General features: G+C 44.5%; 1 protein-coding gene across 3 annotated transcripts; it reads left to right on the forward strand.

The window, feature by feature from the left end:
* The first annotated feature begins 3,836 nt into the window (after positions 1–3,836).
* Positions 3,837–57,504, forward strand: adamts18 (ADAM metallopeptidase with thrombospondin type 1 motif, 18). 3 transcript variants are annotated; one of them, XM_046349658.1, is made up of 23 exons: positions 3,837–4,169; positions 4,282–4,360; positions 5,108–5,427; positions 21,457–21,724; positions 22,238–22,437; positions 22,624–22,707; positions 22,816–22,966; positions 23,805–23,910; positions 24,855–24,992; positions 25,132–25,285; positions 26,252–26,347; positions 27,027–27,175; positions 36,144–36,316; positions 38,195–38,325; positions 38,552–38,675; positions 39,467–39,711; positions 46,761–46,881; positions 47,463–47,589; positions 52,220–52,424; positions 53,246–53,440; positions 53,836–54,069; positions 54,616–54,790; positions 54,895–57,504. In XM_046349658.1, the coding sequence occupies exons 1-23, from the start codon at positions 4,068–4,070 to the stop codon at positions 55,038–55,040; spliced, it is 3,723 nt and encodes a 1,240-aa protein (XP_046205614.1). In that variant the 5' UTR covers positions 3,837–4,067; the 3' UTR covers positions 55,041–57,504. The 3 variants fall into 3 exon arrangements, with proteins under 3 accessions (XP_046205614.1, XP_046205615.1, XP_046205617.1); XM_046349659.1 differs by lacking the exons at positions 3,837–4,169; positions 4,282–4,360; positions 5,108–5,427 and adding an exon at positions 20,149–20,275; XM_046349661.1 differs by lacking the exons at positions 3,837–4,169; positions 4,282–4,360; positions 5,108–5,427 and having other exon boundaries at positions 21,463–21,728.
* Positions 57,505–72,089: the final 14,585 nt, after the last annotated feature.

Below are 72,089 nucleotides of genomic sequence, written 5' to 3' on the forward strand. Positions count from 1 at the left end.
TCTTTAGCCTGTAACTAATGGTTGTTTCGTTGTGGATCATAGCAATAGTTATTTGTACTTGTCATTTGGTTGAGACTATCTTTATATTGGAAAATAATTGTTTACTTTGTGTATATTTCTTGTGTTGGCTAGTTTGCAAGCTGAGATTTATTTGCTCAACTTGGCTAACCTATCTATAATTTACGACACTACGCGGAGTGCCTGGATACAGCCCTTAGCCGTGGTGTATTGGCCATCTTTTATTTTATTTTATTTAAACTTCATTTAACTAGGCAAGTCAGTTAAGAACAAATTCTTATTTACAATGACGGCCTACCAAAAGGCAAAAGGACTCCTGCAGGGACGGGGGCCTGGGATTAAAATAAATAAATACAATATGAATATAGGACAAAAACACACATCACAACAAGAGAAACAACACAACACTACATAAAGAGAGACCTAAGACAACAACATAGCAAGACAGCAACACATGATAACACAGAATGGTAGAAACACAACATTACAACAACATGGTAGCAACACAACTTGGGAGGAGCACAAAACATGCTACAAACATTATTGGACACAGTCAACAGCACAAAGGTCAAGAAGGTAGCGACAACAATACATCACAGAAAGCAGCCGCAACTGTCAGTAAGAGTGTCCGTGATTGAGTCTTTGAATGAAGTGATTGAGTCTTTGAATGAAGAGATTGAGATAAAACTGTCCAGTTTGAGTGTTTGTTGCAGCTCATTCCAGTCAATAGCTGCAGGGAACTGAAAAGAGGAGCTGCAGTAGATAGGGCTACAGTAGATATCTCAGAGAGGGGGTAGTGAGGGCTAAGAGGGTTTTATAAATAAGCATCAACCAGTGGGTCTTGTGACGGGTATACAGAGATGACCAGTTTACAGAGGAGTATAGAGTGCAGTGATGTGTCCTATACGGAGCATTGGTGGCAAACGTGATGGCAGAATGGAAAAGAACATCTAGCTGCTCGAGAGCACCCTTACCTGCTGATCTATAAATTATAATAATCTAGCATGGGTAGGATGGTCATCTGAATCAGGGTTAGTTTGGCTGCTGGGGTGAAAGAGGGGCGATTACAATAGAGGAAACAAAGTCTAGATTTAACATTAGCCTGCAGCTTTGATATGTGCTGAGAGAAGGACAGTGCACTGTCTAGCCATACTCCCAAGTACTTGTATGAGGTGACTACATAAAGCTCTAAACCCTCAGAGATTGTAATAACACCTGTGGGAAGAGGGGCATTCTTCTTACCAAACCACATGATCTTTGTTTTGGAGGTGTTCAGAACAAGGTTAAGGGTAGAGAAAATTTGTTGGGCACTAAGAAAGCTTTGTTTTAGAGCATTTAACACAAACTCTGGGGAGGGACCAGCTGAGTAAAAGACTGTATCATCTGTATATAAATGGATGAGAGAGCTTCCTACTGCCTGAGCTATGTTGTTGATGTAAATTGAGAAGAGTGTGGGACCTAGGATTGAGCCTTGGGGTACTCCCTTGGTGACAGGAAGTGGCTGAGAAAGCTGATTTTCTGACTTTATACACTGCACTCTTTGAGAGAGGTAGACCAAAGACCCAGGCCAAACCAGGCCAAAGACCCCTAAGAGACACCAATACTCCTTAGCCGGCCCACAAGAGTGGAATGGTCTACCGTATCAAAAGCTTTGGCCAAGTCAATAAAAATAGCAGCATAATATTGCTTAGAATCAAGGGCAATGGTGACATCATTGAGGACCTTTAAGGTTGCAGTGACACATCCATAACCTGAGCGGAAACCAGATTGCATACCCGAGAGACTACTATAGACATCAATAAAGCCAGTCAGTTGATTATAGACAAGTCTTTCCAACACTTTTGATAAATGGGGCAAAATACCATATACCACAAATCCCCAAGGTACCGTATTGCTATTAAAAACTGGTTACCAACAGTAAACAAGTAATATTGACTCATACCCATGGTATACGGTCTGATATACCATGCCTTGCTTACTTGCTATCTGTCTCATGTTGTACCGATCATCAACAAGAACAAGAGTGAATTCTGTTGAATTGTCTGGTCTAAATTCTTGTTTGGAAGATGTTGCTGTTCACAGGAATCTCCAAATGCTATGTTGAACGAGCACCACAGATGAAGGAGGGGGAGGAAAACGAACAACTCCTTTCCACCACACCTTCACCAAGTCATACAACGTTTACTTCATGAACAACTGTTACATTAGAAATAAATTCAGAATTATTTTAGTTTATTCTGTTTCTAATATTTTTTATGCCTGATGTGAGAAATTTTGTATTGTTTTGTTTTGAAACATTTATTAAATATATATTCAGTCAAAACTGACTTATGATTTTATGTTTGCTAAAATAATGTATGTTTTGTACTGTTACTTTTTGCATACTGAAAAAGTCTCGTTATTTTTGACCTAGACTATGGTCGGGGAAATGTCTACTGTAAAGGTCTACTACCATTTTTTAAATGTTGTAGATTAATTAAATTAGCACATTTAAAAAATAGTTTGTTGCAACTGTCTGGCGAGGAAGTGGGCAAAATGGAATACATTGGAGAAGGAATGGAGAATTTGCGAGAAACCAGAACTTGCACCCTGGTCCTTTCCTCCGTTGCCTTCTTAACAGTTTATAAATTCCTTTTTAGAATTTTTTAAAATCCAGCCTTTGTGGTTTGGAAGGTACAGTGACTATTATTGCTTTAATTTAGTTATCAAACAAATGGGGTTTTGGAGAAGTAGGTACTTTTCTCAAAACAATCCCATCTGGTGGATGGAAAGTGTCATCTTTTTCTTTTTACATGGACTTAGAGTTTGATACTTCAGACAAGGAAAAATGATGGATAGCTAATTAAAATTAAGAAAAATAAATCTGTGCTTTTTTCAATACATAAATGCTTAAATTCTAACAAATAAGTTGTTTTCGGCAATTATCCAAAAACAACTACAAACACGCCATTACTTACCCAATAGGCTGAACAGGTATAATAAACGTGTGTAAAAATAACAAGTGTTCTAGTCCCCTGTAAATGCACCCTGGACAGGTGTAAAGAACATGTGAATAAAAATGCCATTTGACACTTAGAAAAAACAAGTGCAAAATGATCAGAACAAGTGTTCAAATCATGTGTAAGCACACACTGGACAAGTGAAAAAAATCACGTTTGCAAAAATGACATTTGATAATTACATTTCATACAAAGGTCTGTCAGGTGGGCAATTTCTTATAAGACTTTTAAGGTGGAATGAAAATCTGACATCGAATACTAGGCTACACAATTCGTATTTAATCAAATACTTTCTGTATCTTCCTTGGTGTGGAAAGTTGCTTGGACCTGAAATATTCATTTAACATCTCTATATCATTTCCACTGGTCATAGATGTCAGTTCAACGTCTTGTTTTGATTTACATTTGGTTAGTTGTCAACTAAGGTCAATTCAACGTGAAATCAACAACAAAAAATCATAATGCCATTGGATTTAGCTCTCAAAACTGTGTGAAAGAAAATTAAATGCACTTATGTTGATGACTTTTTGCAAATCCAATTTGTTTTCCACGTTGATTCAACATTATCACATATATTTGTTTGGGTTCAAATTACGTGGAAACAACGTTGATTTAACCCGTTTTTGCCCTGTGGGTTGTGTGGGGAGCACGAATATTTTCAGCTCAACACTGAGCCAAAGAGAGTTAAGAGCTTTCCTACACAACAGTAGACTACTTATCACAGAGAAGATGATGCTCTTTGCTGATTGGCCCCGCTTCGTTTCCACCCGCGGGTGCTACTGCTGCTTTACAGTCTGCAGGAGCTGACTGTCACTGTTCACTATAGAGAGCACAGTCAGCACTCCGGCGATTTGCTACCTGTTTCAGAAAGACGCACGAGTGCGCTTTACCTCTCCAGGCACAGCCAAATGGACCCGGCGGACTTGACGTGATTATATGTAAAAGGCACCTAAAGAAATTAGCAATGTCTTACAGTTGCATTATGCGCTGCCGCGGGTTATTACTTCTGTGTTTGTTGAGGAGGTAACAGAGGAGGTATTGCATGCCAACATGGATTGCCTTTTTCTTTTGCTATGGACTTTGCCTATCCCACTTGTCAGCTGCACATCAGTGAAGATTTTATCCACTCTGTGGTTCTGGAACACATTGAAGGCAGGTGACAACTGTACAATCAGATATACGTTTAAATTGCAGTAGGCTGCCTGTTACAGTAAACTGTTGCGCATGTTGTGCCATTAACTTGTTCCTACCTGTCGTTTTGCAGACGCTGCATATCTACTGCTCACATTCCATTTACTCTGTTTCGTCCACTTTTGCCAGTGACACCAGTGGACTGAATCACGGTTCGTATTTTTGCACGGGCCTGTTGTTTACTTCTCTCCATAACAGATAAGAAAATGTTTACTAACAGCATTGTAGTCTGCAACAGTCTGTTATTTTTTTTACAATCCTTTAGAATGAAACAATAACATAGCTAACTGTTCAGAAATAATAAAACGCATTACTTGTATTTGGTGTGTCAGGTTTATCGATGAGTCGCCAGTTAAAGCGCTCATGGTGTCTTGCGCGCATACTGCCTCTCATCTTCTTGGCTGGTAAACTTTAGCCACGCGCGTTATGCCGGTGAAGGAATTCCCTGCAGAAGCGGCAGTTTCCTCATTGAGCAGCCGGATATGGGGCGGGTCAAGTTTAGTTGATTTACATTCTTTGATTTACCAGTGAGAGTGGATGTGACTGTAAAAAACTATCTGGATTTGTTTCTGGGCGTTCCTATTAGGCCTACGTGGCGTCTGATACTGTTTCTAAATAATGGGTGTCTCCGTGTTCTTATTGAATAAATGTTTATTATATTGATATAGGCTATGATAGTGGAAAAAGGTTTATGACTTTTGGATCTGAAAAATGATTTGATGATGTCTAATACTCCCCTCATAAATCAGTTAAATATTATGACACTGTTTGACCAACTATACCATGATCAGTATAATTAGACTAGAGGGAATTGAGATTTGTGCAAATGCCTTGTGCAAATAAGATGAACCCATTGGATGTGGGTTTGGTAAGTGACCTTCTCTGTGGTTCTCCTTCAGATTACGTGTTTGTGACGCCAATTGAGGTGGATGCTCAGGGTGGGTATGTGACCCACGATATGCTGCGGCGAGGCCGGAATAAGAGGTCCCTGCCATCCATGAGGGGCCCTGTACACTACAGACTGTCTGCCTTCGGGTGGGACATGCACCTGGACTTACAGCCTGCCATGGTAGTGGCAGAGGGCTTCTCAGTACAGATACTGGGGACAGAGGGCATCACCACATTGGCACAGGAGCCAGCCCATCAGGACTGCTTGTATCAGGGATTTATACACAACTTCACAGCTTCCTCTGCAGCCATATCTACATGTTCTGGCTTGGTAAGTGTCCCCTTGAGTCCTTACACTTTATCCTGTGTCAGGAAACATTCACCTGTTTTTTTCTTGTGATTTAGACTTTTCATGGATTGCATCTTGTGTCAGTCAAACCACCTTTATAATAGGCAATGTAAGAGACAGTTCTGTTTTTTTAAATTGCTGGCCTTAGTGCCTCTTTCACTAGTTCCTCCCTCAGGTTGGACACGCAGATCACATGTCCCACCCCGGACACTAGGCCTCCATAAAACATACCTTTATTTTTGCCAATAGCATCTACCTCTTCTGCTGGCTGCTTTTTGTCCCTTGTTTGCCCTGCTTCCCCATCTCCCTTGTTCAGTGCAATTAAACCCAGGGTGAAGTTTCAGCCGCTTGGCTGGCAGTGCTACTCTTTGTATTGTCCCTTTCATTAGCTTCTCCACAATAAAACAGCAGTGACCCATTCTTTTAAAACTGTGCACGGACACAATGTAATTTGGGAGCAGTTGCATTTGAATAGACTGGAAGGACTCTTTGACCTGTTTTCTCCTCCCCATTTTCATTTTTCTCTCCCAAGGATGACCCGAGGGCCATCAGATATTCACTTAGTCCACCGTTACTTAAAATGTGCTTCTACTTTTAGATTTCAGACGGAAAGGAGGGAGAGACACATTAAAATACCTACTTTTACAGTAGTACATTAAAACTGGAAAAAGGGTGAAGATCGAAAAAAAAACATGCACCGGAAAGAAGGTCTGTCTGTTACACTGAAAGAGTGCATAGCCTGGAGGACTTTAACCCCACATGTCATCTCCCCTTCACGAGGAGCTTTGGATTAGGTACAAATGAGGACCCATTCATCCCCGTTGATCCTCAGCAGCTTCTTTTGCCCGGAAATGGAGGATAACTGGCAGCCTGTTTGGGTGAGAGCTTGATTTTGTTTTTGTGCAAGAAGAAGAATGTTCATTCCGAGTTTGGAGTGGCGCTCCTAGGGAGGATGGTTGCTCTCTCTATGGGCCTATGGAGGCCGTCTCTGTGGTAGTGTACAGTAGGTCCCCACTGCTGGCACACAGACAGACAGGCTCAGGGTCAGTCAGTCTGCCCACGCTGGTTCTCTTAACTACTGTTTGACAGCATCATGCCCCTAGCAGATGGAGGGGGATTCTGTTTTTAAATCAAGAACAGGCAGACTCTGTATTAAGACCGGGGATAGGGGATTTGCTTAGTAAATCCTGAATAATTTAACATGGTGTTTTTAATTACATTCCTCATGAGAAGGACATGTACTTCCTTTGTGTGTCAATAGTATTTTCTCTTTTTCTCTTTTCTGCTGACCTCAAATGACTTCAAGACACCAGATAAAAAAATAAAAAAACTAGTACAGCTATCGCTGGTTGCACACAGGAGTCTTCTGCCTACATTCTCTGGTACCAGAGGTCACGGTGGTTGACCTTAGTCACTCTCTCTTTCAGGGTCGTGCTGGTCTCAGTTCCTCTGTAGTGCAAGTTCAAAGCTGCTCTCCCATTCCTCTGTGAATGCAGGGAGGGATAAATTAGAGCTCTGCTGTCCTCCTCAGGCCACCACTCCGTACACTGGCTGACAGAGCCAGCCCTTCCTCACAAGGACCAGTCCCCAAGAACTGAACTGAACTCAACAAGAACTGGTCCAGCCCACGACCAGTAGGCTTGGATGCACTCTCTGAGACCTTCCTTAATATGTCATTTATTACCTTATTGGAAGGCGGGAGCGTTGGTGTGTGGGCCAGCTATATTGTTTGGCTGTTGAGCCGTTAGATTGCCCCTTCAGCGGATTCCGGCTCTCTGGCTAAGCGTGTCCGACCATGACAAACTCGACCATGACCTTTCCCAAGCCCCCTCTTCCTCGTTAGGATGCGTGTCTCTCTAGTCTATACAGTTGCAGCCACACCTTTTAAAGTTGAAGTGTTGGCTGAGAAAAACGATGAAACACATTTCTGATAAGACTTCAAGTTCGTCTTGGGCGCATATGTTATGTGGTTGAAATAGTCTGCTTGCATAACAGCGTCAAAGATAACACATGACACGCGCTGTCACTTTTTCTCAAGAGATACTGAAAGAAAGAAATCCGATTTCTCCACTCCTGTTGCCGAGACAAAATGAACATTTGTTGTATAATTTTACAGCAAGAAATGCATAATTCTGCAAGAGTTAATATTATATTACTCTACGTGTGAGAGGTTATAGGCACACAGTCGGTGTCCATATTTCAGTTAATATTCCATTTAACCCAAATTAGGAATATTCTGTTTATTTACAGATGCAGGGATACTCGTGAGCGAGCGGGTGCAGCTTATCCAGAGTAAGATTAAAACCGGGCTATGAGCTACCATCCGGAATACTGTGTGCATGTAAATGTGGTCACTGCGAGGCATCTCTCCTTTCAGTGTTTCCTATTGAAGCAGGTCACTTTCTCTTAGGTAACCACATATATTCCGAGAACACGTTTTTGCTGTTGTTCTTTGCTTTAGAAATGAGCCTGAGAGGTCTAGGTGTATTATTTTCCCACAACCCCTGTGGAGTTGTAGACCTGTTCTAATTAGGGGGTAATTGAGTCTGTTTGGATGTGTACTAGGGGTCTTTTTAATGACCCCCAGGTACTAGGGGATGAGTGTGAAAACTCCCCCCTTTCTCTTTCTTTCTCTCATTCCCCAGCGTTTTGCTCTCAGACACCTCAAAGCAAGTTGTTTATTTTGCTGAGTGCCTTATTGTTGTCGTTGACACCCTAGAGTGTGGAATACCACTCAGGGACAGTTGTGATATCCATTAACAATGAACTGAGGAAAGGAAACGCATCAACAGACATGCACATTTGTCGGTCTCGACGAGGTGTAAGTCGCAGGACGTTCCGCTGTGTGAAAACAAAAAGACGGTCATTCCCTTCCCGTGGGGTGGTATTGGTCATATAACCGGTTTATTGGGATTATTATTGGGAATATTATAGTCCTACATATATTACAAAACATGATTTATAGGTGATGTGGTGGCCATAAATGATTGTCCTGGAGTGAACTTTTCTTTGGAGAGTATCATATTTAAATGCTGTGCACAGGCCTGAAATAAACAAGATGGCTGCAGATCAGTTCTTTCTCAGCACCACATATGACCTACTGTAAGCCACAACTCTCTCTGCTCAGTGTCCCATGGGCTCCATCTCCCCACAATGGGCTCCATATGGATGCAGGGCATACAGGGAGTAGGGCTGAGCCTGATACATGATGAGGGATTCTCAGGTAGGGCTTTGGGCATTTGTACTTGTCCATTTTCATAAGAGGACTGGACAAATTGGAACGTCTGTTGGGCCTCTGTAGTTACAATGGCTCCCTCGTCCCTCTCATAACTCATAGGCTGTTATGCCACATACGACGTGAGCCGGTCGTGTTGTGAGCACTGCAGAGGGCGATTCCCTGGTGGTCTCTGTGGTGACAGTGATGTAGTGCCCACCGCTAGATGCCAGTAGGAGAGGGAGCCAGGCCCTCGCCATTCTGCTCTTGTCACAGGCATTGTGCTCTGGTTTTCTCACGCAAGACGAATGAGGAGCGCTGAAGTGGTCGTCAGTTCACAAAGCAGAATCCATACATATTCCTTGACGCGTCTGTGTCAGCACAGTAGATGCAGTACAGCTTTTGTTAGACAATATGTTATTTTCCAACAGCGGTTCTGGCTTGTTGTGAGATGAGGATAGTGTTTTGACTGGTATGGCTGCTTTAGTGAACATTTGTCTCTGTGTATAAGACGTGCACAAACATGGTTGCAGAACAAATCAAATCAACGTTTATTGGTTGCGTACACTGATTTTGCAGATGTTATCACAGGTGCAGCTAAATGCTGGTGTTTCTAGCTCCAACAGTGCAGCAATACGATGCAATACAAGACACTACACACATAATCCAAAAAGTAAAAACATAAAGAAATTAAGAAATGTCATAACGAATCCTATTAACAACCCAAATAGCACTGTAACAGTAATCAAAATGCAATCTCTACGTATCTACCCTGGATGAATTTACACAAGATATTCTAGGAATTATATGTACAGTTGTAGATATACCAGAGTGAGCTATGTCAAGAATCCAGTATATACAAAAAATATGCGGTGTGTATAAACAGTGTCAATGAAATGAAATGTACAGTATTAAAAATATTAGAATGAGAGAATAAATGATTGAAATACACAGTACAAAACCCAATAGCAAAATGGACAGAATTGCAGGAAATTAGCTTCCGGACCTGAGTCCAGAATCGAAATAATATATATGTATGTGAATGGGGTGTATTGACAGTATATGAATAGAAAATGGTGTGTATAGCATTGAAAAAACATTTTTTTAACCTTTATTTCATCAGGGAGTTATACTGAGACCACGGCCTCTTTTACAGGAATGACAGAAAACACACACATCAAATATAAATGCAAAATGCAAGCAGAAAGAAAAAGCACATTCATACGTAATAAAGTCCCCAATCAGCTGTATAGGATGAGCCATGACTAGAATACAGTATATACATATAAAGTGGGTAAAACAGTATGTACACATGATTAAAGTGACCCGTGTTCAATGACTGTACAAGGGCAACGGTCTCAAAGGTGCAGGGTGGAGTACTGTATGTTAGCCGGCTAGTGACCGTGTCTGTGGTTCAGGGCAGGGTACTGGAAACAATGGTAATTGTAAAGGTGTTAGCTAAATTGAACACAGAACCCTATACAGTATATCCCATATTTACTTTAAGATTGAATCAATTTCTCTTTTCCCCTCATATCCTCTTCTTCTCTCTATTTCTGACCTCTTGTGAGTTTGGGAGTGACCGAGTGCCAGAAATAGTGGACTTCCCAACTTGGCCACCTGCAGAGTCATCATCCACTGTCAGAGGAAGTTGCTTGGTCCCAACTGGTCTGACAGGAAAATGAGTTGAACCTTGCCCATTCGATTCAGCTGATAAGGGGGCTGTATAACATCATTAGCCATGGTGTTTCCAGGCCCACCTCTGCTTTATTTGGAGAACAAGGGTTGCTCAGTGGGTGTCTATGCTCTTTAAAGGCAATTAGTGACGCCACACACTCTGTGGAATGCTCTATGCTAACGCTGAGGCAAACTCAAATCATTATGGGCCAGGTCGAATGATAGACATGGAGACATAGACCGTTCACACAGAAGTGGGCTGTATTTTGGACTGATAATGGCCTGTATCCTTTTACCATAGCTGACAGACACTGAGTGATGTGGATGCTCTGGTCTGCTTTCGCCGACACTGTGGTCACATGTAACACTGAGCTGGAGTGCAGATGTGTTTTAGAGCTTTATAATCACTGGCTTTGAGTTTCTCACACATCTCTCCCAGTCTTTAACGGCATGTAAGCGCTTACTAACTTAAAATATAATGTCATGGCTGGGAGCCTTAAAAGCAGCTACAGTTTACACAAAGACAAGCTAATTACGTTTTCCCCCGCGACAGACCCTAAGGAACGAGCTATAAATTGTGTCCCGTACTAACACTGAAAACACGCATGGCCGAAATGTGTAAGGTTACAGTATGTAGTCACAGGCCTCTGAAAACCACATGAAAGCGAAAGCAAAGTCATGTCGTAATAGCTTCCCTATGGAAGTCCTCTGAGACCATCGGTGTGTTAGCCAACTCCCAACATGTAGACTGTTGGGTTCGGAAAACTGTCTACTCAGAGTAACCATGTGTGTGTGGGGGGGGTCGTCTGATGTCTGCAGGTCTGAGGAGAAGTAGACTGGGGTTGAACAGAGGACATCTCCCTCTAATCTGTGTAACTCTTACAAGTGTACATTTAAGGAGATCACTAGAGGTCTGCCACATCAATATGCCAGCTTTCCCTGAAGTCTGAGGACCTGGTGTCTCTCTACTCCCTGTGGAATTCAATACATCTCAAGTACTTTTCAGATGATGTATGTTATCGTGAATAACATCCATTTCACAGCACTATACATAACAAAACATGTATTAAATGTTTTGCCCGAAAAAATACAGTACATTGAGGTATTAGTATCTGATATGACTGATATTTTATGGCTACAAGTATGTTTATGTTTTCTTTGCATGTTGTCCCTTCAGTGTTGTACTTTTACATTTCATCTTACAGTTCTGCTAGTCTTCGCAGGACTCTCACATACATTTCAGGCAGAACAAGAAGAGAGACGCACCGCATCTCGACAGATGGAATCAATTTCCTCCCATTATCAAGCAAAGATGTTATTAGATATTTTATAGTAAAGTGTGGTATGTTTCTGAGACAAATGGAATACATGTGTGATAATTGAGTGTGAGGTGGTGAGTGGGGTTGGCAGACAATGGGAAGCGCTAGCTAGCTAACAGTGGATTTGCTCCAGGGTGTTGGTTAATTTTGTTGTGGGTTAAAGGGGGGGAGGCACATTACAACAGGAAGTGGCTAGCGAGATTCCAGGCTAATCTGCTAACAGACTGTACACAGATAGAGGTTAGAACCTGGAAGAGGTTCTTTGTCTCCTCCATCTTTGTCTCTTTTACAGTTTCAGTCTGTGTGAGTAATTCTGTCGCTGACAGATTTGTTAATGTGGCGGCAGGGTAGCCTAGTGGTTAGAGCATTGGACTAGTAACCGGAAGGTTGCAAGTTCAAACCCCCCAGCTGACAAGGTACAAATCTGTCGTTCTGCCCCTGAACAGGCAGTTAACCCACTGTTCCTAGGCCGTCATTGAAAATAAGAATTTGTTCTTAACTGACTTGCCTGGTTAAATAAAAAATAAAAAATAAAAAAGCATAGTCCAGGGTAGCTGTACAAAACATATGCAAATGTAAAAAATGGAGTCCAGGGTAGCTGTACAAAACATATGCAAATGTTAAAAATGGGCTCATCTGGGATGAACTACTACTACTATCACCACTGCAAAAAATAGCAGAAAATATAATATCTTTATTCATGTAACGCATAGCCAAGATTTATACAAATAGCAACCATATATCCATGCATGGGCCTATATTGCCTGACAGTGTGCTGGAGTTAGTTGGTAAGATCCCTAAACTCGTCAGTTCAAAGGGCTGGAGCAGGCACTAGACTGACTCGGCTTCCAGATCTTTACAGTGCAGTGGAAAAGTGTAATGAAATGACAGTGAGGGTTGCACTCAAGTCTTGTGGCTATTAAGCCAGTGGAATGTTTTCTAAATCCAGTATAGCATTGTGTATCCTCACCATGTTTGTCAGTGTCTCCTTGCTCTCTGTCCTCACACTGTCTAATCCTAAATTATGGCCAGTGTCGGGGGCTAGCTAGCTGGTTCACAGGGAGGGGTCGTGGCTGTTCTGGCTGCCCAGCTGTGCTGAAGACATCCCGTACGGTTATTCTCTCTCTGTCTGGACACAGTTTTCTAAGGCTCTGCCGAAGTCACGTTAGAGAACAAGGAGGAAAATGTGACACAGGAAGGCAAGGCACACAAGGTACCCGGTGGCTAGGCCAAAATAGACGTCACTGCATTTAGTGTAAACCTCCTTTGATTGAAACCCATCAGTCGGAAAGGGAAATCACTCTGCCTCAACAAAGCACTGGAGCAACACAGAGAACGAGGCTGACAGACATCGACGGACGCCCGAAGCCATTACTGCCCATTACTATCATGGGAGAAACAGAACCAAGTTTGACAAGAGCCCCTGGGTCACACACAGGGCCTTTTGATCCTCATCGGGGGAGGAATGAGCGATACGAGGTGGTTTGGTGGTTCTGTCAGGTCCTGGGGGAAGAGAGATGGATGGGATTATGGTGGACTTGGCCTCCCCAGAGTGCCCCCGTTGTCCCCCTGTCCTGTCCCAGGAGGTGGGAGTCTGGGAGCGGATGCCTGTGCATGGTGGCAGTCTGCCATGGCCCGCCACTGTTTTCACAACAAGAGCTTCTGCATGGCTCCCCCTTTGTGCGCATATGTTTACTTTGCCACCTGCTCGTCTGGGGAAATGTGGATCAGGAGGGTGAAGGGGGAGGTGGGTGTCACACATAGAGAATGGACAGGGGTCATGGGGTGTGAGGGGTTTGGGGGTGTGGATGACAATGCACAGCTATTTGAGCTGGATTTGGGGAGTAGGGGGTGAGATTAAATGGTATTCCATGGCCAGACGGAATGTGTGAGGTTCAGCACTCTAGTCAACGATCTCGGACATGGTCAGAGAGTGGAATTAACTGCTTAACTTGGTCATCAAATGAGAGAAAGGACAGAGGTTTGGGGAAACCAAAGAAAAAGGAATGAATTTTTCTTCATTCACCTCTCTTCACTCGGTCCTTTCTCTGTCTCATGAAATCACATCATCACATAAACGAATGACTAGGCAATACATAATAATATAGTAGTGCTGACCAAAAGAAAATACATATTTTTTCCCCTAGTCTGCCAATGCATACAGAGTCCATTTCACCATTATTCCTCTGTTTGTAACTCACAGTGGATGAGGCCAGGTGGATACATCCTGCTCACCAGCGCTGTCTAACGCTCTCTTTCCCTGCTGACATGAACATCCACAGTAGTGAACTGATTGCCTGTCAGAGGCCAGGGTGTTTATCAGCCTGTCTGTCTGGTCGCTCTGCCAGGCGGAATAAACCAAACCCACAAGCCTCTTCATTCTACAGCAACACGACACATTTCACAGACTGCGATAAATGCACGCTCAGCTAGCACAGCACAGCAAACTCTTCTAGAACGTCTTGGATGCGGTCGTGGCTGCCAGATTAATGTTATCTGTGTTCTTGTCTTATATTGCAAACCTTTAACTGAAGTGCTGTTGCAAATTGCACAACTTGAACTCATTCAAAACTACACTGGACAAAAACATAAACGCAACATGTGAAGTGTTGGTCCCAAAAATGTAAGTTCCCAGAAATGTTCATATATGCACAAAAACCTTATTTCTCTCAAATGTTGTGCGCAAGTTTGTTAAAACCTCTCTGGGATATGTGGGACGCCCACCTGGCCAAAAGCCAGTGACAATGTAGAGCTCCAAATTCAAATAAATTATTATAAAAATCAAACTTTCATGAAATCACACATGTAAGATACCAAATTAAAGCTACACTTATTGTGAATCCAGCCAAAATGTCAGATTTCAAAAAGGCTTTTCAGCAAAAGCAAATGATGCTATTATCTGAGGATAGCACCTCTGTAAACAAAGAGAGAAAGCATATTTCAACCCTGCAGGCGTGACACAAAACGTAGAAATAAAAATATAAAACATGTCTTACCTTTGACGAGCTTCTTTTGTTGGCACTCCAATATGTCCCATAAACATCACAAATAGTCCTTTTGTTCGATTAATTCCGTCGATATATATCCAAAATGTCAATTTATTTGGCGCGTTTGATCCAGAAAAACACTGGTTCCAACTTGCGCAACGTGACTACAAAATATCTCAAAAGTTACCTGTAAACTTTGCCAAAACATTTCAAACTACTTTTGTAATACAACTTTAGGTGTTTTTTGTTGTTGTTGAATTTTACCCCCTTTTCTACCCAATTTCGTGGTTGAAAGCCATGCGTCCTCCGAAACACAACCCACCAAGCCGCACTGCTTCTTAACACAGTGCGCATCCAACCTGGAATCCAGCCTCACCAATGTGTCGGAGGAAACACCGTGCACCTGGCGACCTGGTTAGCGTGCACTGCGCCCGGCCCACCACAGGAGTCGCTGGTGTGCGATGAGACAAGGATATCCCTACCAGCCAAACCCTCCCTAACCCGGATGCTAGGTGCAGCTAGACCACTGCGCCACCCGGGAGGCCCAACTTTAGTTATTTGTTAACGTAAATAATCAATAAAATTGTAGACGGGATGATCTGTGTTCAATACAGGAGGAAAACAAACTGTAGCTAGCTTTCTGGTCACGCGCCTCTATCTAACAGTACACTTGAAGTGACCCTCGTTCTGAACAGGGCTACTTCTTCATTACACGAAGGAAAAACCTTAACCAATTTCTAAAGACTGTTGACATCCAGTGGAAGCGGTAGGAACTGCAAGAACGACCCTTAGAAATCTGGATTCCCAATGAAAACCGATTGAAAAGAGAGTGACCTCAATTTTTTTATCTGAATGGTTTGTCCTCGGGGTTTCGCCTGCTAAATTTACATTTACATTTAAGTCATTTAGCAGATGCTCTTATCCAGAGCGACTTACAAATTGGTGCATTCACCTTATGACATCCAGTGGAACAGTCACTTTACAATAGTGCATCTAAATCTTAAAGGGGGGTGAGAGGGATTACTTATCCTATCCTAGGTATTCCTTAAAGAGGTGGGGTTTCAGGTGTCTCCGGAAGGTGGTGATTGTTATACTCTCAGACATGATTCAAACAGTTTTAGAAACTTCAGAGGGTTTTCTATCCAAATATAATATATATATATATATATATATATATATATATATATATATATATATATATATATATATATATATAAAATCTAATATATACTATATACTAATAATATGCATATCTCTTTGGGGTAGAGGGGTGGGCCTGGGAACAGGAGACAAAGGGCTGTGAGACATAGGTTTAATCCTAGACACATGAAAAGTGGGATGAATACGGAGGGTACGGGGAAACAGAAGATGAACAGCCGAGGGGCTAATGATCTAAAGGTATTTTAATTATAAAATATACAGTGGGGGGGACAAGTATTTGATACACTGCCAATTTTGCAGGTTTTCCTACATTCAAAGCTTATAGAGGTCTGTAATTTTTTATCATAGGTACACTTCAACTGTGAGAGACGGAATCTAAAACAAAAATCCAGAAAATCATTTAAAAAAATTAATTTGCATTTTATTGCATGACATAAGTATTTGATACATCAGAAAAGCAAAACTTAATATTTGGTACAGAAACCTTTGTTTGCATTGACAGAGATCATACGTTTCCTGTAGTTCTTGACCAGGTTTGCACACACTGCAGCTGGGATTTTGGCCCACTCCTCCATACAGACCTTCTCCAGATCCTTCAGGTTTCGGGGCTGTTGCTGGGCAATACGGACTTTCAGCTCCCTCCAAAGATTTTCTTTTGGGTTCCGGTCTGGAGACTGGCTAGGCCACTCCAGGACCTTGAGATGCTTCTTACGGAGCTACTCCTTAGTTGCCCTGGCTGTGTGTTTCGGGTCGTTGTCATGCTGGAAGACCCAGCCACGACCCATCTTCAATGCTCTTACTGAGGGAAGGAGGTTGTTGGCCAAGATCTTGCGATACATGGCCCCATCCATCCTCCCCTCAATACGGTGCAGTCGTCCTGTCCCTTTTGCAGAAAAGCATCCCCAAATAATGATGTTTCCACCTCCATGCTTCACGGTTGGGATGGTGTTCTTGGGGTTGTACTCATCCTTCTTCTTCCTCCAAACACGGCGAGTGGAGTTTAGACCAAAAAGCTCTATTTTTGTCTCATCAGACCACATTACCTTCTCCCATTCCTCCTCTGGATCATCCAGATGGTCATTGGCAAACTTCAGATGGGCAAGGACATGCGCTGGCATGAGCAGGGGGACCTTGCGTGCGCTGCAGGATTTTAATCCATGACGGTGTAGTGTGTTACTAATGGTTTTCTTTGAGACTGTGGTCCCAGCTCTCTTCAGGTCATTTGCCAGGTCCTGCCGTGTAGTTCTGGGCAGATTCCTCACCTTCCTCATGATCATTGATGCCCCACGAGGTGAGATCTTGCATGGAGCCCCAGACCGAGGGTGATTGACCATCATCTTGAACCTCTTCCATTTTCTAATAATTGCGCCAACAGCTGTTGCCTTCTCTCCAAGCTGCTTGCTTATTGTCCTGTAGCCCATCCCAGACTTGTACAGGTCTACAATTTTATCCCTGATGTCCTTACACAGCTCTCTGGTCTTGGCCATTGTGGAGAGGTTGGAGTCTGTTTGATTGTGTGTGGACAGGTGTCTTTTATACAGGTAACAAGTTCAAACAGGTGCAGTTAATACAGGTAATGAGTGGCAGAGCAGTGGAGGGTGTGGAGGGCGGATTCAACCCACACGAGTTGCTGACTCCAGGTGGTTGGGTTTGGCGGAGACAAGGCAGTGAAGAGTCATCTCCAGTTCTTGATTAGCTCGCTCCAACTGGCTGTTGGACACAGAGAAAGCAGTTGGCCGAGGCGATGAGTGGTAGCAGGTAACGATCCTTCACCGTGATGTCATTGAGGCCCTGGTAGTCGATGCATGGGCGCAGGGTTTTGCCCTTCTCCACAAAAAAGAGCTGTAGGGAGCAAGTTAAGTGGCCCAGGCCTTACTGAAAACCTCCCAGAGGTCCTGGTCCTGGGATACTCGAGAATGGCGGAGAGGTCTGGGGCAACTACCGAGCCCACAGGAAGATGTCTCTGGGAAGGCTGCGCTGACTTCAGACAATGGCCATGGCACCCATAATGGCACCAGCAGTTCAGTTTATGATGGGATTACGTCTTTGGAGCCAAGAGAATCCCAATACCTAAGTAGACTTAATCAGCATAAATTGGATTGCCTTGCTGTGGTTCCCTGGTTGATGGGAGTGGTATTGTGAGTGACCTGGCCTATAGAGCGCACGTCCAGCATTCTAACATCCATAGCAATGGGGAGGGGATGTGTGAGGATGCCCAGCTCGGATGCCAGGTTAGTGTCCAAAAAAAACACTCATCGGCCCCAGAGTCTATGAGTACCTGAAGAGATTTCGACTGATTCCCTCACAGCAGGATGGCATGGAAAGGGGTGTGAGTAAGGGGAGAGGAAAAGTTATCCATATGGTCCACCAGAGTACTTGCCCCTTCTTGATGAGCCTGGGTTTTTAATGTGCTGGTAGCTACGAAATGTCCCGTAACTCCATAATATAGACAACTCTGGGTGTGGAGTCGGCATAAGCACTCAGCCGGAGTCAATCTAGCCCTGCCCAGGTGCCTGGACTCCGAAGGAGTCCTCGGCAGCCCTCAGTGATTCCAGAGAGAACTCGGGTGACTTCGGGTTCACTCGTACATGTAGACTTTGGGGTCTCCGGGATTCTTCGGAGGCAAGGTGGGAATCAAGGGCGAACGAGGGCGACAGGGCACAGATTCCCTCTCCCTCCTACTTCCTCGAAGCCTCCCATCGATCCAGGTATAGATACACTGGGGAGAATTAGTAAGATGGGTGACACCTGGAGGGCGGTGGAGACAAGCACAAAGACAGGTGAAACAGATCAGGGTGTGACAATATGAACGGGAACAGTAAAATCGTTTAAATTGTTGTATGTTGCGTTTATATTTATTTTCAGTATACATAAAACTGTCAGCCTGTGGTGAGTAAGTCAAACTGTCAACCTGACTAGTGAGTAAGTCAAATGCATTTTCAGAGGTGTTACAGTAGCTTGGTGCCTTATATTCTGTTCTTGATTGACCTTTGCCTATTTTATGAAATGATATTGTCACTTTTGAGTTGAACCTAAACCCCATTCTCCCCGACCTAATGCTCCATCAAACTACACACACACACACACACACACACACACACACACACACACACACACACACACACACACACACACACACACACACACACACACACACACACACACACACACACACACACACACACACACACACACACACACACACACACACACACACACACACACACACACACACACACACACACGTGCGCACGCACACAAACACACCACAGGGAACAAAGGGTGTTGAAGAAAAGCCTAGCTATCTGCCTCGAAGGATGACAAAGGGACAATATTGGATCTTTTCAATCAGTTGTTGGGTTGCTGACAGGGTTCCATAGAGAGGCTATCTCATACATTGTGGCCCTCCTCTAACATGTAAAGGGAAAGTGAATGCCGCTGTGTTCGGCTCTTTTCGCTAATCAAATTGATTCAGTCCCCTCCAGTTCTAGCTCCGTCAACAGGACCATGCTGATGCTTGAAGAGTAATGGTCTCCCTCCTTAATGAGTTTTTACAGGCAGACTCCGAAAAGGTTGTCTCAACACTTTATTGCTTTCTTTGGAGTGTATTGGAATCCTTTAAATGAAGAGCTGATTAATTAAAGAACAGTTTCTGTCAGAGCTCTGTTCAAAAGGAACTTTTTCACTTTGGGTTGTTGTTTCTGTTGACCTGCAAACATTTTAGACACTACTAGTCAGGAACTTCTCTAACAACCTTTGACCAGTTACACTCTGACTGCTCTCACTATCACTCTCACTATCATCTATAAAGCTGTCTTGCATCATGCTACTTTATATGTTCTACACTGGATCTGACAGCTGTATCCATGGCAACTAGCAGTACTCAGGTTGTGCACAGGAGTATTTCTATGGCCGTGTTTGAGAGGTAAACTACGCTGTAACTGAAAACTGTAATTTATACAGTATTTTGGGTTATTAACAACTGTAAAATATTCAAACATTTTACTTACTTCAAATTATGGTGCTTCAAATTATGGTGGGAAAATGTTGTGGACGAGGAAAGAATTGCTGTATTTAGAATGGTACTGTTCCTAGAATACTTGTCATGCCCTGACCTTAGAGAGCTGTTTTATTTCTCTATTTGGTTAGGTCAGGGTGTGATTAGGGTGGGCATTCTATGTTTCCTATTTCTTTGTTTTTGGACGAGTGTGGTTCCCAATCAGAGGCAGCTGTCTGTTGTTGTCTCTGATTGGGAATCATACTTAGGTAGCCTTTTTCCTCACCTGTGTTTTGTGGGTAGTTGTTTTCTGTTTAGTCTCTGTTACCTGACAGAACTGTTTCGCTTTCATTTTGTTACTTTCTTCGAGTGTTTTTTTGATCATGAAAACTTTTCACGCTGCGCTTTGGTCCACTCCTTCTGACGACAGGCGTTACAATACAAGGGCCGGGACGATACAAGTATCGCAATACTAGTTAGTATCGTGGCAAGGAAACAAAACACCAGGCGGATTGAACTTCTTTAGGAAAACAGCCCAAATGTTGGAAACAAACATTATGTTGTCATTGTATTTATTTTCCAAGCTATAGCACACAATATTTTACTTACAGCAGGTTTTTAAAGGAACAAAAAGTTTGATCTGTTTCATGTTTTCACTTTTGGGTAACGTATCTTTTGGAAGGCCAAAAACCTTTTGGGGTGCATAGAATTGTTGTTAATGGCTCATTAACATATTTTGAGACATGCCTTGTAAGAGGCTATATTTGTTGCACCCATGAGTGAGAATGCTGTACAAATTTAACTCCAATGTGGTTATAGTACCCCATCAATTTAAAATGTATAGGGGACAGATTGCAGTGGCAGCAAGTCTTGAACCTTTGGTCTGTCCTGTCCGTTTGGTCTGTTTTGCCCTGTAGTTGCCAGTTTGAAAGCCGTTATTGAGGCCTCTAAGAAAGGCAAGTGATATAAAACACCAAATATGCATAAATGCATATTTTTACAGTGAAATACAAACCCCTCCCCTCAATGAATTTCATTTATCCATTCATTCATTCTGATTACGGTAGCATTGACTTTTGTACAGTTATAATACAGTCAATTCTGCAGCATTGTTCTGTGTGTCGTTACACAGTACTTGCTTTGATACCATATTTATATTACAGTTGGTGTACTGCAATATGAAATACATAATTTTACTTGCCACTAAACTGCCTGTAAGTTACTGTCAAATTCACGGCAACCCCTTTACAGTGTAAAAGTTGGTGCGAGATGGTCTCTGAAACCACTACCCTTCTGGGTTAGGAATCCTGTGTTGAGGAGCAGCTGCCCCAGAATACCTCTGATACCCTGTTCTATCATCCTGACAGACAGTAAGTCACATCCCTGTGGGAGCCTGACCTAAGGAAACACCTATGGAGACAGCACGTTGTCCCAGGGTTTCTTGTGTCTGTGTCTGGTTTGAGATGACTCCTCGCTATTTTTATGTCCCTTCAGGCCTTATACAAGAACTGCTGACAGACCTCTTACTTACGCCATTCCTTAACACATGCCAATCTACATGACTTATTACTGACCCGACTCTCACCTTCATCCCCCATCATGAATGTTTAATGTTGATGAATACATCTAATGCCCAGGGGTATCTGTGCTCTCCAGTCAGGTCTGATCCGGATGTCTGATGAGGAGTACTTCATCGCCCCCTTGCCACAGCACTTAGCTGCAGAGCACAACTACAGCTCCCCGAGTGGACACCACCCACACGTGGTCTACAAACGCTCGGCTGAACACAAAGTCCATGGTGGCCAGGGATCTATCCACAGCTCGCAACCTGACAACCCATATCTGCAGCACCATCATCAGCATCACCACGGCGACCAGCACGGGAAGCTGCAGAGACAACACTTCTGTGGACGCCGCAAGCAATGTATGTAAGGGAACGTCCTTATTATTATGACTGCCTTTGATTGGCTCGCATGAGAAACACACATTACAGTCACGTGGGACTGTTTGCACAGGACAGTGATAGTAGAGTTGGTAGAGAGACATGCATTGTGGTTTTATCACAGAAACAGAACGATAACAATGCAATAACAAATATAAAATAAAGGTCAAAATGTCCCACTACTGATTGTTTATGATGTAATGTGTATAATGTACTTAGAAAGAAAAAGCGCTCAGATAGTGTAGGGTGTAAAGTAGCTGGCCTTTATTGAAATGAATGCACGCAAGCAGCTTGAGAAGTGAAAGACGTTGAATATTTCCTGCTCTTTTAACTCTCTGCCGGCCCCGTGGTCTTATCAGGGAAAGGTCCAGGAAAAAGGAGGAGCTGTCATTTGAGATCCTTTTCAAAGCATTTTTCCCCCTGTCTCCTCTTTCTCTCTCTTCATATCTCTATCCCTCCCTACCTGCCCTCTATCCCTCTACCATATCTCTGCAGACACTCCCAAGCCCCCTGCTGAGGATCGTCTCGTCATGCCTGATGAGTTTGAGCTCCCAGGCAGGGCGAAGCGATCACCCATCACATCTAACAAGGTGGGGGGCCTGAATGTGGAAACGCTGGTGGTGGCAGACAGGAAGATGCTGGAGAAACACGGCAGAGAGAACGTCACCACCTACGTCCTCACTGTTATGAACATGGTGAGCAGGGGAGGGACACCAGTCAGTCAGTCAGTCATCAGTCATGTAACATATCCCGAAGTAGGTTTTATCCTAAAGAAAAACCCTGGCCTAATCCTTGACCAACAATCAATGTCATGATTTATGTATTTATTTCACACAAAATGTTAAGCAACGATTAATTTGAACCAAAATGTTATGTTTTAGGTTTCCAGCCTTTTCAAAGACGGCACCATCGGAACTGATATCAACATTGTGGTGGTCAGCCTGCTTCTTCTAGAGCAAGATCCAGTGAGTCACATCGATCTGAGTGCCTGACAATAAAATCACCAGCCTCCACAATGTCATGAATTCTCCAGTCTCCCTTTATGATCTATTTCCTCTCTGTCTCCTCCCCAGCTTGGCCTGTCCATCAACCACCACGCTGACCAGTCTCTCAACAGTTTCTGCCAGTGGCAGTCGGGCCTGATCGGGAAGCGCCACGACCATGCTGTGCTTCTCACCGGCCTGGACATCTGCTCTTGGAAGAATGAGCCATGTGACACCCTGGGTAAGGTCTCACCCCAGGGGGGATGGTGGGGTGGGGGGGTGAAGCAGGTCAGCCAGGGCCCCTGTTGGAGATTAGAGCCCTTAGTCATGGTGCTGCTGGGGGATTAGACAGCACCAGAGGTCATGGGGTCACTTCCAGGGTGGGCGGGATCCTACATGCTCTGCCTGGACTCCGGCAAGGGATTTCACCTGCACTAAATACACCCTTGTCAAAACTCACAAACACACACTTACAGTATAGCCATGCATACATGAGCGCACGCACTAACACGCACATACATGCACACACCCACACACATCTTACACCCATCCCGTTCTGTCCTTCTCTTCAATAGTGTGAACGATTGGCAGCATTGTCAGATCAGTTAAAACTGAAGCATCAGCCAACTGTAATTAATTAGTCTCAATGGCCCTAAACCACAAGTATGCACTTTGGGACGTACAGTATGAGGAGCAAACAAGGCCTTGATTTAAATATGCTCTTTGTAACACAACCCACAGCCTTCATGCTACTATACAAAGTGTTCATGCTGTCCGTGGACCAATTAAACCGTAATGGTTGCATTTATTGCCATGTAACAGCAGTCTTGGCTCACTCTAAAAGCAGGATTTGAATTTTTGAGGTTGGCGATAGTAAAAAAAAAAAAAAAAAGTTTGTCTTGTAACACTGCCTACGGCCTTCCTTCTCCCAGAACAGTTATGTTGTCTGGCGGTTTTTGTAGATAGACATAGTAGCTTTGTATGAATACATATTTGAGCCTGATATCTCACCGACAACACTCTTTAACTTTACACCTCTCCTCCTCTCCTTCTCCCTCTTCCTCTGCTTATCTCTGCAGGTTTTGCTCCTATAAGTGGAATGTGTAGTAAATACCGGAGCTGTACGATTAATGAAGACACAGGACTGGGCTTAGCTTTCACCATCGCTCATGAATCAGGCCACAAGTAAGTCCAGCAATGCCCTCGCTATTAGCGCCAGCCATTAGCTTTACCTTCACATAGAGCAGAATAGACCCCCATATATTTTAGGCGAACAGGAGAACACCTAGTACAGGCGATGAACTTGTTACTATATAGTTGCGACGTGATGGCTTTCATTTATAGTGCCACATCAAAGAAGGATGAGTCCATTTAAAGCAACAAAAAATGCAGACCGAAACAATAGCATTGCGCTAGCAAAGCACTTAATTTGATCCATGACAACATGTGAAACCATATGAAGTGCCACAGGCGATGGGTATGCTCGGTTTGTGTTTACACGTTTCCATCGAGATAAGAGGCTGTTTATATTTGACATTTGATATTTGAATTATTACGGTAAAGCTCTTTGTCTGCTTGGCACTCTCTCAACACAAACGGGAAAGAAGCTGTTCCTTCGATACGCCGAGCTGGTAACATGTCAGAATTCCTGTAATTTTCAATGGCTCAATCACATCGGTCAAATTAATCGGAATCATTCCCAGAATTTGCACATTGTTGAGATGAAAACCACTTCCAGGCCAAATACCATTAATCACTGACAAATTGAGGAGATGTCATTTCTAAATAGATGACGTCGTCTTTTACAGACTAGTGAACCTCAGCTATGTACTGTACTGTAGGAGGGTCGACCGAAGCGTTTTTAATGCTGTATCAACACATGCCTGTTTAAAACACTCACACTCATCACACTCCATGGAGCTTAAACAAGTTTTATAAAACTAAAATGTTTTAAGGTTACTAGGGTAAGAGTTCCGACCTGACCAGTTGAGTTCTGACCAGAGGTTGGACATTAACAGTCTCTCTTTCTCTTTCTCTTTTTCTCTCTCTCTCTGTCTCTCTCTCTCTCGCTCCGTCTCTCTCTCTCTCCCTCTCTCTCTCTCCTTCTTAATGATCTGTCTCTATGGCAGTTTTGGGATGATCCATGATGGAGAGGGGAATCCTTGTCGGAAAGCAGAAGGAAACATCATGTCTCCAACCCTGGCAGGTAACAACGGGGTCTTCTCCTGGTCTGCCTGCAGTCGCCAATACCTCAGCCGCTTCCTTGGGTAAGCCTTATAAATGAACCTCTGATATGGCTGCCATGCATGTGATGATGTAGTGTGGTTCTCATGCACCTGTTTGTGTTTATTAGTCTTTAATGATAGGTCCCTGTCCTGTTCAGTGTTTCTTGGTTTTACTCCACAGAACAGCTCAAGCGTCGTGTCTGGTGGATGAGCCCAGGCAGACTGGGCAGTATAAATACCCAGAGCAGCTCCCAGGTCAGCTTTATGATGCTGACACACAGTGCAAGTGGCAGTTCGGCTCCAAGGCTAAACTGTGCAACCTGGACTTTGTCAAGGTACCTGACACTGAAAGGCACATTCGTTAGTGGGTCGCACGAAGCTGTTTGACAAGTGTGCTACTGGGAAACATAGGTAGGGTTTAACCCAGTATTATCTCATTTGCATGATCTTTGTGGGACAAACCATTATATGTTCAAAACAGCCGTATTTAAACTCCAATTACAGTATTCAAAACGGGTCCAACAGACTTGAACACAACCCTAAGGAAATGGGCCTCTTTAACCTTCCACTATACTACATTCAACAAGACATGCATTGACATGCAAATCCAGCATGAATAAGGAACGGGTCAAGAAAGGGAGGTTGTGTGTGGGAAATCAACATCCACACCAGTCCATCTATAGGATTAGTGCTCATGGTATAGGCTGAGCCATTGCATAGCCCCCATACAACCTTTTGTGTTCTCCTGAACCCCAGCCCTAAGTTTGAACCCGTCTCCTGAACCTCGACGTAGGTGACTCCACATCCTAATTAACAAGGATTTGGGATGTTTGCCTCCCTGTGTTTCTTCCCCCTGTTGGGATTCTGCAGTCGTTTCGCACGGTGCAGAGGAGAGCTAATTAGCCGCGTGCTCTGCCCTTACGGCTGGCCGTGGCACACTAGCTCAGTCAGTCTGCTGCAGAGCTAGATTAGCACGGGGGGACCAGTTCTCTCATAACCCCAGTCTCGCTAACTGTTTGCCAGATGCAATCGGGCGGCACGCCAGCGTGGCACAGGTCCACTGCCTGGCTCCCAATGCCTCATCTCTCCATACTTACCGCTGCATTGTGGGAAGGAATAAAAGATACTTGCTGATTAGCGTGTTTCAGGGAATGCAATGATTGGTTTTGACAGTTGTTTTGGAAATGGGGGGGTTATTGCTTGTAACCATGGCAGTGGGGTGTTGGTGTTGTAGTGGTGTTGTTCTGATGAGGGGAGGCAGATGCTGGACTCACTGTTTGGTGTGTCTGGTCACTCGGCAGGACATCTGTAAGTCACTGTGGTGCCACAGGACAGGTCACCGGTGTGAGACCAAGTTCATGCCCGCTGCCGAGGGCACCAGCTGTGGGACTGACCTGGTAAGTGTACCATCTGTTTCCATGGCAATGTTGCCCATCATGAAAGGGATGGAAGGAGACAGGGATTTCCATCTATCAGTATCACTCAATGTAACACGAGTTTTAACACACATAGACGTAAAAGCACACACAGGGATGCGTACACAAATGCACAAGGTACAAAGCACCAGCACAAAAGACAGGTTCCCTCACAAATCCACATATGCACACACCTGCAGGAGCGTTTTGTGCATTGTTAAATGTCCCCTAAGAACACAAGGCTCCTATTCTTTTTCCGCAGTGAAAGATGATAGTGGGAGAGAGAGAAAGGTGGTGATGTGTGTGAGTGTGTGGTTTGGCTCAGATAGGCCTAGGTCTCCAGGTGTGGTGCTGGGCATTCACCCAAACCAGGAACCTCAGCGTTGGGGCAAGCCAAAGATCCTACCACCGATACTAACTCAACATTTACATTTTTTTTCTGTCCATCCCGCCCTCATCCTCCCCCTCATCTCTGTCTCTCTCTCCCTCTCTTTCTTTATATTTATATTTATCTTTATCTTTATCTCTCTCTCTCTCACTCTCTCTCTCTCTCTCTCTCTCTCTCTCTCTCTCTCTCTCTCTCTCTCTCTCTCTCTCTCTCTCTCTCTCTCTCTCTCTCTCTCTCTCTCTCTCTCTCAATCTCTCTCTCCTCTTTCAACAGTGGTGTCGGCGAGGCCAGTGTGTGAAGTATGGTGACCACGGTCCGAGAGCTGTCAACGGTCAGTGGTCAGGATGGTTTGAGTGGTCGGACTGTTCCAGGACCTGTGGGGGAGGGGTTATGTACAGGGAGCGATCCTGCACCAGCCCCAGGTACAGTACTGTTAGCCATACTAGGGGGTCAGGTGGGGTCATAAGAGTTCACTGCTAATTTAGAATCTCACTCTGGGCTATTTTAATGCATAGCCTACTAGGGGAGAGTGGTATCACTCTGTCACGGGAAATATAGTATTATTTTTAACAAATATATCTACATATATTTCAGGATGTTGTGTATCCCTGAAAATAATTAGAATTCAGGTAAAAATGATAGTGTTGAAAACCTAGCTTGTCCCAAAAAAGTGTTATCTTAGCAGAACTACAGGGTAAATTAAGCCGTCTACAAATTAACATAGGCTAGGCCCTGTTGTTACCTCATATCCCAGTGATAATGTCTTGCATTACTACGCCTGTGACGGAAATAGTAACATTTGCTCAACTTTCCCTTGGCTCGACTATTGGCTCAACTTACCCCATTTTGACAATATTAGCCCACACAGCTACAAGGATGCACTTTCATGCTAGGTTTAGGACCTCACATTTACACTTATAGAGACCCCAAATGGTGTACAAAACAGTCTTAAAAATATCTACTTGAAACGTCTAACACACTAAATTAATTTGACTTGGTGAAAATCACATTATTTTGGACCTAGCTTGCTTACCACTTTTTCCGTGATTCCATGAAATTATGTTTGTTCGAAATATTTGGTCGATTAATATATTTTGTGTACAAGGATGGCTCAATTTACCCCTTTGGCTCAACTTACCCCACTCTCTCCTACCATAACAAGCCTAGATTTGCACTGGGTGAACTCAACAACTCCTGGTCATACACCAGAGAGGATTGTTACTGTGATAGTTACTTCTCCATTACTTTACATTGTCTGGCAGAGGTAATGCTCCATACAAGACGGCTGGTGGATAGATGAGCTTGAGGCATGATTAGCCACATTTTACCTCAGCTGTAGCTTGTCTTCGCTAAGTCTCTACCAGCACTACCATAGAACCCATGAAGAGCTCCACATACAGTGTGTCTGCTCTGTGCAAACAGAACAGGGTTGGATTTGGACAGGTGAATGTGGCCTTCCTCCCAGTCAGCTCCCCCTGATTTACTAACTGAGCAACTGAGAGCGTGGCCTGCCTGGCTGCCTGCCAGTTGGCTGTCAGCCCATTAAACGCTATTATCTGTCAGTCTACAAAAAGACAGCAGGCCATATTAAAGGGTTGTCTCTCATGCCAGTTTAACCTGCTCAGCTCACAGTGCTACTCAATGCTCTGCCTCAATCTTCTCACTTCCCCGGGCAACACAAACCTATTCTTCTTCAAGCATTCACAGCCGAGGCAGACACTGAACACACACACAGATGTAAATATAGAGATGTAGCACACAAATGCCCCAATACTAGATACAATTCTCAGGCTCATTTTAGCTTATCAGTTAGATCTTCTGTGTGCTATATGTCTCTTAGCTCGATTGTTCTCATAATATGTCTGGTTGATGTCAGACTTTGTGTGCTTGTTGCATGGTACTCCCACTAGTAGTCACATTGATGTGAAACCTCAAGTAGAGCCAGATTGCATCTGACCTTTGGCTTCTGGATTAATTTGAGATTTACAAGTCCCCCTGAGGGCAGGTTTGGCTTCGGAGGGCTTGGCTGCTTCAGAAAAGGACACGGAGCTGAAAGAAGGAGGGCCTTTATTGATGGACAGGTGGCTTAGATATCTTAGCATCTGGCTTGTTCTCAGGTTTGTGTCTTGCAAGGATGGGATGTAATCATGCCTATTGGATAACATCCAGGCACTCAACCACTTTGATTGCATCAAGGATAGACTTTTAACTCAAACCTTTCGAGTATGTTGAGGACACTGATTTCTCTGTCCTGTGATTTTGATGAATAAGACGATCTGTTAGCCACACCAATTAGACTATGATCGAGAAATGTAATTGAACAAGGCTATGATTTAGAAATGTAATGGCAGATAGGATTTCCAGGACAGTTTAGTGTGTATGTGTGTGTGTGTGTGTGTGTGTATGTGTTTGTGTGTGAGTCTGATGGCGTAAGCCCATGTGTTTCCTCCCAGCAGTCGCAGCAGGTTGATGGAGGATATCTCCTCTCAGCACAGGCAGGATAGAGTAACCTTCCCAGGCACAGGTGTCCCTATGCTGTCCCTGTGTGGAAACTATCTGGCTTGGGAAGTCCACCTTACCTTCCTCACTTACATACGTACAGTACGTGTCTCTTTTCGTTAATAGCGTAACGTCTCAATGGGTTTTACTGTTACCTCAAATAAATACATGCAGACAAAGCAAAAAAAAAAAAAAAAAAATCCCACATGCTACAAGAGGGAAACCCTCAATTGGATTGGATGTAGTGCCTCAGCAGAGAATTAGAAACGACTTCTCCCTCTCCCCCAACATTCTGTCCAGTCAACAGGCTGTGTTGGAGGACTGCTGTTGGTGAGGTGCTGTCCTCTCTGCTGTACCTGATTGTTCACTTAAACCAGCCTGGACCAGTCTGGGAGAGAGAGAGAGCCAGAGGCAGACAGACCCTCATATGATGCACATTATACAGTCAGTGAATAGCATACATGGAGCTATAGAAGTATAATCCACTTTATGAATCATGTTGACTTTTTTGGGGGGGGGGGGGCAATAAAGAGGTATTTTTAGTAAGACCCATAAATTGTCACGGGTCAGTTTACCAACGGATCCTACAGGATCCTAATTTGATTACGCTGTTTCAGGAAATGTCAATTGTATTGTATTTGATGTTTATATTGTAATTTGTCATTTCCATTTAAACTACAGACTGGATTTTCCCTCACGACAAAATGCATCAACTCCTACACAAATGTCAATGAATTATAATCCACATAATAGTTTACAATTCCTCTTGCGGCAGGATTATTTTCCTGCTATAGCAAACGGGCTCAAATTAAGGTCCTACATCTGTACAGTATGGAGCAATGATATTTATGGTACTTTACTTCTTTGCTGACTACTTTGTGTGTTTCTGACAGTTTGTGGTCCATTACAATATTAGAATCATCTATAAATGCCCTTCTGAGCACAGTGTCTTCCATTTCACCACTGGACTGTTGAATCTGTTTGTCCCCTTAAATCACATTTTAGCTCTGATCCATGAGAACAGGAGAGTATTTTAAGCAATCCGTCAGATTATTTTGGCAGCCCCCTCTTGGTATAATCTGTGGTTCTGAAGATGGATTACCCTCAATCTGCCCACTTGTTTTGGCTCTCAGACTGTAACATCCCCGTGTAGTTTACAGATTAGGGTCGAATATGTTCTCTCCCCAAAAACAACAGAACATGCAATGTATTATGCAATTATATTCAGCAAACATGATTTGTTTGAAGACTTGAAGACAGTTTCAAACGTTTCATAGCTACCTAACATACATACTTTGCAGTGGTTGTAAAATAAAAATACAATTGTAGCGAGGGAATCCCCTCTGAACACAGCAATCACCTGCAGATCAAATACATTTACAGTCCTGATAAATATGGCAACATGGTGTTTGGTAAGATCCTTCATAAATTGGTGTTTGACGGTAAGATCCTTTATAAATTGGTGTTTGATGGTAAGATCCTTTATAAATTGGTGTTTGATGGTAAGATCCTTTATAAATTGGTGTTTGATGGTAAGATCCTTTATAAATTGGTGTTTGATGGTAAGATCCTTTATAAATTGGTGTTTGATGGTAAGATCCTTTATAAATTGGTGTTTGACGGTAAGATCCTTTATAAATTGGTGTTTGATGGTAAGATCCTTTATAAATTGGTGTTTGATGGTAAGATCCTTTATAAATTGGTGTTTGACGGTAAGATCCTTTATAAATTGGTGTTTGACGGTAAGATCCTTTATAAATTGGTGTTTGACGGTAAGATCCTTTATAAGTTGGTGTTTGATGGTAAGATCCTTTATAAATTGGTGTTTGACGGTAAGATCCTTTATAAATTGGTGTTTGATGGTAAGATCCTTTATAAATTGGTGTTTGATGGTAAGATCCTTTATAAATTGGTGTTTGACGGTAAGATCCTTTATAAATTGGTGTTTGACGGTAAGATCCTTTATAAATTGGTGTTTGACGGTAAGATCCTTTATAAGTTGGTGTTTGATGGTAAGATCCTTTATAAGTTGGTGTTTGATGGTAAGATCCTTTATAAATTGGGGTTTGATGGTAAGATCCTTTATAATTGGGGTTTTGGTAAGATCCTTTATACATTGGGGTTTGATGGTAAGATCCTTTATAAATTGGGGTTTGATGGTAAGATCCTTTATAAGTTGGTGTTTGATGGTAAGATCCTTTATCAATTGGGGTTTGATCCTTTATAAATTGGGGTTTGATGGTAAGATCCTTTATAAATTGGGGTTTGATGGTAAGATCCTTTATAAATTGGGGTTTGATGGTAAGATCCTTTATACATTGGGGTTTGATGGTAAGATCCTTTATAAATTGGGGTTTGATGGTAAGATCCTTTATAAATTGGGGTTTGATGGTAAGATCCTTTATAAATTGGGGTTTGATGGTAAGATCCTTTATAAATTGGGGTTTGATGGTAAGATCCTTTATACATTGGGGTTTGATGGTAAGATCCTTTATAAATTGGTGTTTGACGGTAAGATCCTTTATAAGTTGGTGTTTGATGGTAAGATCCTTTATAAGTTGGTGTTTGATGGTAAGATCCTTTATAAATTGGTGTTTGACGGTAAGATCCTTTATAAATTGGTGTTTGATGGTAAGATCCTTTATAAATTGGTGTTTGATGGTAAGATCCTTTATAAATTGGTGTTTGACGGTAAGATCCTTTATAAATTGGTGTTTGACGGTAAGATCCTTTATAAATTGGTGTTTGACGGTAAGATCCTTTATAAGTTGGTGTTTGATGGTAAGATCCTTTATAAGTTGGTGTTTGATGGTAAGATCCTTTATAAATTGGGGTTTGATGGTAAGATCCTTTATACATTGGGGTTTGATGGTAAGATCCTTTATACATTGGGGTTTGATGGTAAGATCCTTTATAAATTGGGGTTTGATGGTAAGATCCTTTATAAGTTGGTGTTTGATGGTAAGATCCTTTATCAATTGGGGTTTGATGGCAAGACCCTTTATAAATTGGGGTTTGATGGTAAGATCCTTTATAAATTGGGGTTTGATGGTAAGATCCTTTATAAATTGGGGTTTGATGGTAAGATCCTTTATACATTGGGGTTTGATGGTAAGATCCTTTATAAATTGGGGTTTGATGGTAAGATCCTTTATAAATTGGGGTTTGATGGTAAGATCCTTTATAAATTGGGGTTTGATGGTAAGATCCTTTATAAATTGGGGTTTGATGGTAAGATCCTTTATACATTGGGGTTTGATGGTAAGATCCTTTATAAATTGGGGTTTGATGGTAAGATCCTTTATAAGTTGGTGTTTGATGGTAAGATCCTTTATCAATTGGGGTTTGATGGCAAGACCCTTTATAAGTTTGCATGGGATTGGAGATGATCAGATTGCCTGTTTCACGACAGCATCTGACGGGCTCTGAAAGATGCTTTGCAAAGGTTAAAACACAGTAGTTATTGACAGCGTGTGCAGCCTGTGATGGTATCAGATTGCAGAGCCCTGGGTTAACTGCAGCCTGGTATAGGGGAGGCCCAGTAGGCCCTGAGGGGAGAGGTCAGTAGGGCTCATTGGGGGCTCCGCACCACACAGAGGGGAGTGTGATCCAGCAGGGAGGCCCAGGTCCCAGCAGGCTGGAACTGGGGAGGAAGCAGGGCAGCAAAGTAGGAGGTCGAGGGGTGGTTGTTGTGTGAGGGACAGGGAGGAGGATGAGAGAAGGGAGGACAAGGAGGGGGAAGGGAGAGAGCAGGTGATGACTAGCCAGACAGGATGACCTCTAGTCCACTGAAGTTTGGACACTGAAGTTGCTGTCGCCGGGAGATTTATCGTCCCTCTGCGATGCTGGAGGTATAGGATCTGTTGAGAGAGAGAGTGAGAAGAAAAGAAAAAAAAGGTATAACAAGAAGTTAAACTTGGCTGGCACCCCCCTCCCCAGCTATCCCAAAAGTTCTTTTCAATCTACCGAGTAGGGGGTCAGATACTGTACTGCAGGGTCCCCCAACTGCCTGCCCGTGGAATGAATTTGGCCCGCGTGTGATTTTATTTGGCCACCCCAAGTTTTCTGGAAATGTCATATATATATATATATATATATTTTTGTTTTGTTATAAAAATGCAATTGTTTAACCTAATAGACTATAAAACACCAGCAAATCAGCTCCAAGTGATTTAATTAGAAAGAAATCTGTTCAAAAGTATTCCCACGCATAATAGAGAGATATATGTGATCTCATAAGAATGTAAGCAAGGTTTGAAATTATTATGTTTTAGTCAAATATTATATTTGTTTGGGCTTCTTGCGGTTCTTTTTTTCAAGCTACAAATGATTTGTAATTAAGTTCCTGTCCCCTGACTATCCACTCAAGAAAAAAGGAGCCTGCAGCTGAATGTAGTTAACGATCCTTTACTGCATCTCATCTCCCTGAATTAAAAAAGTAGCACCCGAACCCATGTTAGAACCCCGACAACGTCTGGTTGTCTGCGTCCCTCATAAGCAGTCTAACATATGGGCCTATGTGTCTCCATTCCTAAGCCTTAATAGGATCAGACTGGGAGCTCGGGCCCAGATCTCTGCACACAAAATGAGAGGTGCTCTGAAAAACAGGAGGTTGACACTGACACCTGTAATAGAGCCTGTCATTCTGGGCCTTCCTGGCAGCTCCGGGATGCACCAGAAAGAGGTTTGCCTTCCAGGTTTTCTATGTAACAATCCACTGTTATCAGCACATGCTTTTCTCTGTGTAAGCTCGGCTCAGATAAGTGTTGACAGTAAAATATATTATGGAATGTGTGCCCGCTTTGATGCTGAACATCATGCACGTAACGTTTTCACTGAGTGTGGTTTGATAGGAGTTAGTGGTATGAGATGTTTTTATAAGTCCTGTGTTGCTTTGCTGTTTAGTGTCTGGGCTGATGTTGTTTTGTTCGATTACATATTTGATCTTGGCAATGAAATCCAATAATATTTCCCAGAGTTGGTTGGCATCAGCCAGAGTTGGTTGGCATTTTAACACAGACAGTCTACTAATGCACATACAGTTGAAGTCAGAAGTGTCACGCCCTGACCTTAGAGAGCTTTTTATGTCTCTATTTTGGTTTGGTCAGGGTGTGATTTGGGGTGGGCATTCTATGTTCCTTTTTCTATGTTTTGTATTTCTTTGTTTTGGCCGGGTATGGTTCTCAATCAGGGACAGCTGACTATGGTTGTCTCTGATTGGGAACCATACCTAGGTAGCTTTTCCCCACCTATTTGTTGTGGGTAGTTATTTTCTGTTTATTGTTTTCTGCACCTGACAGGAGTGTTTCATTTATTCTCTTTGTTATTTTGTTATAGTGTTCAGTTTAAATAAAAAGCATGAACACTTACCACGCCGTGTCTTTGTCCCCATGTGCAGTTGCAAACTGTGGTCTGGCTTTTTTATGGCAGTTTTGGAGCAGTGGCTTCTTCCTTGCTGAGCGGCCTTTCAGGTTATGTCGATATAGGACTTGTTTTTACTGTGGATATATCTTCACACGGTCCTTTGCTGTTGTTCTGGGATTGATTTGCACTTTTCGCACCAAAGTACGTTCATCAAGAGAGACAGAACACGTCTCCTTCATGAGCGGTAGGACGGCTGCGTGGTCCCGCGGTGTTTATACTTGCGTACTATTGTTTATACAGATGAACGTGGTACCTTCAGGCATTTGGAAATTGCTCCCAAGGATGAACCAGACCTGTGGAGGTCTACACTTTTTTATGAGGTCTTGGCTGATTTCTTTAGATTTTCCCATGATGTCAAGCATAGAGGCACTGAGTTTGAAGGTAGGCATTGAAATCAAATGACGTCAATTAGGCTATCAGGAGCTTCTAAAGCAATGACATCATTTTCTGAAATTTTCCAAGCTGTTTAAAGGCAGTCAACTTAGTGTACGTCAACTTCTGACCCACTGGAATTGTGATACAGCAAATTTGTGAAATAATCTGTCTGTAAACAATTTTTGGAAAAATGACTTGTGTCATGCTCAAATTAGATGTCCTAACTGACTTGCCAAAACTATAGTTTGTTTATAACAAGACATTTGTGGAGTGGTTGAAAAACGAGTTTTAATGACTCAAAACGTCGACTTCAACTGTTTGTCTACCCAGGGCTTTTGAAATTAAGACATATAAATAAATCACTTACTTGAATGAATCATGGAAGACTTTCCTTCTCATTTAACAACACACTGTTCCCCATGTGTAAAAGCACACATACAAACACCAACACCCACACATTCACTTAGCTGGAAGTGAATGCTGGCTCTGCTCCACCAGGAAGAGCCTAACGGAGATTCATTTGCTTTGAGGTTAGGCAGTGGAATCCTGCCCAAGAAGTGCACTGCTCCACTTTAAAACAGCCTATCAGGCTCACAACAGGGAAACCGGAGGAGGTTGGTGACACCTTAATTGGGGAGGACGTGCTCGTAGTAATGGCCGGAGGGGAATGAGTGGAATGGTATCAAATCCACGATGCCATTCCATTTGCTCCGTTCCAGCCATTATTATGAGCCAACCTCCCCCTCAGCAGCCTCCGTTGTTGGGTTGTTTCTAAGAACAGAGGTCTTTTCTATTCATGTGGCTGAGTGGAGATACTTGTGGCTGCTGTCTTCACAGGAGTGGTTGGGAACCTGGATAAAACCCAATAACCTGATTTGTAGTGTTGTTTTGAGGCTGCCATTGTATACTTGGTCTTGACTTGATCTTGCTGAGTCTTAAATGTGAATGATTTCTGAATTGAAACTGTCAATACAGGGCCCTAGAAATGTTGGCTTGAGTCCCTTCTCCCCATGTGTTGAAGAAGAGAACGCCTGCCCTAACTTATGTCACATCTGTGTCGGGTCTACATGTGTTAATTTTGTGTTGCTTTAGGCCACAACACAACGGGAAGTTTTGCCAGGGCTCCGCTCGTCTCAACCAGCTGTGTAACACAAAGCCGTGCCAGCCAAGCGGAGTGGACTTCCGTGCCCAGCAGTGTGCTGAGTACAACAGCAAACCCTTCAGGGGCTGGTACTACAAATGGAAGCCCTACACCAAGGTGGAAGGTATGGCAGCTATTTGTTCAATTCCCCCAGTAATTAGGAACAGGGTAAATGTTGAATGAGCCAATAGAGTACATCTAGAATGCACCTCATATAGTCAGATTTTATAGATTTGCCGTACCCCCGAGAGGGACACTTTACAGATTCGCCGTACCCCCGAGAGGGACATTTTACAGATTCGCCGTACCCCCGAGAGGGACACTTTACAGATCCGCCGTACCTCCGAGAGGGACATTTTACAGATTCGCCGTACCTCCGAGAGGGACATTTTACAGATTCGCCGTACCCCCGAGAGGGACATTTTACAGATTCGCCGTACCCCCGAGAGGGACATTTTACAGGAAGTCCAAGAGTACGAAAGCGACTTTATAAACCGAGAGAAGAAAACGCAGTCGAGTTAAATACAGTGCTTGTTAACAGTGCATTTAATTAACATTGCAGGTGGATCAGATCTTTATGTCCTGTATATTCTTGTAAAACTCTCAAATGAGGCTATATGTTGGATGACTTTGCAAATCTTTTTGAAATCTTTTGTGATTAACCTTGTTTACTCATTTGAATGCTGAAGCCACAAATGTGCCTCGTGTGCACCATGTCAATGTGTCAGTCTACTCATGCACGAGAGTGCTGTAGATAACCTGAGTCTAAACTACATGGGAAACATGTAGCCACCCGCTCTCTCTCTCTCTCTCTCTCTCTCAGGGAGAAATAATATATTATAAAGGAAGCCCTTAAGGCAGGTTTTACCTGTGTCTACCACATACATACTGTATGAGTGAGAGAGCAGGGAGGGAGAGAGTGAGTGAGTGAGAGAGAGAAAGAGAGAGAGAGTTTGGCTGTCACCCCATTACCTTTGCGAGACCTCTGATTTATGAAGATGCAAGCAGCAGATCCTGAAAAGACTCTTGGGGCCTGAGGTGAACTGTCGCCTCCGTTAATTAAAGGCTGATTGTAAGTGTGCTTCCACACCGTTCTCCCTGCTCTCTCTCTCTCCCTATGGAGGGACTCTCCCTAAGGCCCTGCCCCCAGGGCAGCCTATGGTGTCTGACCTAGGCATCTTTTCAGCGGAACCAGGAGGTAAAGACAGTCTTTCCCTGGTCTAACTGGGCTCTAAGCACCAGATCCAATACGCTTTATGAAATCCAAGTGCCTTGGCCTAAGGATGTGATTTACTAACATGGAATGTCAAATAGAAATCCATAAGATGCTTCTGGAATGCACTCAGGGGTTCACATCCTCAGCAATGTAAGAGATTGGCATTAAGAGAAGATGGAGGGAATCTGAATAGCCAGAGACAGTCTAAACTGAATCTGATCAGATAACGATGCCCCTGTGTCCCCAGGCTGTCATGCTGTTGGTAACACCCCTGTCATTAGACTGTTACTGTGTGTTGTACAGTAGAACCCGAAACCCATGTCTGGGAGCTCTGTGTGAGGTTTGTGGAGAAGCTGCCCTCTCTGCATTCCCTGTTTCATGGGCTCATTTGTAACAGCCTTTCAGGTCTGACGTATGTGAATTGTGCCAGAGGTCTGCTACTCCTTCGGTCCCCAGAGGTTCCGTACATTGCGCTGCAGTTGACATGCACTATTAATAGAATAGAACCCTGTATACGTTCTTCACCAGTACTCCATCGATTGGCTCCTATCTTGCCTCATCAATTGGCGAGTGTGGCTCCTTCATTACCACAGCCCTGTCCTAATCCCCACATTGTAATATGGCGTGTACCAGTGGCAAAGAGAGAGGCCATAAGGAGGTTTGTGCTCTCTATACAGTCCTAGAGACTCACACCTGGGAAGGGGGAATTGGTTAATGCACAGGTGCAGGATTACGTCCATGATCTTGTTTATAACACATGTTAAATCTTCTCTATGTCCTTTGTAGCTGAGGATATCTGCAAGCTGTACTGCATCGCTGAGGACTTTTCCTTCTTCTTTGCCATGGCCAGCAAAGTCAAGGACGGGACATCCTGCTCAGACCACAGAGGTGACGTGTGCATCGAAGGAGCCTGTGAGGTAAACGGCAGATTTGCGGAACGTGATGTACTGTACTGCAACACATCAACTACTGTTCCGAGACCGTCATTGAAAAATAAGAATTTGTTCTTTATTAACGGACTTGCCTAGTTAAATAAGGGTCAAATAAAAAAATTCAACTACATCTAAGTCAACTGGATGTGATATAGGACACAGGGTGCCGTCTGTGTTCTTTAAGTTCCTTCTGTTTACTTCCATCCTGCAGCCGGTGGGTTGTGACCTGGTCCTGGGCTCTAAGGCAACTCTGGATGCCTGTGGAGTTTGTAGAGGGGACAACTCCACCTGCAAGTTCTTCAAAGGCCAGTACGTCCTCCAGCACAGAGCTAACGGTACGTCAAGCGAGAAGACTGACAGGGTCAATTTGAGTCGGCGGGTGAGAGGGGGAGCTCTGTTGTAGGACAGTTCTGGCACAGTGTTATCGGGGCAGAGTTATCTGAACATGACAGGGTGAATTCTCTAGCAGATGCCACTGTTGGGGAGACATTCTCTTCCTCCAGACCTCATACTAAACTCTCACAACTGGCTAAAAGCAACCTTTCCAGATCACTGTGTGTGGCCCTTTAAGAGTCCAATAGACAGAGCTTTATGACTGAACCGAAAAGTGACCGCTTGGCAGACCTAGATGTTGGGTCATGGAGCACAGGCTGGGGTTGCTACTAATATAGTGGAAAGTTATTTATGTGGCAGCTTGCATGCGTCGTTACACCAGGGCAGCTGTGTACTGCAGAGAGTTATAATGGTTTATGCTGTCTCAGTGAATTAAGCTTACCGTCTCACCTCTTTACTGAAAACATGGCACCATATGATCATGTTAGAAAAACACTTTGTAATTCAATGCACAAAGGTAAGATTAAAACCAGGGAAAGTTTTTCGTTTGAAGGTGTTTTTTGCACTGGTAATCTACTTTTTTTGTGTTTGGTCTTGATGAGAATTCATCCCAATAAAATACTTCAATATACCCATGACAGTCTGTTGCTTGTATAGGATTATTATACAAATTGTGCTCTGTGTTTCCACTGTAATGTGTATTGCCACGTTGAAAAAAATATGAATCTCTAATAAATCAATTTCCTGACTCTCAGATGGTAAATGAGCTCGTTCTCTCCCTCTTTCTCTTCAGAATACTACGCCATGGTGACCATCCCACCTGGAGCACGGAGCATCCATGTTCAGGAGATGGAGATCTCCACCAGCTACCTGGCTGTACGCACACTGAAGAGGAAGTACTATCTGACAGGGGACTGGACTGTGGACTGGCCTGGAAAGTTCCAGTTCGGTGGGACGGTGTTTGACTATCAGCGCTCTTTCAACCGCCCAGAGAGCCTGTACGCGGCCGGACCCACTAATGAGACCCTGGTCTTTGAAGTAAGCTGCCCCTCCGTCCCCGTCTGCCCTGACGTCCGTTAGCGAATTAGCGGTGACAGGGCCTTGGCACAGCGCTCGGACGCTCACTCAGATGAAAACAAGGCCGGGCTGTAGTGCAGGGTGGGCGGGAAAAAAAAGAGAAAACTCCCAATAACAACGAGTGGTACATCGGAGTAACGCTACTGTTCAGGATTAATTGTGTCCTGATTCTGATGTCGTCGGGGCTTTCATCTCCAAAATCAAGAGGTCTGGGGTTCAAACAGCTCGCCATGCGCTTTGAACTTCCAGAAAAGAAGAAACCAAATCTGCACATTCCGCAAGATTTATCTGAAACCAGGCCGGCGGCTTTAACTTCAATAGAGTAGCGGGGAGAGGTGTCAGGCATCTCAAAGCGGTGGCCGAGAGAGAGAGAGAGAGAGAGAGAGAGAGAGAGAGAGAGAGAGAGAGAGAGAGAGAGAGAGAGAGAGAGAGAGAGAGAGAGAGAGAGAGAGAGAGAGAGAGAGAGAGAGAGAGAGAGAGAGAGAGAGAGAGAGAGAGAGAGAGAGAGAGAGAGAGAGAGAGAGAGAGAGAGAGAGAGAGAGAGAGAGAGAGAGAGAGAGAGAGAGAGAGAGAGAGAGAGAGAGAGAGAGAGAGAGAGAGAGAGAGAGAGAGAGAGAGAGAGAGAGAGAGAGAGAGAGAGAGAGAGAGGTCCATTAGGCTAAACGGGCTATCATGCTTCCATATTCCATCCAGGTCAAAGCGGACCCCTCACCTTATGTGTCACAGGTCCTAGTATGTGATCCTATGATGTAGTATTTTCCTTTTAAATCATGCTGTTAATAAAGATGTAGAATTAGCAGCTGGTTGGACACAGACTCTGCACAGTTAGCACACGCTCGGCACATTCTTATGTATTATCTTTGTCTGTCAGAGCAGAGGCCTAAGCTCTGAGGTAAAAGCGAGTCATTACTTGTCGTCGCACATTTCTGCAACTGATGGTCGAAAAGAATAGAAATTAAGATCCTGACAGCTGAATGTCATTGATTGTCCTTGGCGAATAAGTGACTCTCAAGGTTGGTCATGCTTTAGTTTGTATATTTAAGATTTAGGGTGTTGAGAGGTAGAGGATATATTCCCCAGATAGCTATGTAAACGGTGGCAAGCTTTTTTCACATGCCCTTTGAACTTAGAAACAGAGGGGGAAAACCAGGTGAGTTTTGAAAGTTTGGTCTGTTATCTATCCACCAAAGGCAAGGTGAAAGTCATGTAAAAGCTAGTTTGGACAAAGCCCTCGGCCATCGGGCTACCTGTGAACTGAGAGCTGAAGTTTAAACGGTGCCTATAAATATACGAGAAATGCCATAGTGAAATCTCTGGAATGCCTTTTAGTAATTTTTATCATTTTGCAGAAAGGGGGGGGGGGATTTGACCGTGTAGTTCCAATGTAGACATGTGTTTTTGTTAGCTTTACATCACCACACACAGTTGAACTGACCTGATTTGATCGACTTTAAAGTGCTTAGTGCTCCATTCTCAGCGTGGTAACAGCATGCTGCTCTCTGCACTGACTTGGTTTTCTCCCATGAAGCCTGAGAGTCATGTGTCCACTAGCAGGGTTAGCAGTAGCAGGTCGCTGATCTGCAAATGAGAGGACATTAATCTCTCTAAGTATGTTCCGTAATTACAAAAAGAAGAGAGAGGGACACAGATTAAAAGATCAAAATAATTCTGCAATTGAACTGTATAGATCTGAAAAGCTTGGGTCAGGACACTGAGAGGGAGAGACTTAAATACGTTCCAAATTAGAAACGCAACAGAAGGGGAAGGAGACTGATTTCCACTGAGCCTGGCAGATATTTTATGCTGTCGTGGAAAACTAGAACATTATTGAATGTTCTGAGACCCTGACTCAGCTAGAAACAATTTATGAAAACAAATGTTTAACAGTGGTGAGGGTAAACTCTGACAGTGTTCATGTATATAGCCTAATCAGCCAGGAGAATGGAAGGAGAAAGGCGGAGAGAAACGAGACATAACATATGGTGAGCTCTAGGGATGTTATTTGAAATAGAATAGGGCTTATTCTCTGTATTCACATTCTTGTGGCAAAGTGTTTGGTGGGGTCACGCCAGTCGAGAGCAGAGGATTGTGGACCTGGGCAGCAGGCAGGCAGCAGGTGATGCTGGGGAGTTGTAGCCATGTCTGCCACACTGTAATTTATCATCATTTTCCCCTTAGCCTAATGAGAGCTACAGTGAAATGAATAATATACCCTGGGACAAAGTATTAATGGTTATTTTCATAGTCATTAATCTACTCTAATTATGTGAGAATGGAAAGTTGAGATGTTGTTAGATTGTTGGTTTTTGTCTGTTTGAAACCACTGTGGCATATCAGAAAGCAGTCAAGCACCGCATTTTTCTACGGCTGGCCATGCTTTCGACCTGGCTACCCTACCCCTGCCAACAGCTCTGCACCCCCCACAGCAACTTGCCCAAGCCTCCCCACTTCTCCTTCACCCAGATCCAGATAGCTGATGTTCTGAAAGAGCTGCAAAATCTGGACCCCTAAAAATCAGCTGGGCTAGACAATCTGGACCCTCTCTTTCTAAAATTATCCGCCGCAATCGTTGCAACCCCTATTACTAGCCTGTTCAACCTCTCTTTCGTGTCTTCTGAGATCCCTAAAGATAGGAAAGCTGCCTCGTCGAAGGGGGAGACACTCTAGACCCAAACTGTTACAGACCTACATCTATCCTACCCTGCCTTTCTAAAGTCTTCGAATGCCAAGTTAACCTTTTGTAACTAGGGGGCAGTATTTTCATTTTTGGATAAAAAATGTTCCTGTTTTAAACGGGATATTTTGACATGACAAGATGCTCGACTATGCATATAATTGACAGCTTTGGATAGAAAACACTCTAACGTTTCCAAAACTGCAAATATATTGTCTGTGAGTGCAACAGAACTGATGTTACAGGCGAAACCCTGATAAAAATCCAATCAGAAAGTGCCCCATATTTTGAAAGCGCTGTATGCCAAAGACTCCTTATATGGCTGTGAATGGGCTACGAATGAGCTTACGTTTTCTACGTATTCCCCAAGGTGTCTACAGCATTGTGACGTCTTTTTACGAATTTATGTAAGCCTCTTGCGACGAGCAAACCCGTTTCCGGGAGCGTAATCATAGCCTCAAATGCATTAGCATAACGCAGCGGACATAAATACCCCTAGAAACTTTTCCTATTCATGAAAATCACAAATGAAATGAAAAATATTTTCAAACACAAGCTTAGATTATTTTTGTAGGCGAAATAGCTCCCGTTTCTTCATCATGCTTGGCTGAGAAATCGACCGGGAAAATCCTGTAACTATAACACCAAACTTCTTTTCAAAATTTGCTCCATAATATGGACAGAAACACAGCAAACATTGTTTAGGATCCATCCTCAAGGTGTTTTTAACATATATATTCGATAATATATCCGTTGAGGCAATTGGTTTCTCATAAGAAGCGATTGGAAAAATGGCGACCTCAGTATTTTACGCAAGATTTTCTGCAGGAGACACCATGTGACCACATGCTATATATGGTCCCTCTTATATCTCCCTCACTAACTTTAAGCATCAGCTGTCAGAGCAGCTTACCTAGCATTGCACCTATACACAGCCCATCTGTAAATAGCCCACCCAACTACCTCATCCCCATATTGTTACTTATTTTTTTGCTCCTTTGCACTCCAGTATCTCTACTTACATCATCTTCTTCACATCTATCACTCCAGTGTTAATGCTAAGTTGTAATTATTTCACCACTATGGCCTATTTATTGCCTTACCTCGCTAATCTTACGGTGCCTTGCGAAAGTATTCGGCCCCCTTGAACTTTGCGACCTTTTGCCACATTTCAGGCTTCAAACATAAAGATATAAAACTGTATGTTTTTGTGAAGAATCAACAACAAGTGGGACACAATCATGAAGTGGAACGACATTTATTGGATATTTCAAACTTTTTTAACAAATCAAAAACTGAAAAATTGGGCGTGCAAAATTATTCAGCCCCCTTAAGTTAATACTTTGTAGCGCCACCTTTTGCTGCGATTACAGCGGTAAGTCGCTTGGGGTATGTCTCTATCAGTTTTGCACATCGAGAGACTGAAATTTTTTCCCATTCCTCCTTGCAAAACAGCTCGAGCTCAGTGAGGTTGGATGGAGAGCATTTGTGAACAGCGTTTTTCAGTTCTTTCCACAGATTCTCGATTGGATTCAGGTCTGGACTTTGACTTGGCCATTCTAACACCTGTATATGTTTATTTTTTAACCATTCCATTGTAGATTTTGCTTTATGTTTTGGATCATTGTCTTGTTGGAAGACAAATCTCCGTCCCAGTCTCAGGTCTTTTGCAGACTCCATCAGGTTTTCTTCCAGAATGGTCCTGTATTTGGCTCCATCCATCTTCCCATCAATTTTAACCATCCTCCCTGTCCCTGCTGAAGAAAGCAGGCCCAAACCATGATGCTGCCAACACCATGTTTGACAGTGGGGATGGTGTGTTCAGGGTGATGAGCTGTGTTGCGTTTACGCCAAACATAAAGTTTTGCATTGTTGCCAAAAAGTTCAATTTTGGTTTTATCTGACCAGAGCACCTTCTTCCACATGTTTGGTGTGTCTCCCAGGTGGCTTGTGGCAAACTTTAAACAACACTTTTTATGGATATCTTTAAGAAATGGCTTTCTTCTTGCCACTCTTCCATAAAGGCCAGATTTATGCAATATACAACTGATTGTTGTCCTATGGACAGAGTCTCCCACCTCAGCTGTAGATCTCTGCAGTTCATCCAGAGTGATCATGGGCCTCTTGGCTGCATCTCCGATCAGTCTTCTCCTTGTATGAGCTGAAAGTTTAGAGGGACGGCCATGTCTTGGTAGATTTGCAGTGGTCTGATACTCCTTCCATTTCAATATTATCGCTTTCACAGTGCTCCTTGGGATGTTTAAAGCTTGGGAAATCTTTTTGTATCCAAATCCGGCTTTAAACTTCTTCACAACAGTATCTCGGACCTGCCTGGTGTGTTCCTTGTTCTTCATGATGCTCTCTGCGCTTTTAACGGACGTCTGAGACTATCACAGTGCAGGTGAATTTATACGGAGACTTGATTACACACAGGTGGATTGTATTTATCATCATTAGTCATTTAGGTCAACATTGGATCATTCAGAGATCCTCACTGAACTTCTGGAGAGAGTTTGCTGCACTGAAAGTAAAGGGGCTGAATAATTTTGATTTGTTAAAAAAGTTGGAAATATCCAATAACTGTCATTCCACTTCATGATTGTGTCCCACTTGTTGTTGATTCTTCACAAAAAAATAAGTTTTATATCTTTATGTTTGAAGCATGAAATGTGGCAAAAGGTTGCAAAGTTCAAGGGGGCCGAATACTTTCGCAAGGCACTGTACTACATTTGCACACACTGTATATAGATTTTTCGATTGTGTTATTGACTGTACGTTTGCTTATCCCATGTGTAACTCTGTGTTGTTTGTGTTGCACTGCTTTGCTTTATCTTGGCCAGGTTGCAGTTGTAAATGAGAACTTGTTCTCAACTGGCCTACCTGGCTAAATTAAAGTGAAAAAAATGTTAATTTGGTTGAGGCTTGGATATAGGTGGAGGTGGGGAGAGGGCAGTTAGGGCTGTCTCATATTGTGTCTGATGTCAGGTGGCTTTCTGTGCTCCAGATGGACAGGGGAGCCCCGGGGGCCACATTCTGGATCTTGTGTTTGCCGTGCCCGATGTAAATTTGGACCGGTCGTGGACAGGCTAGCGTGAAGGGTCCAATGGCATAGCTCCAGGGCAACATAGTTAGCCTGGAAGCTCTGGGGGTCAACTTAACTGTAACGATGTGCGCTGAGAGTCGGGAAGCAAGTTCAGGGAGTGAGTGCTTTAATAAATCAACACATTGTAGTACAAAAACAAGAAACACGAACAACGCACAGAAACAGAAACAATAACGCCTGTGGAAGGAACCAAAGGGAGTGACATATATAGGGCAGGTAATCAGGGAAGTGATGGAGTCCAGGTGAGTCTGATGCGCGTAACGATGGTGACAGGTGTGCGCCATAACTAGCAGCCTGGTGACCCAGAGGCTGGGGAGTGATCACACATGACTATAACGCGGTATTATGTTCAGAGCTAACTCGACATTCTATTACTGGGTCACATACAAAACAACATTTGAGACAAATGTTAGCATTTTGATATGAGAAACTATTACTTGTCACAGGTAAAGAATTTGCTATTTGCTTGCATATGCCTAAATCTATTAAGTCAGTGTCACTTGCTGCTGGTCATTGTCAACAAACCCCTCAGTTTGGTTTGAATATTGTCCCCAAAAAGTTTTGGCCAAGTCTATGGGGAACAAAGCAGCCCTTCATTTTGAGAGCTTTCCACTCCATTAGAAGCAACCCCAGCCTGTGCTCCATGACCCAACATCTAAGTCTGCCAAGCGGTCACTTTTCGGTTCAGTCACAGAGCTTTGTCTACCGGACCCTCACAAGGGCCACACACAGACACACTCATACAAAGACACACACATACAAAGACACACACACGCACGCACACACACACACACACACACACACACACACACACACACACACACACACACACACACACACACACACACACACACACACACACACACACACACACACACACACACACACACACACACACACACACACACACACACACACACACACACACACACACATGCGCACCCTCATACCTTGGTCCAACAACAACCCAGTCTACTGTAGCTGTCCTCTACTCCTCCATACTGTCACTGTTCCACAATGCCATTGTCACCAAGTCACCAGTTTCCTGCCACTTCACTTGTCTTAGTTTTTCATTGTCATTCTCTATGGTCCATTGCTTGGAACCACTTCAGGGTATGCTTAGACTTGTCTGTTTTGGCAGGGGAGGGGAATGACTGCTAACCACACTTGTCAAGGTGCTAAGACGGATCCATTACCTCACTGTCATATTCCCCCTCTCTCCCTCTCCCTCAGATCCTGCTGCAGGGTAAGAACCCGGGTGTGGTGTGGGAGTACACCTTGCCTCGCAGTGAGAGGAAACCCAACTACACATGGGGAGTGGTTCGCTCCGACTGCTCTGCTCCGTGTGCTGGAGGTGAGCCTTGGATGAGAGAAGTGTGTGTGTGTGTGTGTGTGTGTGTGTGTGTGTGTGTGTGTGTGTGTGTGTGTGTGTGTGTGTGTGTGTGTGTGTGTGTGTGTGTGTGTGTGTGTGTGTGTGTGTGTGTGTGTGTGTGTGTACATTGGGGTGGCAGGAAGTGTGCTCTGGCTTATCAAAAGCATCTTTGTAAGCGACAGTGAAAAGGTTGCACGGTCTCCCTTGGTCCTTTTACAGACCTCCCTGAGTACTCTGTCCTATTCACTCATCAATGTATGTCAGCGAATGTGTGTGTGTTGTTATATGTGAGCCTGGATCAGTGGCTCGCTTACTCCATTCACTTTTTCCCAGTAGGGAGGGTGACAGCAGACACAGCAGACAGAGAGCTCTAGACAAGCTTAGAGCAGAGATCGCTATCTGCACCCTGTCACTATTTTGTTCATACTTTACTTTAGTTGTCAAGCCCTCCCATGTTGCCCAGACGGGAGAAGAGAGTGGGCTTTGTGTGACCTTTTCAGTGGTTGTAAAACACAAGGAAAACTGATAAGAATGATGCCTCGCTCTCTTTCTCTCCCTTTCAGGTCAGATATCAACAAAGGCCATCTGTTTTCAAGATCAGCGGACCCAAGTCAACTCGACACAGTGCAACCCTCAGACCAGACCAGTGCTCAGCTCTCACCTGTGCAACACGCAGCCCTGCCCAGCCTAGTAATTAACTCTCTCTTTCTCTTTCTCTTTCTCTTTCTCTTTCTCTTTCTCTTTCTGTCTGTCTGTCTGTCTGTCTGTCTGTCTGTCTGTCTGTCTGTCTGTCTGTCTGTCTGTCTGTCTGTCTGTCTGTCTGTCTGTCTGTCTGTCTGTCTGTCTGTCTGTCTGTCTGTCTGTCTGTCTGTCTGTCTGTCTGTCTGTCTGTCTGTCTGTCTGTCTGTCTGTCTGTCTGTCTGTCTGTCTGTCTGTCTGTCTGTCTGTCTGTCTGTCTGCCGCTATTTCTCTGTCTCTCTCTCCCTCTTTCTGACAGACACATACCACAACCTCAGCCTACTTTCTGTGCAGTAGTTCCACTGGCGAGCTGCTGTGGCTTGGGTCTGGGATGCTGGTGTGGTCTCTTTACTGTGGGCAGGGACTACTCAGCCTTCTTTCCCTGTCGCGTCCTGCTGGAGAGCTCCGTACGTTCCTTACCCAAGGCTCCGGCTCCCAAACCAAACAGGATTAACATACCCTCCAGACAGGGGCAGGCCCGGCCTGGTATTCCCAGCGCTGGCCCCCGCTCAAAGCCACAGCTTCTAGGCCGCGGAGAGCTGCCCCATCCCCCCACTCATGCTCAGTTTCACTCTGCCTGGCCGTCTGAGTACCGCTCGCACCGATAAGGTTCAGTGCAGAGACAGCTCTGAAAGAAGATCACCGCAGCCTCTCACTTCTCCTCAATGGCCGGTCTTCGCCACCGGAGAGAAAGAAGGAAGATGCTAGAAAAAGCCAGACAGAGATCACAGACGAATTTAGTAGCCCATTATTAACGACTGTCTGCTAAATTGGGATAGTCAACAATTTTCTACAACCACGACAGACCAGTAAAAGTAATTTCCAGACACTTACTGGGCACCAGCAATCCTTTCAGACATTTTGGTTGGTCTCATCCTTCGGGGAATTTATTTCAGACACCAGCCATTTTCTTCAGTCACTGGATACTATTCTCAACTTTGCAAATTGGCATATTGAATGGACTTCACTTTGAGCTCTGCTCCAGTGACAATCCATTCAGCTCCTATGGGACTGGCTCGATTTACGATGCTCCTGCATCAAAAGGAACAGCCATGAACCCGTCAGTAGAGAGACTCTTTGAGCCCGACACACTGACAAAGAGATGAGAAATGCCTTCTCTCTCTCCACCCGCCTGTCAGCCTCTCATCGTTGTTTTCTGCCTGTGTTGTCTGAAGTCCCAACCCACATTCACGTTACAGTACAGCGTATATGAGTGATGGTGGGTGAGGTGGAAATCAGGACCATATGACATCCTTAAAGAAACAATAGTAGCCCGTGCAGCTTTCCCTGTCCAAATCTTGACAAATCGTTCAATAACAGTGGGTGATTGTAAAACAACTCTAAGCCTGCTGGGAGTCAGTGAGCGCCTTTGCTCTGTGTGTGTTGATGTGTGAGTACGGTACTGTTGCATCTTGCGGAGTGCGTTGATACGTCATTCTATTCTACGTCATTATCGCTCAGACATGTTGTAGGCCTGGTGCACTTACTCCACTCATGTTCTTCTGTGCTCAGGGGACTAACGTCGCCAAAATTGGACAGCAGCACATACCACAGAGATCACCTTCCCTTCTTCTGTGGTATGTACCGCGGTCACATTTGTTTGCCACTTCACATTTCCACAGGCGGCTCCGTCACTGTATAGAAGGCTAAGACCCGAGGCTGTGCTGCCCCTCCTGCGAGGGTTAATAACCAGCCAGCTATCAGTTACAACTTAAAACACGCTGCCACTGTTTTTCTGCGAGGCTCCCACCATTTGAGTGGGGGTTTCTTCCCTGTAATCTGGGTCAGACTATATCTGCTATCAGGGGAAAAGTTGAAATGGACCAGACCACTAATGACCCCCCCCCTCCCCCGTGTGAGGTGGAGAGGAAGTGTGCCGTCCAGGTGAATGATATCATCAACATAAATCCAAGAGCAGAGTCCTGTCCATCAGTACCAGATTCCTGAATCAGTGGACCCTGTTTCCCGCTGATTAAGTGTCAGGATTTATGGGATACCTTTTATAAATACTTCCAAACTGTACGGGCATTCTATCAAAAACAGAAAAGGAGGCGCGTAAAAGAGGCCTCTTTCCAGCGACTATCTGCAGTTCTGACAGGTCTGTCCATGTTTTATTATAGAGAGAGAGTCTGGATCCCCACAGGGCCAGATCAGTCTAGCCAGCCAGGAATCCAGCAACTCCAGCACTGGTCTCGGGGCCCCAGCCTCAACCAGACAATGCAGGCTTGCCTGCAAGGGCCACTGGCTTCTGTGCAGTATGGGGCATGGTGAGATCAAACACTACGGGGCCTTCTAGCAGCCAACTTTATCTGCCAGCCCAGGATGTCACCGGAAAGATAAATGTTAATGCCTTAAAGAGTTTTGCAGTTCCCCTGCTGCGTCCGTTTCTACTCTCTCTCTCTACTTTCTTCTGTCCGTCTCTCTCAATGTTCCTTTTGCTTCCCTTTCTATTTATTTGACTCGATTGTTTATTTAGTTTATAGTTTATTTAATGCTCTGAAGAAGATCCCCGTAGGCAGGCTGCAGCTGTAGAGTTACTTACCTGGCTCTCCCTGGGTAGTTGTGGCACGTGCCCTAAACAATGGGAGAAACGGGGAGACATCAGCAGGCAGGCCCAGAGCAGGGAGGAGGAGGAGGAGGAGGTGCTCAGAGAGACTGCTGTTTAGAATGGTGCTTGAAGTTCTAACCTGAGGTGCTTTTGGTTGCTGTGCGAGATCTTTCACTGCTTACGTTACACTTGAGCAGATTGTTAGTGCAGTAATTTGTCGATCAGATTATGCATCCGATGAAAAGTCAATGTATGCCAGCGAAATGCAACCCCATACCATGACAGTAAAATATAACCACTGCATGAATGTAAAGCCATCCAGTATTTCTCAATATTCCCTACATTTTTTCAAGTTAAATTGTATGGCTGGACACATGCGAGTTATTGAAAGATTCCAGAAATACAAATTACAGCTAAGCCAACATTGAAGCACATATTTTTTATTTATATTGCAGTGGGAAAAAGAGGATAGAAATCTGAACCGGTGCTTTGCTAGACGGGTCGTGTTCCTCCCCTCAAAATTGCAGTTTAGCCTTCTCTCTTATTTATCAGAGCTGGGTTTGAAGGGAAATGAAAGGTCTGACAGAAGGGCAGTAGGAGTGGCTGGTCGGCACCGGAGCTTCAGAACTCGACTGAGTCAGCTGTCCGTCCTCCTTGCCCCTGGTCATGTGGTTGTTAGAGCAGTCATTTGCGCTAAATCTCCCTTTGCCCCAAAATGCCAAGACACAGTCTATTTTCGAGGCAGGCTGCTTTCATCAGAGGCTGAGAATGATCCAGAGATACCAGAAGGCCGCAAATAGTGGAGACACTGAGTGTAGCATCCTGTCCCTCCCTACAGCCAGACCAGGCCAGGGGAGAGGAGAGTTGGGCTAAGGGGTTAACTGAAGGTGAGAGTCGGGTGTATAAGGTTAGCCTTATACTGTATGGAGGAAATCTTGCAGTGTTTAAGTATGTTGTACACAAATCAAACCACAATGTATTCATCAAATACTTCGTAAACAACAGGTGTTGACTCACGGTGAAATACTTACTTACGGGCCCTTCCCAACAATGCAGAGAGAGACGAAAAAATAGAGAAATAATAGAAAAGTAAAACACGTAATGATAAAAGTAACAATAGTTACACAATTAGTAACAATGACTTGGCTATATACACGGGGTACCCGTATTGAGTTGATGTGTAGGGGGACGAGGTAATTGAGGTAGATATGTGCATATGACTAGGAATAAAATGACATAAGAAACAGTGGCAGCATCGTATGTGATGAGTAAAAAAAAAAAAAGCCAGTGCAGAAATTGTCAATGCAGATCATTTTGATAGCTATTTAGCAGTCTTATGTCTTGGGGGTTAGAAGCTGTTCAGGGTCCTGTTGGTTCCAGACTTGGTGCATCGGTACAGTTTGCCGTGCGGTAGCAGAGAGAACAGTCTATGACTTGGGTGGCAAGAGGCTTTGACCGTTTTTTAGGGCCGTCCTCTGACACCGCCTGGTATAGAGGTCCGGGGTGGCTGGGAGGTCTGCCCCAGGGATGTAATGTTTATGTTACGATTCTCGTGTGTGTGCTGCGTGCATAGACTGATGCTGTTACAGCACATGTGCAGTATGTTTGTGTGAGTGTGGGTGCATGTGTATATACCTGTATGTGTGTGCGTGTGTCTCTGTCCTTCCTGTGGGCACAGAGTAGAGAGTGATGGCTGTGTTTAGACCCAAAATAAATGTAGGAAATCTGTGGTTCCTTGCTGTGATTAGGGATCTGCGTCATGTGGTTGACACGCTTATGACAGAGGTTAGGAGCGGAAAGTATACAGTCGAATCATCTGTTTGGATAGGTTCCCTGCTGACTGTGCTGAGTACAGCAGTTATTCTGCAGAGTGTGTGTGTGTATGTGACTGTGAGATCACGTGCAGGTTTATGAGTCACTCTAAGAGGTTTTACCACCATTCTGTTTCTCATAGTTCAGTCACTCTTTTTCGAAGGAGCGTCTGTTGGTTTGCTACATGGGCTGACACGTCTCTCTCTCCATTTCTCTCCTCAGCTGGACGACAGGGAACTGGGGGCCCTGCAGTCAGTCCTGTGGGGGCGGCCAACAGACACGTCACATCCAGTGCTTGCGTAAGGTGACATACCAGCGAGAGGAGGTGGTGGCTCACTCCCTGTGCCCCGTCATCGCCCCGGCCCAGATGCTGCCTTGCCACGCCCACGCTTGCCCACCTGAGTGGAGCTCTGGGGTCTGGTCACAGGTAGGCCACACTGCACGACATGCCCATATACTGCCATTACGTTTTGAAAAGATATTTCTGGAGGAAATGTCTTAATTTGATAATATAGGACATGTCAGGTAACGCTGCAATTAATAAGCAAATGTCTGTGGTGGCCTATTGCATGGAGAAAACACTTCCCCGCCCTCTGCTGGACACATGGTTAATTGCGTACTCACTGGCCTGAGAACAGTAGTATCTATATAACAGAACTATTTCAATCCTATTATCTTCATTAATCACGCACCTTTATTGTGAGTCCCTCAGTTTTAGAGTTGGCTAGGCAAAACTGACATGGCCGGATTTATAGAGGCTATTATTATGATACCTCGTCATGATCAGCGACAGTGTTCTCCGTCTGAGCCGGTGGTGACTGGGATCTCCACCTGCTGTTTCTGTAAACGCCTGTCTGTCAGTGATACCGCAGATACCCGGAGGGACGTTTTCTCTTCACTGCATTGTCTGACATATATGTTTTTTTTTAATTATCAAGCAGTGCACAGTATATGGTACAAATTAAATGACATTCCCTTATGCAATACTTTGAACATACCTGACCTACGCTGTTATGTTCCACTGTTTTTCAGAGTTCTCGGGCCATCTCAAGATGAGTGTGTGTCTCTTTGTAGCGATTTAGACACAGGTCATTCGGACTGTAGACAGTGCACTGCACCGTGCACTGACTACCTCCCTTGTTGACTCCATCCTTCACAGGGCTCAGACACAACTCATTCTGAGCTTGCCTCCCAGTATGAGTTCAGGCTGAGTTTACCAGACCCTCTGTTCCTCTGCTCTCCTCTCAGTGTTCCAAGTCGTGTGGGCGTGGGATGAGGAAGCGCGGCGTGTTCTGCAGGAGCACTGACCCCGGAGCAAAGGCCGTGGTGGTGCCGGACAGTATGTGTAAGCCACACCTCAAACCCAAGGCCCAAGAGACCTGCGTTCTGCGCCGCTGCCCTAAGAATGACCGGCTGCAGTGGTTCACAACACCCTGGGGCGAGGTAGTGACTCACGGAGACAGACAGACAGACGCACATGCTGTACAAACACATACTTTTGTATAACCTTGTACACGCCGACACACAAAGAACCCAATACATGCATTGAAAATGTCTAGACAGAAATGCATTTGCGACAAACATACACATCCAGAGTGCTGATGCTGTGTCCCCTCGTCGGAACAAAGCAAATAGCCTCAATGCCAAATGTAAACTTTACAGACATTCAGACATTCACTTTGTAAGTTGAGCACCGTTGCTATGGCGATGCGGGGTGACCTTGTCTTGTTCGCTCCACTGGGGGACCAGCTGTATTTCTCTCTGAGGGTTCTCACGTCGTCTTATTCTCTCTGCTCTCTTTTTGCTAATGGTGCCCCCTCTGGCCGTTCTCTCCGCAGTGCTCCACATCCTGTGGCCCAGGTGTCAGAAGGAGAGAGCTACGTTGTGGGGAGAGGGATTCACAGGGGGACTACACAGACTTCCCTATGAGAAGGTGCAGGAACCTTCCCAAACCTTCTGGGGATCTCCAGCAGACCTGCAGCAGGGGGCCGTGCCCAGAGCCTCGACTTGTCGCCCCAGGAAGGACAGCCAGTGCAGTGGTCCTGGGCTGGTACTCTTCTCCTTGGCAGCAGGTACGCATATCCACTCTCCATCCACCCTGCCTGTTCTCCCAGACATGATGGCGATTCATGTTGAATGGATATGGATTTAGTGAAGCATCCTCTCGCTCTCTCTCGCTCTCTCTCGCTCTGCTGTTAGGCCCAAAGGGGGTGATATTCATGTATATGTATGTAGTATCTACCAAGGCAACCTCTTACAGTCTGACATCTGACTTCCCCTTGATCAGCGGGCCTGTGATGTCTGTATGCACGTAGGCTCTCTCTCTCTCTCTCTCTCTCTCTCTCTCTCTCTCTCTCTCTCTCTCTCTCTCTCTCTCTCTCTCTCTCTCTCTCTCTCTCTCTCTCTCTCTCTCTCTCTCTCTCTCTCTCTCTCTCTCTCTCTCTCTCTCTCTCTCTCTCTCTCTCTCTCTCTCTCCTCTCCCTTGACATAGCTTGGAGGTAAAGGACATGGTGTATGCATTCGTAATCTATTCTATGCGCAATCCTTAACACACTCTCTCTCTCTCTCTCTCTCTCGCGCTCTCTCTCTCTCGCTCTCGCTCTCGCTCTCTCTCTCAGTGTTCTGTATCCTGTGGGGGAGGGGTACAGTCCCGTTCTATCCAGTGTCTGAGACAGGGACGTCCTGCAGCTGGATGCCTGAACCACCAGAGACCCATAACATCCCGGGCCTGCAACACACACTTCTGTCCTGCTCTTCTTGCCCACGTTCCTGCTCCTGCGCCAACGTTCAAAGGTGAACTAATTCGGCCACTCGTAGGAACAATTGTACAGTTCTGTCTGACATTTCTGTTGGTCTCGCGTCTATTAACACTATCCTCCTGATCCTCTCTCCATCAGGCGAGCAGTCTTGTGTCGACTTCTTCAGCTGGTGTCACCTGGTTCCTCAGCACAGTGTGTGCAATCACAAGTTCTACGGACAGCAGTGCTGCAAGTCCTGCAATGGCAAAAAAGCTATAAGATTGGAGGACACCTTATTCCCATGAGCCTCTAGCTACAAATTGGAGGGAAATGGCATAATTATGCTCTACAACTCTAAAGGACACTGTGGTTCAAAAATACATTTTGGGCCATAATGCATAAGAGAACTGAGGCGCAGTCTTTGTTCCTGGAGTACTTGACTAACAGTGATTAGCGAAATAAAAGAGAATCGCCTCCATGTTTGTGGACACGTTGTGCTAACGATGGCAATGCGGGCAGAGACATTCATGCTAAAAGCAGCGTCTTCTCATAACTGGAAATACAGTGCAACGAATGATTGCAGGACACTCTCTGTGTAAATGCATGTGTTGTACGGCCAGACCTTGTCAACATCAAACGAGATCTAAGAACATCTGCATTTTTAGCTCACTGATGTTTTTTTTATATATATATTTAAAGGCGTCTGGTTTCCGATGACATTTTAAGTTATTATGGCCCACATGTTACTTAGCATTTGGTCAGGTGCACCATGGGCTTTGTGTGTTGCAGGTGCACCATGGTTCCAGCTCTTTTACACGTAGAGGTATGCCTACCGCAAAAGCTCCGCAGATTCAATCGTTCGACTGTACATTGTACATGTAAAACTATCAAAACTCGATCACAACTCTCACATGCACTTGTCAGGCCTGGTCCCTCTTATCTGTCATGGTTCATAATTGGTGCTTTACTGTGTAACGAGATGCAGCATTTACAGTACATGTGTACATTCCAGACATCTTCATGTCGTGAATACATGCCTATTTGCGTATGAAGAAGGTAACGTTTGCTTACCCATATTGTAATGTATCCTCCAAGTGTCTTGTCAAAATATTGGTGCAAAGCTGACAGCTGCCGGGATACCGTAGGTTCTTTCCCCCATCCATCATAATGATAAGTAAACATCCTCTGTATATTGGGCCAGCAGCACTGAACCTAGGTCCCTTCACACCGGGTAGATATGATGCCAAATCATTAACTAGCGCTGGGTAGAGCCACAGAGAATCCCCCAGACTTTCACCACTCATTAATGAAAATCAATGTCTGCAGGCTTGTAAAGGGAGCTGTGGATGGGGCCGGGTCAGAGAAGATTCTTTATTTCCTCTGCCTGGCCAGGTGGGAGATGTGGAGAGAAGTGGTGGGCGAGATTGGCGGAATAGTTGGGTGGGAGGAGGGGGGAAGCCAGGGTTGAGGTTGTCGACTTTCTCTCGACATACTTTTTCAGAATGCTAATTAGTCACAGAGCCTGGCATGGTGGGAGCAGACAGGCTTTAGGGGGGAGCAGAGCAGACCAACAAATGCCGCTGAAAAGGACTGCTGCATACCTCCCTCTGTTTACTCTGCCCCTGCTCTCACCATCCAGACCAACTCTGTTTGGTTTGTTTGAGAAAATGTCAGCATCCCTCCACTCTCCCGCTCCCTCTCTCGTGACACCCCGCCTTCATTTTTAGCATCAGTTAGTGCCATGAAACACTGTAGATCGCAGCTACGTTACGGTAAATCCCATTTGCACTCGTGGCCCCGTGGAAGGCAATGGGATAGCCAATTGTACAGACGGCAAAGGCGACTTAATTCCAGCCAGCAGGGAGAGAAACAGGAAGAGCGTGGCTGGAGTATAGGATGTTGTTTGCCGTCGATCACAAAGATCCTACGCCTCCACATGCTCCCCAGAGAGGGATGGCCCCATACAGAGGGAGAGAGGTCTGGTCTGGTCAGGGGCACTCATGACCAGGGAGTTGTTTTTCCTCCTCAGCCTGCTCTCCATCAGTGGCTTGGGTTGTAGAGGGAAGGAAAGAGCAAGACTGATATGATTGTGAAGTACATTCCTGAGCGATGGCAGTGCTGGCCAGGGCTCTCTCTCTGTCTCTGGTCCTGACCTGCTCACAGCTAACACTGTCATTATCACGGGAGGTTACCGTTCCTTCCAATACCGCAGGCGTCCTCCTCTGTCTTCACCAGGCCTCAACGGCATCCCTGCAACCAACACTCACAAGAGGGTCAAAGATGCACTCTCGACTGTTCCCTCTGCTTTTCCTGCCATACTTCCACGGTCACGTTTACGAACTGGTTTCCACCAGGAATGGCACTCTGCATTATAAAACCACTCAATTAGCCACCGTTCCCTGTGAATTGTCTGTGTGAATTATCCCTGGTTTGAATGGTGTTGAACGAATGCTCTCCAAAATAGATGTTCACATGTCATGTTGGACTGTCGGAGGATAGTTGATTTTACGTGCGTTTTCATCGGCGCTGCATAATTCTACACGTGTTCTTGTTATTTTCCATGTCCCTGTACAGTTGTTGTATGCTCTATTGTCTTTTCCCCTGCAAAAACAGGAAAAGTGTCATTTATTACCGTTTCATTGGATCTGAGAAACTGAACACATTTGGTTGAGAGGGGAGCTGCTTGTGATATAGAGCATGATCAGCGTAATATTTCGTACTTTTTCTCAATGTTTTATAATAAAACTATGACAAGATTTATTCCCCCGACCTCTCCGATGCTCCTGATGCTTTTGTGTCACACTCAGCGGGAGGGATGATTGGGTATAATCAACACGTTTCTCTCAATCCAACCTGAATCATGACGGCAGGAATCCCCCCATCATTTCCACTGCACGCTTACTACCCTACTGAGAGGCAGGCAGGACAGGGTGAATTATAAACACCTAGCGGATCAGTGCAACCATTTTGTAGATCTTCAGGGGTCGTGATGGAGTTGGCGGTTTTTCGGCTATATTCTTCACTCAGTTCTAGGGGAGGATGTATGCCTTGTCATGGCCCTGTGCATAACAGGCCCCTCTGTTTCATCCATGATCACCAGCCCGCTCTCTGTCAACTCCATCCTCCCCAAACACTCACAACACCACTCACATACAGACCTGTCACAGCGTTAGAGTGCACCCTTTGGTTACTTCTCCTCATTGTGTACTTCAGTTAATTTATTTAGAAATACACCGAAGAGATGATTCATTCCAAAGAACACGGTGCTGTATCTCTTTATATACTCTGTCAGCATCCAAATGGGTCTGAAAAGACCCTGAAAGACGACAGTCTTTTTCTTACTTTCATATTGAGCATTGAGTTAGTTGTCGTGGGTGTTTCTCAAGGCAATGGAGCACAAGTTGCCACCTGACCAACTCTGGCTAAGTGGTAACTTGGTGGTAACCCCCACACTCCACGATCCTTCAGCCTCACTCAGGCAGTCACCTCTGAGCTCCCTGTGAGGTGAAGCTTTGGAGAGCTGCATACTTCTGACAGTCACTCTAATCACATTTCAACAGAGCTCTGTCCGTAAGCGTCTCCTTTTCTGTGCGAGAGTGATCTCTCTGTGTCTCCCAGCGCCCAGGCTACGGGCAGACTTCAATTGAAGTGAGAACAGTCATATTTCAATGCCACCTCTCCCATCTACAATGTCTGACAGAGTTCACTGAGCACGTACTTGTGTGCGCACACACACACACACACACACACACACACACACACACACACACACACACACACACACACACACACACACACACACACACACACACACACACACACACACACACACACACACACACACACACACACACACACACACACACACACACACACACATTCTTCTCTTATACACACATTCTCAGACAGGGTGTGTGGATATTGTCTGATATTCCCAGTGGGGTTATTTCAGGGGGATTAGGGCATCAGATGGGTTTAGATCTGTGTGATTGTGCAGGGGCCCAGGCACACGCCTCATTTGTTGCTGTCAGGTGAAGTTGCCCATTTTTTTCTGTAATTTCAAGATGGCAGGTTCCATCGCCCCATTTGTCACTGGCAAAGATTTCTCGGATTATCGTCTCAAAGGAACTGACAGCTTCTCACCCGCCTTTATGCCGCCATCACATCGACCGAATCAGAAGCCAGCCCAGACCCCCCCCCCCACCCCCTCAACACCCCCTAGCCTTTCCCCCCACCCTCCCTAGTACCCGCCAAATCCAGACCTGAGCCCTGACTCCTGAACCTTCACAACTTTGTAGCGGTTGACTCGCAGCATTAACCCCCCTGTCTGAAACGCTACCCGGGTTTTGTGGAGTGACGACTATGCTTCACTGCCCTCGTAGGGGGATGCAGTGGTATTAGAGTGTCTCGCTGCATTGAGCACAGAAAGACAGGGCTATGAGAGAGCAGCGGAAACCATAGAGCCACCCTGTGTAGTGGTAGTCAGTCAGGACTGGCAGATTGGAGTGGATCAAAGAGGCGATCTGTCCACATGGAGTGTACACTTCTATAGAGCCGATACACTCTGTTTCTCACGGTTGTCATAGCGAGATGACATGAGGTAATATGGTTAATGTGTCAATGTGACTTTGGTTTGCGATTTATGGCGTGGTCTCAATTCAATTGGTTCTATGGCCATGGTTACAAAACCCAATAGGAGCATGTTACGTGACACATTTGTGGCCTTGCCTGTGTATGACTTTGGATGACGAGCATACTCTATGATATCACAATGAACATCTGAGCACAAGGTTGAAACAATCATTTCTTCAAAGGGCAATTAACCAAGCCGTTGCCTATAGTAGATTTACAAACGCAAGGCTGAATGTGCATTGCTATCCTGAACAGCGACTATGCAATAGTGTCCTAACAGCATCAACAACTACTGTAACTTGAAGGAGACACTAAGTGGCTCTGGATAAGAGCTTCTGCTAAATGACACAAAATAAATTATGTAAATCTAATGTTAATTAACCTAGTTTAATTATCTGGATTTGTAGTGAATCCTTCTCTAGATCAGTTATATTTGATTTCTAACAGACATTTGATATCAACATGAAAGCCAGATGTGTCTATGCCTTCTTTCGTTTGTGTCCACCCGCTGTATGTTCCTCGGAGTACTGTCATTTTCTTTCCACTCCAATCCCATTCAAGCTCATCGATTAAAATGGTTATTTGTTGTGTTTTGTCCTTTGGGCTATGCATATTATTGATCTGTATGTTCGTGGCGCCCTCTCTCATCTATCTTCCTTTGAGCGACTCGTTCTCATCATTTTCCCCTTGAAATGTTAGAATTGATTACAATCCACATCCCCGTAGACACCAGCTGCGGCCACCGAGCCGAGCAGAACACTCTCTGACCTTGAGCAGAGGAAACGGCAGCAAAGTAGAAGCAAAGGATTTTCTCTCTCTCTCTCTCTCTCTCTCTCTCTCTCTCTCTCTCTCTCTCTCTCTCTCTCTCTCTCTCTCTCTCTCTCTCTCTCTCTCTCTCTCTCTCTCTCTCTCTCTCTCTCTCTCTCTCTCTCTCTCACACTCTCCCTCTCTCTCCTTCACTCGTTTTCTCTCTCTGGCATTGCCTTCCCTTTGCTGCTCCAAGGCCACACTGCAGAATTTCATGACTCTTAAATTGTCGTAATGTACATTCGGAAGACCTTCCTTTTGACACCTTTGAATTAATCAATGTAATGCTGTGAGCGGATCCATTTCCTCTGTTGTATTTCAAAGTGCTGATGTGTACCCGACTTGTAAGACAGCGCCCCCCCCCCCATCCCTAGAGATGCATGGCTTTGGAGGACATACATTTATTTTACATAGTAATACAAACGCTGGGGTCACCTACAGTACTGCCAAACATGCGTCATTTTGTGGGCACATACGGGTCAGGGCAACCATTTATGATTAAGCACTGATTAAGCACTGATTAAGCATACATCATTAACGTTGAATCTGACTGTACAGTAATCTACATTTCCTGTGTAAGGATAAAGAGAAACTGTGGGGACAATGACACTGACTGCGTTCGGGTGGAGGCCCTCCATTATCAAATATGTCTATTACTTTTCCGTCCACCAGAGGACAATGCTCACCAAAAAACACATTCCCGACCGAGTCCACCACCTCCTCTTCTCAGTAGACCATTTCCTTCGCACAGGGTGACCTGTATTGTCTGAACAAATGACAAATAAGTCAACCAGAGATAAGCTATAAATATTTGAGAAACAAATCACAGGTTCTGGTTTTTATTACAGACATTAAATCAGCTGTGAAAATATCAAAGATTTCACCAAAGGCATGTTATCTCTGATAGGCTTACTGTGGATCAGAATTTTCATGGATAACATGCCACCTCGTGTTTGGTATAATATCCATTTGATAATAACAACCTATGCATACTACTGTACTTTATGCCCCATTAATGTCTGGCCTCTTCTGACAATCATCTGTATGGAATGTTTTTGTGTGATTCCATTTTTATATAAAATCCTAAAACACTGGTTTTAAGAGCATAAGAGCATTCTTGCGCCAAGTGTTACCCCCGATGAATACGGGTAAAACGGGGGTGCCAGTGATCTAAGAGGTAAATGGAGCACTACCATGCCCGCAAAAGGGGAAACATTAGCACGCAAGACAAGAATCACACAAAGTGTTGTTTTGCAGGGCCACAAGGGGCTCTCCGGCGTCAGAGCAAAACAAGGAGAGAATGTAATTGGCCAAGGTTAGAAACCTCAGTAAATCATAAAGGGTCTCGCATAGCTTCAAACAAGCAAGCAAAATGTCTTGGCTTACTAGGCAAACGCTGTTTCAAAAGAGAACCGTAAAGCTGGCAAAACCGCATGCCCTACTGTATGTGGTGCATGAACCATGCACTGTTCAACTGTACATATATTTTAGGTTGATGTATTGCACTATTGATTAAGCTTTGTCATTATTTTTGCACATTTGAACAAGCATTTAGCTTTGCATCCTTTCTGAACCTCTGCACCCCTCCATTGGAAAACAATGACTTCTGACAAGCCATTCTTCTAAGTATAGAACAATGTGGAACCTGCTTGATGTGGCTTAGGCAGCATCTAAACTAAACCCTAAACCATTGACAGGAGATGCTTTACAACACTTGGAACAGAACAGGAGCTATTTTTATGAGCAGCCTGTGACTCTCTGCGTCTCTGAAGATCCCTCATGCAGACGTGTGATAGGCAGGTATAACTCAAGACAACTCCCTAAGACAGCAGCAGCAAACCATTACCTGAATCTCTGCGGCATCAGAGCTGTCAGATTTGTCACCGAAATGGGGAAAGTGGGAGACGGCGTCCGTGACGGCGTCCTGCGACAGGCGCTCCTCACAGTCAATTCTTTTCACATCACCTCTGGTGAAGTGAGCATGAAGGCAACGAGGTATTGCAGCAACGCTATTTGCCGACGTTATTACACACAAAACAACTGTCACCAAAAACTAAGGAAACAATTCTGATGGGGCTGCATGCTTTGGCTTAGCCCCTTTTGCTCGGCAAACCGCAAAGCAAATAAAGCATACACACCTCTCACAACTCCTGAATAAATACACCATATTTACAAATGGATCCGCTTATTAGACATAGCATCAGCGGGTGCCTCTAGCTCCCTATGGTCTACCATCTCACTGGAGCTGACGGAACAGCTGTCAACAACAGTAACAATTACAATAGATATCAGCATAAATGAAGCCAATCAATCAGCCCACCTGCTCCCCTACTTCTGAGAACAACAAAGAATAAACAATGATTAACTTTCTCGCAAGCCAATATGCACGGTTTGTTTTGGGGAGGCTCGGGTTTTCCTATATGAGCACCTTGGGGGGAGGTGGGAGGGGGTTGGTGGTGAGTAGGCGTGTCTGACTCCGCTGTGGAGAACCAGTTACCCACTGTAATCTTCCTTCTCAGCAGTCCACCAACCCTCAAGGAGCCATTGATACCTTGTCTGTCCCTTGCGATGGCCTCAATTAGTGGAGAATTAAAGTCCCACTCCCTGGATGGGATTCACAGAGGATGGTGGAGCTTAATTACACAAGTTCCTTGCATGCTGTTGTGGAATGATTGCAAGGCGAGCACCCAAATACAGCTATTTAGAGCTTGAAATCAGCAGGAGATATAGATGAGTTATTCAACTAACTCAATGGTAAAGAACCAAAAGAGTTACTTTGTTGTGTCAATTCTTCCTGCTGCCTCCAACGGGGCGAGAGAAAGACAAACTGCCGCAAAAGTGATGCGTGTCCTGTACGAGGAGCCCACTGTGAGAACTCCACTGTCATTTGTGACATTTTCATAAGGGGATGAGAATAGCAACTCAATTCATAGATAAGTATAATCACAGATGATATCGTGCTCCACAACGTATTTCTACGGCAAACCATTACCCACAGTATTAGGCAGGTGCAAAATGACACCATTTTTAATCAGAGATCTCAATACAGGCATTATAAGTGGGTGGAATGTTAACGTGTCTGTGCTCTCCACATGGAACAGAAACCAAAGCACCATTGAGCTTTTTATAAAGTCCAAAGAGCCACTTGTGCTCTGGGAGATGGAAGTGCTTACTATTCCGGCAGCATCCTTGATCATTGAATCCCCAAGAGCTTTGGTGGTCACTGCATCCTTCCCCATATGTTATTTATGCCTTCTCCTCGAGAAGGTCAGCCTGGAACACAAAGAGGCACAAGTCACTGAGAGCGGGCAGATACTAGGGGAAGGTGAATGTTGATTTAGACTGTTCAGACCACAAGGGACGATTCTCATTCATCGCCTATCCCCTCGGTTGCCGCAGGTTCCCGATTTATAGCTAAGCTTTAATTCATGCCAAGGACATCTAGTCGCAAGAGATGACTTCCAGACGCCGTGTTAACGTAGACGGAGATGTGCACATATGAACTCATGCATGCATACTGTACATATCCTCACCGTCATGCACACGCTCCTCTGACAGCCTCTGAAGAGAGAGGGAGACATTTTATTCCCGTGTGGTTATGCACACGTAAGCATGGCAGTACATCAAAGACGGACGAGACTAGTGCAGGTCGTAATGGCTGAATTGATGGGACCCGGAGTGGAATTGATGGCATTATCTCGCTATATGCCGTTTCCATTAACTGTGTGCTCAATTGGGCTTCCCCAACACCTAAATCTGACAACAACAGCAGGACTGACAGATGACAGTGGTTCAAGACAGTGATGCTTTATAGTGCCTCACAAAAGTATTCATACCCCTTGGATGTCTTCCCATTTTATTGTGTTACAAAGTGAGATTCAAATGTATTTAATTTAAATAAAAAAATGTCTACCATCTACACAAAATACTCTGCATCGTCAAAGTGGAAGACAAAATGTGTAGTTGTTGCTTAAGTATTCAGCTCCCTGAGTCAATACATGTTAGAAACACCTCTGGCATCGATTACAGCTGTGATTCTTCTTGTGCGAGTCTCTAAGAGCTTTCCACACCTGGATTGTGCAACATTAGCCCATTACTCTTTTCATAATTCTTCACGCTCTGTCAAGATGTTGGGGGATCACGGGCCTGACAGCCATTTCAACTCTTGCATAGATTTTCAAGCAGATTTAAGTCAAAACTTTAACTTGGCCACTCAGGAATATTCACTCTCTTCTTGGTAAGCAATTCCGGTGTAGATTTGGCTTTGTGTTGTAGGTTTTTGTCCTGCTGAAAGGTGAATTCCTCTCCCAGTGTCTGTTGTAAAGCAGAATGATGCAGGTTTTCCTCTAGAATTTTGTCCTATACTTAGCTCCATCCTGTTTATTGTTTTATCCTGAAAAACTCCTCAGTCTTTGCCGATGTCAAGCAAACCCATACCATGATGCAGCTACCACCGTGCTTGAAAATAAGGAGGCAGTTACTCAGTGATGTGTTGTGATGGATTTTCCCCAAACGTCTTTGCATTTAGGCCAAAAAGGGTATTCCTATGCTGTGTCCCCCCCCCCTTCTTTTCACTCTGTCATATAGGTCATTACTGTGGAGTCACTACAATGTTGTTGATCCATCCTCAGTTTTCTCCCATCATCGCTATTTAATTCTGTGTAACTGTTTGAAAATCACCAATGGCCTCATGGTAACAGCTCTGCGAAGTTTCAGTCCTGTCCTGCAGTTCAGTTCAGAAAGAGGACTGTATCTTTGATGTGTCTGGGTGGTTTAACATGTAATCCACAGCATAATTATCAACTTAACCGTGCTTAAAGAGATATTCCATTTCTGATTAGTTATTGTTACCCATGTACCAATCACCTCCCTTCTTTATGAGGCTTTCCAAAAGCTCCCTGGTCTTTGTAGTTAAATACATGTTTGAAATTCAACACTTGACTGAGGTGCCAATATAGATGTTGTATGTATGGGGGACAGGTGAAGGGCTAGCCATTCGAAAATCGTGTCAACCCCTACTATTTAATAACAGAGTGAGTCAATGTAACTTTATGTGATTTGTTAAAGCCAACTTCAACTCCTGAAATACTACTCCTGATCTAATTTAGCAAAGGGAGTGAATACTTAGGCAACAACTATATTTTAGTTCTTGAATTCCTATCAATCTTTAACAAATGTAAAAATAAAATAAAAATGTTGTGTAGATTGTTAACCAAAAAACGACAATCAAATCTATTTGAGTCCCACTCCGTAACATAATGAAACGTGAAGAAATCCAAGGGATATGAACACTTTTGCAAAGCACTGTATCTCTGTGCTTAGGGTAAGACAGCAGTGGAGTTGTACTTTCCGCCAAAGCCGGCAAACGATCTTCCTTCATTAATGCTCCAGAACAGTTGTTGCAGGTAGTTTAGGAGTTGTGACACCTTTGAGTTGAAGCGTTGTGTTTTCCGTACACGTTTAACACCCTCTCCCCAGGCGGTGACGCAGCCTGCGTAAAAGCAGTCTGTTGAGGACTCATCAGCTGTTTGGCATTTGATCAATGCAGAGGTCCCTTTGTGCTGGTAACCCATAGATAAAAGACATTGTTATCTGCTGCTGAGGATCAGCTCCAGATAGCCGTGTCTGAGAGGGAGAGCTGGCGGGAGGCTTCAGCAAGTGGAGAGGGAGGCAAGGGGGGGGGGGGGGGGGGGGGGGGGGGGGGGGTGGCGCCGTGGAGGTCAACACCTTGATACAAGCCTTTACAGCTGTCAGAGGGCCCCAGAGAGATAGTGGGAGGGAGAGATGAGGAGAGAAAGAAAGAAAATGGCATCTAAATGACAGGAAAACCACAGCAGGCTAAAGTCTATAGCAGCCACGTCCACTTAACCAGGCTGAATGCTGGAAATAGGAAAATTATACATATCTCCATATGCGACTCACACCCTGTGTGGTTTGGCCAGTGGGAGGACATTATTGAAACACTAGTGAACCTTGACCGTGCAGGGTTTAAACCACATTGCATGCTGGGAAAGGGAAAATAATACAACACCCTGCTTTGTACAGTCCTTAGGTGGCACAGGAGGATGTCAGGGGGGTCATGACGTTCTGTCCTCACCTCCCCAGTACACGCAGCCCCCCCCCGCCTCCCCGGATACAGACTAGACCAGCCAAGCACTCTGTCCATTATTAATGTTTAATGATGGACAAAGACTCAACAATATTTCACCTCAGGCTGATAATACCGAGGCCTCCATTAATCTGGCCTGGATGAGACATTCTTGCCCTCATTCTGGCATCCAGTCAAGACAATGTCATCATTTCTCATCCGTTCTAAATGAGGGTGGAAAATCCACCCTCCATCCGTACAAGTTACTTTTTCAGTAATGTTGTTGACAACTTCGTCAACATTTTCCTTTGTTTCATGTAGCCACCGATATTCAATTTAACATCGCAGAGGTCATTTCAGAGCAGTACTTTAAAACAGTATAATTCATTAAAGGGCCCAATTCCATAGGGAATGGAATACACAGGACCCGGCACGAGAAGAAAATAGCTAATTTCGCTGGGTACGTGACAAACAGAATAATGACGCGATGAGCAGAGTGCTTCATTTGATGTGTATTACTCATTGTGTCAAAGAAAACAGAAGTGCAACAAGAAGCTGACAGATAAGCTGTATTGTCCCACATGGAAACACATGAAACACAGACACATATGAACACTGCCTACAGCTTGAAAAGAACTGTGTTTTCTTTCTCACAACATTTGACGAGACAGGCGTCAATTTGCAGGAGAAAAACAACACAGAGTGGCGCCTTTATTTATTATGGAGAGAGGAAAATAGGGAAACTAATGTCCCCCTTGCTTTCAGCGGCATGGGTTGAATCTGCACAAAGGTGATTGGACGGAGGGGAGTGAGTCGGTGGAGGTGGGTGTGCGTAGCGGCAGCGGCTGAGGAGAGGAGAGAGGGATGAAGGAGCGTTTGACGTGGCGAATGGACCAGGCCACCAGGTGTCGGTGATGTGGAGGAGCCTCTAATTGGAGAGGCTCTCTTTGCATCATGCAGTCCTCCCCAGATAACCCTCCGCATGTCAGTAAGCACTCTTAACACCACATCCATATGCAGAGCTAGAAAGCAATCTCAGAAAGCTCTTCTCCTTAAATACCAACTATCAGTAGGGGAGATATAAGAAAACACTTTTTTCTCTCCTCTCCTCTACTCTCCTGTCCTCGCTCCATGTAAAGAGGGGGCCTTGAGTGGGAGCCAGTCAGTAGGAAGGCCGGGCTCAAGGCCCCGGTGGGACTGCAGGACTTTTTACCTCCCCTGACCTTTCCAGACACCCTGGAGACCTCCTTTGTCTCATCCCTACCACCCCCATACCACCCCCCACTGGCTACACGGCACAATGTAAAAATAGACCATTAATAAAGGTGTGGAGAATGGAGCGTGTTGCGAGGAGGGATCTGGGATTATCTGGCTAACCAGCTGTGGGAGCTCATAATCAATGTGGCTTGGTGCACTTTGTGAAATGTTAATGGCCAGGCTGCCTGTGGGGAGCAGGAGACTGGAGGTGGCTGACGCTGGGAGATTGACAGGGTTTATAGCCTACCGTGGAGTGCCCATCAGCTACTTGTCCCCCATGTCACATGGCCTGTCATGCTGCTGTTTGTCACAGCAGCAGCACCGCCCACAGAGGAGGTAGGAGGACATCCTCCTGTCACCTTGTTGTTTCCAGGAAGAGAAAGCACAGGGCAGAGGAGAAGGCAGCTTCTGGGTTGTGTTAGAAGGAGATGAGTTGTGTGTGGATGTGTGGTTTAACTAGGAAAAGGGAGAAGAGTGTATGGATGTGGATAGTAAACTAGGAGAAAGGGAAAACCAAACAGGGAGAAGAGTGTATGGATAGTAAACCAAAACCAAACACACACACACACACACACACACACACACACACACACACACACACACACACACACACACACACACACACACACACACACACACACACACACACACACACACACACACACACACACACACACACACACACACACACACACACACACACACACAGACACGTCCACAAACATACACATACACACATTTTATATCTTCTGGGACCACAACCATCTCCTCCCTCTCTATGTATCTATTTTTATCCACATCTAATTTGTGTTTGCAGCTGCAAAACCATGTTCTATATTATATCTCCAGGCTTCCCTCAGTGATCACAGCTTTCTTCCCCAGAGACCTGGGAGAAATCTAACATGGATCCCCAAGTCAAAATATTTGTGACTGCAAATGTGATTTCTAATTCCAGAAAGCCCACCATAGTCTCCAGTGTTATGCTATGACATCACAGCTGTCAAACTAATCCCGAATGAACAAACATACAGTATGTGTCAACCACATCCACTGTTCTTATTTTTCCTTCCCAGACACCCTGACAATGCCACAGACCTTTAGAATATGTCTGTTCTCCACTTCCTCAGTTAGACTGACCTTTCCCCCACACTTCCTCCACTGATGGAGACAGCAGCAGCTGAGACCAGCTCTGAGACCAGCTATGGATACTATGCATTACTGGAGGAGAGAGGATGGTGGATCGGGTCAGTAGTAGCAAGTATAGTGTTATAGCACGATCTAAATGATAACTCAACATTAAAGTAATCAAACCTGTTAATAATGAATAATGATTACACTGGCGAATTCACAAGAGATGTATGTTAACCGCATTAGGTCTGAGTAAAGGAGTAGAGCATTGGCAATAATGATATTAATGGAAGCGCCTGTCAGGGATGACTAGGAGTGGAAGGTAGGAATCAGGTGCAGAGAGCAGAGGGTTCACGGGAAAATGCACTTTATTCCGGCACAATAGGGTCAAGCCCAAAACACAGGGCGGAAAACACTGACCAACCCAAAACACAGGGTAACACGGTCCGGAGCACAATAACACCTCCGATTCAAAACGTGAACACAAAATAATCCCGCACAAACAAGGTCGGGCCTAAATAGGTAAGCAAATCAAGAAAACACAAATAGGAACAGGTGCAACTCACAAGACTAAACTAACAGAAAAGGGAAAAGGGATCGGTGGCGGCTAGTAGGCCCGGTGACGACGACCGCCGATCGCCGCCCGAACAGGCAGGGGAGCCAACTTCGGCGGGAGTCGTGACAGAGCCTTTGAATTCTGGGATTTCAGCAGCGCCAATTCTTAAATCAATATTCTTTTCATGACATATCTTTTGTTCCCATCCACTAATAATAATAACACATCATTATTGTGTGCACTAAGTGTGCCTGTATTCAGGGCCCTGCAGTCTACTATCTTCATTGCAAATACCTTTGCCTGGTAAAAACCACATGATTTGTCAATGCAACGAAATTGCATTATGTAATGACCATTTTCCTAATTGTGTTGCATTTTACCTCTCCTCCCACCCACAGCCTCTCTCCCTCGACCTCCGCTCGTCTGTGGTGGACCATAAGCATCAATTTGCGGGGCTGCCACACAAATGGTTATTAGTCAGCGCCTCTGACTCTTTCATATCATCCCTTAACAATTACAGATAACAAGATGAACATTGGAAATGAAAAGACATCAGGGTCCCTTTCGCCGAGTGTGAGTGTGCGCATCGCCACCCTCCATCTCCACATTAACCTTGGCTTTGTGCTCGCTCATCCTCTGGCTGCTTTATTGGGTATTATAATCAAGAGCGGTACGGGCAGCACCAATCACGGGTTGTGTGGTCACTTCAGCCATTTAAAAAAAACTCCTTCCGCTACGCTGAGGAGATTTTCGTTTGTGATCCAGCCACCCTCCTTTGACTTTTAACGCAGCAACATACTGTACCGTAGGGCTGGATATTCGTGTGAGCCTGGTTGTAAATGCTACCTGTCTCTCTTAACGAGAGTGTCCATGTAGATGACCCCGGCACAGATGCATTATGTGCAGCTGAATATAGTCATCCACAGTGTAAAGTGTGTGCAGGCTGATAATAAGATTTTGATAGAGCGCATCAGTGCTATGGCTCTTAAAGTCTGATTCACTGCACACGCAGCAGACTGAGAGGGGATGAAAGAGAGAGGGAGAGAGAGAGAGAGAGAGAGAGAGAGAGAGAGAGAGAGAGAGAGAGCGTGAGTGAGTGAGAAACCGGATAGAGAGATGCTAAAAGCTGGCGTTGTGGATGGAATCTGATAACCAGGGGATCCTGTTCCATCCCTTGTTTTAGACTTACAGGAAAACACAGCACGTTTCGTTGTTCATCATCACTCCCTTCCTTAGAAATCAGACAGATTAGCCTTGACATTTTCACAGATGAGAGGCTAACAAACGGAGCAGACAATTACCATACCAATGCACATCGAAATAGTTCCAAGCGGTCTTTTCATGTGAGCTTTAAGTCCCATTGCTATGACAGTAGTGGGATAATGCACCTCCGACTTACCTGCAACGCGCAGGGATAGGAACAGTGGAACGCAGACACAGCCGAGGAGCTGTAGATGAGTCCATCAAGCATGAGGACAAAGAATGTGTACACACATAAAAGATCCCCTAACATTTGATGTTTCCGAAAACTAGGAGCAGCTAATGGATAAGGGCTGCCAGGTTTTCCATTATAGTTTCAGACTCTGAGATCGAAGGTCTACTTATCATTCTCTCACAAGATGGCAGTGTATCACCTTGGTTCCTCTAAGAGTGAGGTGTGCTATTGTTGTTAGAGCATGCCTCTTTTATGGTCTTTGTGAACACTGTAGATAAAAGAGGTAGCTAGCGATTGATGAACTCTTCCAATCAAACTATTATATGTCGTTTGATCATTTCGATTGGTCTTCATAACTAAATGGTAAATAATGGTTGCCCTTCAACAGATACCAGCCTCGTGCAAGTGGCTGTGCCTCTTTCTATGGTGGTGCCTGCATGTGCTTGTGTGCATATGTGCCCATTGTTTGTTATAGTTTTGCGGTGATCATCGCAGCTTGATCCTTTGTGCGGCATATGCATTCGTTTGCTTGTTGTGAAATGGGGACAACATGCAGCAAATCCCTAGCCGTATGCTCTAATGTAGCTAGCATTCTGAAAGAAAGAGGCAGAAAATATTCAAAGGCTCAACACATTTATATGTATATATATATATAAAAAAAGACTAATCCCCAGCCCATTTCTCATTTTCCCGGATAAGTGGGCATTAAAACCCTTTAGTCAAATAAGTCTATTATTTACATCTCTTAAAGATATGCCTGGCCTTTGAATACGTTATTTGGCTTTCCTGTGTGCTCGTGATTCATATTGTTACCGTCTGATTCTGATATAATGAGGTGCTGTGCATGCGGATATACATCAAGCATGGGAATAAGACATTCTCAGGGGAGAGATCAAATATAAGAGTCTTGGAGAGTCACCAGCTTCACAGAGTGGCTAAATGGGATCTAGCCGTGCTCTGTGAAAAGTATCACAAAACCCCTCATAATGAACTTTCTAGTTTCTTTGCCAGTGCTCAAACACCAAATAAACAGCCTTTCAGAATTAAAGCAAGAGGATCTCACTGACTGGTGCTAGGAGAAATAGTCAGACAGAGAAAAAAAACACAGAGTAACTAAGATAGAGAGCGTACCAGCATCAGAGATGAGGCAGATAGAGATGACAGAGGGCCTGTTTTTCATCATGGGATGTGAGATGATCTATTCCCACATATCTTGCTCCAGATGTTTGGCTTCCATTCTGTTTTAATGAGCATCTGAGCAGCAGCTCACTCTCAGCTCCCTCTAAACAGCACATCACCTCAGCTCTGGTCAGGTGCGATCAATCTGTAACCAGGCCACTCGCAGAAAAAAATATCGACCTTTCCCTGTCACATTTTCCAGATGGATGATGGGTCTTTTTTTGCGTTAGCCCTTAAATATCTGAACAGAAAGGCCTGGGAATTTAGGACGT

This window comes from Oncorhynchus gorbuscha, linkage group LG05, assembly GCF_021184085.1.
Source record: "Oncorhynchus gorbuscha isolate QuinsamMale2020 ecotype Even-year linkage group LG05, OgorEven_v1.0, whole genome shotgun sequence".
Classification (NCBI taxonomy): Eukaryota; Metazoa; Chordata; class Actinopteri; order Salmoniformes; family Salmonidae; genus Oncorhynchus; species Oncorhynchus gorbuscha.

Excerpts from the sequence above, each read along its gene's own strand:
- adamts18 (XM_046349658.1), top strand. The coding sequence starts at position 4,068 with ATGGATTGCCTTTTTCTTTTGCTATGGACTTTGCCTATCCCACTTGTC. Across the intron at positions 5,428-21,456 it reads TATCTACATGTTCTGGCTTG|TCAGGTCTGATCCGGATGTC; the intron begins GTAAGTGTCCCC and ends TGTGCTCTCCAG. Across the intron at positions 27,176-36,143 it reads CGATCCTGCACCAGCCCCAG|GCCACAACACAACGGGAAGT; the intron begins GTACAGTACTGT and ends GTGTTGCTTTAG.